The 72089-nt window shown below is 45.2% G+C and overlaps 1 protein-coding gene and 1 long non-coding RNA gene across 4 annotated transcripts; both read left to right on the plus strand.

Annotated features, from left to right (window-relative positions):
* The first annotated feature begins 23627 nt into the window (after window positions 1-23627).
* SOX9 (SRY-box transcription factor 9) lies at window positions 23628-41304 on the plus strand. 3 transcript variants are annotated; one of them, XM_044982833.1, is made up of 4 exons: window positions 23628-23747; window positions 36289-36706; window positions 37918-38171; window positions 38886-41304. In XM_044982833.1, the coding sequence occupies exons 2-4, from the start codon at window positions 36297-36299 to the stop codon at window positions 39674-39676; spliced, it is 1455 nt and encodes a 484-aa protein (XP_044838768.1). In that variant the 5' UTR covers window positions 23628-23747; window positions 36289-36296; the 3' UTR covers window positions 39677-41304. The 3 variants fall into 3 exon arrangements, with proteins under 3 accessions (XP_044838768.1, XP_044838767.1, XP_044838766.1); XM_044982832.1 differs by lacking the exon at window positions 23628-23747 and adding an exon at window positions 31968-33973; XM_044982831.1 differs by lacking the exon at window positions 23628-23747 and having other exon boundaries at window positions 33988-36706.
* Window positions 41305-43028: 1724 nt separating this feature from the next.
* On the plus strand, window positions 43029-45908 carry LOC123345785. The gene is made up of 3 exons (XR_006572863.1): window positions 43029-43229; window positions 44294-44409; window positions 45828-45908. It is a non-coding gene; the product is annotated as an uncharacterized LOC123345785 (long non-coding RNA).
* The last annotated feature ends 26181 nt before the right edge of the window (window positions 45909-72089 follow it).

A 72089-nucleotide genomic window follows, 5' to 3' on the forward strand; every position in this document is an offset into this window, starting at 1 on the left:
GTTGTCTTGTGCAATTTCTACTGTTATCTGCTTCTGGTAGACCCAGAAATGGCACAAGAACAACATTTCTTTTGTTATTTGGCATTTCCAGTCCCTCCCAGGGGAAAAAAATGAAAAATAATATAAAATAAATTACCAAAAAAATTCTAAAAAGTCAACAAGGTTTGGTTAACAGAAAAAGTTGGCCTGATTCCTTACAATGGTTTTCTGTAATTCCATTGATTTTAGTGGAGCTATTCCTGATTGATATTATATTGGTATAAGTGACAGGAGAATTAGTCCCATTGCTAGGAGGAATGGGGGTGTTTTAAGATCAAAACAGGTTTGGATAAATGAGTTTGTTATTTTGTAGAAGACCTTTGCACACTAAGAAACTGGAATATGGAAAAAAAAATTCAAGCAAGCGGTGGCATGAAACATACTATTAAACCAGTGTAGCCTTCCAAAGGTGTGAGAGTTGTGATAAGTCCTGTTTAAACTTTACCCAGAGCTAAATACCAAATGTCAACAGGAGCTCATGCCCAAACTCTCTGATCAGGCCAGACAAACATCCAATCAGAAGCATCAATCAAAGCTGAGACATAGTGGAAGGGAGGTGGGAATGTTTAACTCTCCAATTCCCAGCTGAGCTAGCCCTCCCCAGCAGGTTATCCTCAGCCAGTTCTTTCCCCTTCATCTATTTATACAAGACACCCTGCCACATGCATCTTTTTTTTCCCCCTTCAGGTAAACATGCACACTGAGCAATAACTTCTAAATGTACATTATGTACCAAATCCACACCAATTCAAAAGGGCATCTCCAGCATACTGCGGATGCAGCATGCTTGTTTGCCTTTCCTCCAGGTCCCATCTACCTAGCAAGCATCAGGCCAGGCTCCTGAACTGACTTCCGTCCTGCCACTTTCTTGAATACTAGAAGGAAAAACATCCCCTGCCTGAATCCTTCAGCTGGAAGAGGATAATGGCCCAGGAGGAGGCGGATTGTAATAAACAGCTGCTGCTGCCTTAGCTTGCCTTCAGTGCCTGCCTCTGTCTGTGCAGACACGGCTTATACGATTAAATGCGGTTGTTAAATGATCATATTGCCGAGGGTGACGTAGTGTGTTTTGTAACAATAGCAAATACATTTCAGATCTGTTCACAATGGCAAAAGTTCCACCTGTTTTATAACCTGTCTCCTCCTAGTTTGAAGCATCTAATCAGGTTAATACATATATTCATGAACATCTTATACTTTGATCCAATCCAAAGCCTTTTGAAGTCAATGGGAATCTTTCCATTGATTTCAATGAGCTTCGGATCAGGTCCTTAAGTCCTCGAGTGACTTAACTTATTGCAAAAAAACCAGGAGTACTTGTGGCACCTTAAAGACTAACAAATTTATTTTAGCATGAGCTTTCGTGAGCTGCAGCTCACTTCAGCTGCAGCTCACGAAAGCTCATGCTAAAATAAATTTGTTAGTCTTTAAGGTGCCACAAGTACTCCTGTTTTGTTTTTTGGGGGGGTTTTTTGCGGATACAGACTAACACGGCTGCTACTCTGAAACTTAACTTATTGCGGGTTTCAGAGTAGCAGCCGTGTTAGTCTGTATCCGCCAAAAGAACAGGAGTACTTGTGGCACCTTAGAGACTAACAAATTTATTTGAGCATAAGCTTTCGTGGGCTACAGCCCACTTCATCGGATGCATAGAATGGAACATATAGTGAGGAGATATATATACACATACAGAGAGCATGAAAACTTATTACGGTCGTGTGTCAATACAGCTAGGTTTTTTATTATTGGTCTAAAGAAAGGCTAGAAAACACCATCTGTCATGGTAATGCCTTTCTTTTTTATATTTCTTTTTTCCCTTCCTCATTAGAAGCAGCATGCTCATTCGAAGCAGGCAACATGTTTCATTAATTGATGGCAAATAATCCTAAGATAAAACGTGCAATCAACTTTTTAATGAAAACATATGGTGGGGGAAATTGAAAGGGCTGAGCCTTCGAAGTGCGAGCTTTCCTTGGGAGTACTGTTATAAAAGGAGATGGAAGGCTGCGTGTAGAGGGACCGGCATGCTCTAAGAGGAGGTGCAGGTGCAGACGGGCTTCATCTACTCTCAGGAGGTAGGGCTAGGTGGGTAGATGGACCCAAGCCACAGAATTCAGATATGGACCTGTAATCCACACACCCCAAAGCCTGGTATTTCAAAGCTTGTCTAATATGCAGTTATGATGGTTTAAACTGAAGCTGTTATTTTAATCTGAATTCGTTAAACCATTGCTAACAGCTTTGTGGACACTCTTATTCCAGTTTAAACCACTCTTAGCTTAAGTCAATTAGAAACGCACTTAATCTAACCTGACAAAAGCGGCGCTTAAAATGAAATAAGAGTGTCCGTGCAGAGCTCTGCAGCCTTTAACTGGCTTAATTGAACCAGTGCCAGTTTGTGTGTAGATATGGTCTTGGGGTCCAGCCTACAGTAAAGAGAAGTCTGATCTTGGCTATGAAGCTACGTCCCCATTAACTTCAGCAGAATTACACCAGGGCGAAATCTTAAACCGCCATATTGCCGCACTCTAGACATAGTGGGCGACATCCTGCCGCACTGAAGTCGGGTTTTGTTGAAAATGGCAGTGCAGTCAGATGAGAGGGAATCTGCACCTGGCTCTGCTATGACTCAGGCCATGTCCAGACTACAGGGACTACAGCAAGGGCACCGTAGCTATACCCGCATGACCCTGTAGTGCAGATGCAGCCTGCCAAGACAGAAAGAGTTTTTCCATCATTGTAGGAACTTCACCTCCCCAATGGTTGCTAGCTCGATAGAAGCATTTGTCTGTCAATCTGGCCACCTCTGCCCTGGTGGTTAGGTCAGCATATGCTCCGGGATGTAGACTGTTCACACACCCGAGTGCCACAGCTGTGTTGCCCTGGGTCCCCCAGGGAGGCCTGGTCTGCACTTAAAATGTAGGCCAAGTCATTTTATCCCCACTGCCTGCCTCACTTTCCCTGTTCGTAAAGCTGAGAGAACAGCAAGACTCCTATTAAAAGCCAGGCACTTCGGGCCAAATCCTGGAAAACGGAGCCAAGCGTGAGCCAAAAGGAAATGCCCCAAAGGACACAGGGAGCTTTTCTTCCCAAGACCAACCCATAGAGACCATTTAACAGTTAAGAGTGGGATTTTTACAGTCTACAAGGCCCAGAAACTCAATGGCATTTAGACGCCTCACTCCCTTTGGATCTGTGCCTAAGTGACTCGGGGCACAGGAGCAATTGATTTTCAGCAGGACTTGTGCTCCCTTAAGTGCTTCTGAATATCCCACCCGAATACACTACCCTAAATGATGATGCCCTGAAAGCCAAATGCACCCACTGCCTCAACCTACTATTCCCAGCTGTGCCCGAGAAACCAGAAAAGTCTTGCAGGGAATGGTGAAAATTGGTTGATGTGGCAAGCTGCTCCCCTCCACCAGCTTTTGGCCCTGGTGAACGGGTTCTTTGTGCATGAAACAAACTACTGTGCCAGCACAACACCCGTGTACCACTTGAGTCTTTCTTAAACCCTCAGAATAAGTGGGACTTGCACAGAGCATACTCCTGGTGCTGGCCCCTAACACATTTCAGTGCCGGCAATGCAGAGAGACCCACACCTCATGGGAGCAGTACAGAATCACAAATAACATCTGATTGCCTCCCCTGAGTCTCTGGATGCCACTTGCAGTATTGCCAAACCCAACCATTCAAAAATCATGAGTCAAGCCCCCAAAATCTTGTGATTAGCTTCAAAAATCAAGAGATTTAAAATCATAATAATAGATGTGTGGTCCTTCTAAGTTAAACTCAGGTCCCATTTTCAAGCTTTTCTCCACAACCACAAGGGCTACAAACTTTCCTTTTAAAAACAACAAAAGCTGACATTCACATGACTCCAGGAGCTGGGGCCTTAAAGAAAACATCAAAGAACATGAGATGTGTGATAAAAACACAGAAGTGGGCAACACTGCACTTTTTCTACCCAGTCATTGGTGGTTGGCCCTGATCCATCAGTCATAAGAGCCTGGTTGGGGATCAGAGGTGCCGGTTGGCCCTGGTAATCTATTAACCAGAGGCACATAGAGATATTGAAAACACTTGTGTTTAAAAAAAATATATAGCACAAGTTAGCTGCCTTACACTCAAAATTGCCTTCTTCTTCCAGGAACACTTCCTAGTGTCTTTAATTCCCTGAGGGTGGCACAGAAGGGAAATTCTGGTGTGGGGAGTGAAGACAGAGGCCAAGATTTTCATAGCCAGCCTGAGCCACTATAAAGGGAAAGGCGCCCGGTACTATCTGAGAATCAAGCCCCTTAAGCTGATTCAGGTTGGGCAACACAAAAATGGAGGCACCTGAATTCACTAGCTGCTTTTGCTGGCTTGTCCGGTCGTTCATTATTAGTAACGTTGTAATATTGGCACCAGGAAAAAGCTGAGTAAGACCCTCCATCTCAAGCCTTTCTTTCCCCGGCCTCGGGCAGAGTTACAGAAAGGCACTGACAGCGTCAGACAGAAGCACAAGGCCCCTCTTGCCAAGAGGCTGTAAACCTCCCGGCTCCCGGTCTCATTTATCACCTCAGCGAAGGTCCTGTGGAATTCCACTCATTCTTCACAAGGACTTTCACCGCTCAGATCAAACAAGGGAGTGACATTCCCGGGCCAGCATGTGTAGGCGGGGAGGTGGGGGGGAAGGCTTAATCAATCCAGCAGACTTTCCCACACTTTTTTATCAGGGTTTTGACACAATAGGTCAAGGACCTTCTAATGGTGTCAAAGGTGCTTTTCTGGCCTAATAGGCATTGGCATTGACAGTGGAGATTTTTAACCTCCCTACAGGTGGTCCCTCCACCACAGTGGTGATAGGGCCACTCTATTGTGTCCTCTCTATCCCCTGAGTAGCTAACAGACATGCCATGCGGGAATACCCAAGTATTATTTGAAAGGGCATAGTATGCCCATCTGTTGGACTTCAGCTCTTAGAGCAAGTAGAACCGACTTTTTATCTGACCAGCCACCATGAGACACACCAGGGCTCCTTCTGCATTCCACACACAGGCATTGCGAGACCCTGGAACATTCTAGTGAAGAGCCATGAGTTCATGTCGACAAAAGACACTTCCAGGAAGATGGGTGGTAATTAAAGAGGTCCAATTTCCCTGTGATTCACAGTCATTTTTATGTCCCTTGTAACACCATTAATGTAAATGATGTTCCTCCTGCTGTATGAACATGTACGTGAAAAATGGTCACATTTACATTTCCCAGTTATGTTCCAAAGCACCAGCTTAAGAATCACAGCACATTTATTTAACACAAACTATACCATGGTTTCAGAGACAGGCAGTGAGGTTTTGTTTTGCAACAACAAACAAGACATTTGAGAGTATAAGGCCTATATAAATTGCTATGGACCAGATACCATGGTGAGGGGTTGACAGATATAGACGATATAGATTGGAAAGGATGGATGCTCTTAGGTGCATAATATAATCTCACTATGACCCACCCCAAAATAACTGATGGGCAAACCTTGTAAGTTTCAGAGTTAGGTTCTGGATCAGATACATTTCTAAAAATTCAGAATCTCATCTAAACATAAGGAGTCTGCAAACTTCAGCTAGGAAACTCATTACAACCAGATTTCTCACCCACTTTCTTGGACTGGTCAGATTGGAGATACATGGGAAATAGCTCAACTTATGGGTACTTGGCACTTCATTTTATACTCCCAGCTGGAATAAGGAAGCTCAGAGGTTGAGAGGGAACATGAAAAATAACTCCTGGCAGGGGGAAGGTAATCCAAAGTTTTTATGAACTTCCCAAAAGTCTGGTTTGAGTTTTGAGGGCAGTTCCACTGTGTTTCTTATTTTACCCACCTCTACCTAAAACTAAATGCCTATCAGGGACACAATCCCTGAGTGGGAGTTCTATCTGCTATTGCACTACGAATAAATAATAATAATAATGGGTTCTGGAACCTAAAGGAGAAAGTTTGCTCCACCAGCTAATAAAAGGCTGTTTTGCAACAAAACCCAATTAGAAATCCTGTCTTTATTTCACAGCGCCGGGTCGTGCAGGGTGCTAAACCCCATCAGTTTCCATGTACTAAAAAAGGAGCTGAGGGTACCTAGCAGCTCTCTGAAGCATTCAGCTCCTCACAGGATTGGACCTTAGGATCTGAATGCATTCACTGGGGTAGAAACACTGTACAGAGTGTTCTGTATCTTTTGGCAGGTTTTCACTGTTTCTTTAGTTGGGGTTAAGGATACTTATCCTCCTCATTGGCTGGAATGTCAAAGAAAATTCATAAATCTTATGTAATTTTCAGGAAGTGTGTCTCTGCAAGGAGACTGGAAATGCAACTTGCAGGCACGTCATGTTTTGTTAACATCTCAGTCAGTAGCCTGTCTTAAAGTAGCTCTGTCAGGCCAAAAAAATTGACCCGATCTAACATAAAATTAATTTGGGCCTTTAGAACTTCAAGGAGAGTAGCAAATATGATTGATTTAATTTTTTTCAGGCCTACAATAACAACCCGCTTTCTCCTCGTGATCGCAAGCACAAGCCTGCATGAAGCACTTTGCCCATCTGCTCCCGCTGAGTGGATTCAGTAAAGGGCAGTGAAATATACAGGTCTATTGCTCCTTGAAGGAGACAGCAGGAGGGGCCTTGAAAATTTCATTTTGTGGCTTGCTTGCAAGAAAGCATCACATGCAGCAATGAGAACCAGTCCAGTTTCTAATGGTTAAAGGGGAGGATGGGGAGTCAGGACTCCTGGGTTCCTTTCCCAGCTTTGCCACCCAATCATTGCATGACCGTGGACAAGTTACTAAACTTCTCTGTACCATTGCTTCCACATCTGCAAAGGGGATAAAATACACCCCTCTGGCTGACACCCTGAGAGCTAGGGACTACAAGGGTCAAACTCATGCGCTGATGGTCGGGGCCCTGGGCGCATGGGACCCAGTAACGAGTGAGTGCTGAGAGAATGTGGAGTTGGTCAACGCTACACTCGGCTGAGGCGGCAACTCATGTTTTCGGATGCCATCAGCTAGTCGAGGGACATCTACATAGAACACATCACTGGACATCAGCAATATCAGGAGGAATGAGCTGGAGTGCCGATGAGAAGCACAGTCGGGAAAGTAACTCAAATACTTTCCAGATGGACTCTTGTTTCTAAATGGACAGCCCATCTGAAATTCTCAATTACTGAGGGACAATCTTCACTCGTTGATATATTTTGCTTTCCGTCACCATCTCTCTGTATAACTTTTTTCATGAGTAAAGGACCCAAATACTTGGAAGCTAAATATCTAAACTGTATTCTTAAATTCATTCACCTAAATGTGGGTTATTGCTGATTATGCACCGTGTGTATCTTATGACTTTAAAAACAAACCTTGTATTTGTGGATAATCTAAGCACTATCCCCAGATATATAAACACTCTTTTCTCTACTTGTATATTATATAATTTTAACATTTAGCTTTAATAAATGTTTTAAATCTGTATCTCAAAGGGAACTTGTGAGGATCAATTAGGGCAAGTGTGTCTCTTGCCCTACATGTGCCCACAAAGGGGGAGTAAGGTTATTATAACTATGGAGGTTGGACAGACTGGATTCCTTAGGACCACTGTACCATTGTCCCACACAGACACAGAGGTGAGCAGGGAAAGAGCAAGCAATGGCCAGAGCCTTGGTTAAATACTTCCTCCCCCAGTGCACAGGTTAGCACACCTCAGGCAGCACAGAGTATTGATCTGTCAATACCAAATTACCTTCCTCTGCAAGCAAAGAAGGAGCCAGGAACGGAGATGATTCTTATATATCCCTGGTCTGTTCCTGGGGTGATGAAGCCACATGCTGCTCCTTACTTTTGGCCATGAGCAAAGTCACAATTTTGCCCTTAATTAAATGTTTTCAAAGTGTACTGGAATGCTCAGATAAAAGATGCTACATACATTGTACGACTCTGTCTGAATCTTCTTTGTTTGTGTGTACAGACAGCCTGCAACCTAAGTAACAAGTCAAAATTGCAGTCCACCTTGACAAGTGTCCCCATAAAGCTGTTATTTCAGGCAGTGAATTTTCCAAGTGTGGCACGGTGCTGTTTTGGCCATTGCCTTTAATAGCACTTTTAAAAAAAAATGACTACTGTTTTTAGAACAATCACCCCAAACAGCACAGTCTTGCTATTGTAAGAGGGAGCGTTCCGTTCTGGTCTTATGTTTTCAGAACAAGGTTGCCCAGCCCTGGTAATTAGCTCAGTCTGTCTCCACTGGGTTTCTCCAACTTCTCATGGAAATACACGTAAGGTTTTGAATAGATTTTTTTTCCCATAGCACTTTTCAGACTTGATGTTTCCCAAAGTGACTTACGAAGCAATGGGCTTGGTCTGTGCACTGCAAGCTCAGAAATAGCTCACACATGTCCCTGGAAACACGAGACTGTTCTAGGGGGTCAAAGAATACTTGTCAAAACCATGGCATTCTCCCAAGGAATGGAAACCCAGTAGAACATCTCATTGGCAAGCTGGTGCCTCGACGACATCGTTCTTATCCTGCACTGTGATCACCGTAACAGGGCTTCAGCTACAGATGGGAGACGCTCATCAGGTACAGGGGCCTGTGCAGATAAGCACACGTCAGCTCAGAAGCTTATCAGAACCTCTTGAGACAGAGCTAATGCAAATCTCACGAGATCAGGTTTTTCCTCACAAGATTTGCAGTGGGCAAGTAAATGAAAAATAACAGAAACAATCTTTCCAAATGGAGGCTCTTCTCTCCTCTCCCAAGACACAAGCACGTTAGCCCAAATCCTCAAAGCAATTTCGGCACCTAGCAATCAGTGGGAGTTAGGTGCCTAAACACCCTTGAGTCTCCGGAGAGCTACTGACTAAAGCTCTGATTCAGCAAAGTACTTAAGCGTGTGATCAATTTTAAGCCTGTGAGTATTCCCGTTGAGGTCAGTGGGACCATTCATGTACTTGAAGTGAAGCACCCATTTAAGTGCCTAGCGAAATCAGAGTCTAAAACAAAGCACTGTCCACCCAAACCAGATATTCAATGATACAGCACACAGAGCACCATCAAAATGAACAGTCTGGCCTTGCACCTTGGTCTTAAATCTGCATTTAGGCCACAAAAGCTCTGGCGGCATGGAATACATACATTTCAAACTGGCTAACCGTATACCTGACTAAACTTACACAACAGAATGTAAAGGAATCTTTAGGGCAGGGCAACTCCTCTCTTCTTGTCTGAGGTACGATTATTTTGCTGTTCTCTTGTAATAATGTTAACAATTATAATAATTTATACAGCACCTTTCATCTTGGAGGATCCCCAAGCACTTTAACTAAGGCTACATTTCTCAAAAGTGGCTAGTGATTTGGGGTGCCCGATTTTTTGGGTGCCCAACTTGAGACACCTTAAAGGGACCTTATTTCAGCGCTCTCTGAAAAACCAGGCCATGTGTCTGAGGCTTCCTCAATTTGGGCATCCAAGTCATTTTTGAAAATCTTGGCCAGTTTACCTGCCCAGAAATCTCTCTATCCACATGGGAAATGCAGCCATCTCTGGACTGGAATACTGCGCCTGTAACAATGCACAGCAATGTGACGGACTGTTTAGGAGAGGACGTGGAAAAGAATACCATGTCCAACTGAAACTGCAGGGGGAACTCCAGCAGAAAGGATGCAATCACCAAAACTAAGATAAACAGGACACTGGGATTAAAACAAGCCCTGTTCTTTCAAAAAGTTCCATGGGCTCTTTAAAAGACAGGAAGGAGGGTCCAGTGGTTAGAGTTAGCTAGTTGCAAGCCTGGGAGTTGGGACATACAGGTTCAATTGTCTGTTCGTCACAGATTTACCACATAACCCTGAGCAAGGCAATTAGGCCCAGATCCTCAAAAGTATTTAGGCACCTAACTCCCACTGAAAGGCCTCAGTCTCCCTGTGGCTCAGTTCCCCACCTGTAAAATGGGATAACAGCACTGCCCTGCCTTACAGGAGTGTTATGCGGGTAATGAATGAATAATTGTGACTTGCTCAGATACCATGATAATGCGGGCCTTGTAATTCCCTAAGATAGATACCAATTAGGACATCGTTTTATTATTATTTATTGGTCACTGAAAGGTGACATCTGCAAAACGCCCGCTTCACATGTGGCAATGATTCAGTGCTGACTCAGAGATGGACGCCTACGGAGCCAGCCATACAATTCCCTCCAGTACCACAGGTTTTGCTTGCAGTTCTTCCTACTTTGTTGTTTTCAGCGATTCTGCCGCGGCTGTCAGAGCTCCCCAACTGAGACCAGGAACTAGAACCTGTTCCCACCCCCAAGAAGTATTAAAGGGACAGTAGGAGGTGAATTTTCAAAGCGTGCCATCACCATTGATTGAAATAGGGTTCCAGATATAAAACCAAGCATGAGGCTTTAGAAGGAGAAGTAAAAGGGCTGACAAACCCAACATTTGCAGGGAGCTCCATACTTTCCCCCATCGCCTTCTGCACATCTGTTGCAGGTTGGTCCCAGGGATCGGTATCACTATATATTCTGCAATACCCCCAAAGACTGGTCTTAACTGTGAATTCCCTAATACCGTAGTATTGTCCTGGTCTGACTGAGGTATTGCTACACTCCAGTCAGAAGTGGGATTGCAGCTTGGTTAGCTATGTTAGCTTTGATCTAATTAGTGCAGCTAAAATTAGCAGTGAAGTTGAGGCCGCGTGGACCTCAGCACAGGCTAGGAATGTGAGAACGTACCCAGGGTTCCAGGCAGGCTTGTACCGCCTGTGCTGAAGCTCAAGTCATTGTGTCTTCCTAACGCTAGTGCGGCTATGCCTACATAAACTGTAATCCCACCTGCCAATCGCAGTGTACACATACCCTGAGAATTCACTTTCATGCGCTTCCGTGACAGCAACATTCTATTGGAACCCACCAGGAAAGGATTATCCGTGCGGGAGACAGAATTTTCCCAGAAGCGGGATCTCTCAGCCACAAGAAATAAGAATGACAGAGAAAGTACCTTGAATATATGGGTCTGGCATTTAGTTATGAAGATGAAGCCTTCTAAAATCAGGTGTTCTGATTTCTCTGAGTACGGTTTTCCAACCAGAAAACTGTACTAAGCGAGTAGATAAACTAGTTCACAGTCAAGTGGGGGTCCTACAGGATCGGTCCTGGATCTGATTCTATTCAATATCTTCATAAATGATTTTGAATAATATCACAGAAAATACACTTATAAAGTTTGTGGACGACACCACGCTGGCAGGGGTTGCAAGCACTTTGAAGGACAGGATTAGAATTCAAAATGACCTTGACAAATTGGAGAAAATGGTTTGAAATAAATAGGGTGAAATTCAGGAAGGTCAAATGCAAAGTACTACACTGCAGAAGGAATAATCGGTTGCACAAATACAAAATGGGGAATGACTGCCTAGGAAGGAGTACTGCAGAACAGGATCTGAGGGTCACAGCAGACCATAAACTAAATATGAGTCAACAATGTAATACTGTTGCAAAAAAAACAAACATCATTCTAGGATGTATTTGCAGTAGTGTTGTAAATAAGACATGAGAAATAATTCTTCCACTCAGCACTGATAATGCCTCAGCTGAAGTATTATGTCCAATTCTGGACAAATTGGAAAAAATCCAGAGGAGAGCAACAAAAATGATTAAAGGTCTATGAGGAAAGATTGAAAACACTGGGTTTGTTTAGTCTGGAGAACAGAAGACAGAGGGGAGACATGATAATAGTCTTCAAGTGCATAAAATGTTGTTTTAAAGAGGAGGGTGATAAATTGTTCTCCTTAACCACTGAAGACAGGACAAGAAATAATGGGCTTAAATTGCATCAAGGGAGATTTAAGTTAGGAAGTTATTCCTAATGTCTAACTGTCAGGGTAGTTAAGCACTGGAACAAATTAGCTAGGGAGGTTTTGGTGTCTCTGTCATTGGAGGTTTTTAAGAACAAATTAGACAAACACTTGTCAGGGATGGTCTAGCTCAGGGGTAGGCAACCTATGGCACGTGTGCTGAAGGCGGCACACGAGCTGATTTTCAGTGGCACTCACACTGCCCGGGTCCTGGCCACCGGTCCGGGGGGCTCTGCATTTTAATTTAATTTTAAATGAAGCTTCTTAAACATTTTAAAAACCTTATTTACTTTACATACAACAATAGTTTAGTTATATATTATAGACTTATAGAAAGAGACCTTCTAAAAATGTTAACATGTATGACTGGCACGCAAAACCTTAAATTAGAGTGAATAAATGAAGACTCGGCACAGCACTTCTGAAAGGTTGCCGACCCCTGGTCTAGCTAATACTTAGCCCTGCCTCAATGCAGGGGACTGAACTAGATAACTGCTCGAGGTCCCTTCCAGTCCTACATTTCTACAATTCACATACAAACAGAGACACACATAAATACGCCCCTCAGTCACATATACGCCAGCAAAACCTCTAGAAACTACTTACCTAGGTCTCCTACACGCTGTGAAGACAGATCAATCGATAGATTATGGTGACCAGATGCCCCGATTTGGGGGTATTTTTCTTATATAGGTTCCTATTACCCTCCACCCCCGTCCCGATTTTTCACACTTGCTGTCTGGTCACCCTAAGATCGATAGAGAGCCTATTATACAGTCATAGCAATCATCACCAGGCAGCTAAGTTCCCTCTAAGCTGTGCAGCCCTGCAGCCATGCCGCAGGCTATCAAGCACTGCACGGGCAGGGAGAGGCACCTCTCTTCTGGCCCTGGCCCCAGAGCTGCCATGGCTGGCGAGATGTGTCTCTCCCCCGGCCCCGGGCTGCTGCTGCAAGAGAGGGCTGGGGGGAGTCCTTTCTCCTCACTGCAGCCCCAGGGCAGCCTACATCCCAAACCCCTCATCACCAGCCCCATCCCAGAGCCCTCACCCCCAGCTGGAGCCCTCGCCACCCCACCCCCCACTCCAACCCTCTGCTCCAGGCCTGAGCCCCCTCCCGCACCTTGAACCCCTCATCTCCAGCCCCACCCGAGAGCCCTCACCCCCAGCCGGAGCCCTCGCCGCTCCCCCCCACACACACACACGCCAACCCTCTGCCCCAGGCCTGAGCCCCCTCACACTCCAAACCCCTCGGCCCCACCCCCGCCACCCCTCACCTCACTCATATTGGTGCACATAAAATTCATTCCTCACATGGACAGAAAAAAATAGAGGGAACATTGCTACATATACACTTGCAAGTTGTTTCTTTTAGGGTATGTCTACACTGCCGCTAAGTGTGCGCTGCCCAGCACAATTAGACAGACAGGCGCTAGTTCTGCTCGAACCAATGCACAAAAAATTGCCGTGTAGCCGGAGTAGCACTGACAGCAACTCAGACTAGCTGCCTGTAGCCAGGGGTCCAGGTGGGTTTGTATTCAAGCAACTGCCCACTGTGCTACCCCTGACTATGCTACTATTTTTGCATGCTAGTTCAAGCAGGGAAGCACACTACCCTTAAGTGTGAGCAACTTTTGACTCTTAGGAAGACAAACTGTTATTGTTGTTCCTTTGGGGCCAGGCAAGGTTTTGTGTAGAGGCAACTTCAGAAGAGAGGGAGCGGCTGCATTGTTTGCTCTCTGATTGGAGTCAGTTCCTGAAGCGGTGTTTCTCCCAGGCAGTGGTTATGTGCAGAGATTCCCGGGAGATGGGATTGCCCTGCATGCTGTGTGACCACCTCTGTTCTAGGTCTGACGTATGCATGAAAATAAAACAAGTTGCACTTGCATATATACACTTTATATATACCCAGACTCTGAATCACTGATTTCTCCTCTAGTGGGATGCTGACTTGCAAAACCCCAGACATCTGCTACAGCTTGGTAGAGGAGCAACGGTGGTGTCAGAGCAGGGCCCCAGTGTCAGGAGAAGGGGCAGGAATATTATTTGAACATACATTTTAATGCTCTAATAGGTATGTCCAGGTATCATTGCAAGGAGAGGTTACACCCTGGTATGAAAACCTACAAGGTAAGTAATGATTTGACAATCAGTAGTTTCTCAGTTCAGTGGAGCTGAATCTTTATGAGTATCTGCTGAAGCAGGTTCTATATTTTCTCTATCAGACTCCTACAAAGTTATTAGGATCCTGAAATAAAAGGGTGAGGAGAAAAGCAAAGGAGGGAGGGCTAAGGAACCAGAACTGGGTCCTTTCCAACCTCAATAAATGAATCTTCTCCCTTGTGGAAAACTGCTCACAAACGAATCCCAGCAGACAAACTCAGCCCTACATTATTAGTAGTCATAACTTAGTCCCATTTAGCACATCAATGAGTGCTGCTCCACACACCCCACTCTCAACTAGGTCCAACATTGGCTGAAAGGAGGTGGGGGCGAAGGGGGTAGAATGAATTTCAGATTTTGGCACCCAGGCTCCAGCTGTTCTGGTTGAGCAGCTGGGAGTGGAATCTGACTCCGGAGGAAGGGATTTACGACATGGTTTAGCAGTTTACCTCCAACGTTTGTCCCGAATTTTTACGGAGAGGTTCGAAGTCGAGCTGAGAAGTTTCTCAAGCCCTTGTCCAAGCACAGAGGTCCGTCACACAAACGCCAACCCTGCTCTTTACCTCCCCTGAGATGCTAGGAACTTCACCAGACCAGGAGAGGAATTTTTCAGTTCCCCCCCACCACCACATTCCCTCCCTCATCCTTTTTTGGCCACTGCTGCATCATGCAGTTGGCTTGTCTTGGCAGCCAACTGACAAGGTATATATGTACATACTGACCAAAATGAATGGAGTTGCTGAACTAGGTGTCAGAGTGAGACCCCTTAAAATGATGAAATACGCTCACTGCAGAGCAGAATCCAAGTCTACACAAGCCCAGCCAGAACGTCCACAGTGGAGCTCTTTTCTTCTTAAACGTTTTTGCTGTGGAACCATCCTCCAAAAAGACTCTGCTGCTTTGAATTCAGGAAATCTCATACAACTTTCCCACTGCCTTGAATTTCATCTGCTCTCGCGAGTTTTCCACTATCTTTGGCCACATCTGTTCCGGATCCTTCCCAATTCTGGATCCAGCCTGGACCCAGAAGTGTAGCAGAAGGTTCTGGTCTAGGGACTAAAATATGAGACACACACACACACATTCGGGGTAGGCTCATAGCTGAAGCTGTAGTGGGTGAATGGATGAAAGAGGATTGTACAGTGGCAGGTCATCCTGAGACCGCTTCCATTTCCTGTTCTTTCTCGTAGGTTTCTAATCGCTCCGAATCAATAGGGCATAATGCACCGAGCATCAGTACTGGATGCAAGTATCTGCAATAATTTCCACATACAAGGCACTGCATTGTGGAATGGAGCTCAGCTTCCCAGGTGGGTTGGTACACGCGCAATGCGCGCGGCTTCTTCGCTACGCGGGGGCAACTGCACTGGTTTCAGTTGGATCAGAACTAGAGATCTCTTCCTATGAATTGCAACCATCCAGCAAAATCAATGCTTGGAAAATGCCTGTGGCAGATGTTATGTTTGGACACACAAAGGTCCTGATTCTCCTCACATCTATGTTGATTTTATACAGGTATCACTGGACTGACTTCAATGGAATTGCTTGTGTTGTGATGCACAACCAGGAAATCAAGGCCATAGATTCATGTATGCACCGAAAGTTTCAGTCACTCCAAGCAATGATGTTTGCAACTCCTTTTGCTTAGCGTAGCTTAATGAATGAAAGCAGCTTAATTCTCTGCAACTATGCTGGGACTGGGAGTGAAAAAACTCCTTTGGAGTAATAAATGGAGGGGATTTGATATGGAAGGTCATTAACAGAGTAAATACAAAACACAAGGATGTAATAGTCTCTCTCCTGACCACACCCACACCCTAAACATTAGTGTATGATGCATAGAGCCAGCTATCTCCTGCTGAAGCTGGTAACAAACTACCCTCTTCGTACAGGGAGAAGCAGACCAGGTAGATATGGGCAAGCCAGCAAGCTTGGAGACAAGAAGACTCGCTTGGCTTCGGGAGTCAAACCACAAGCTGAGCCGTCGACGCTGGCCCTCCGCATATGAAAAAGGAAACGTAAATAAAGATTGCTGTGGATGGCAGAAAACGATGTGAAGGGATCCCATTGGCTTGGTTTCCCTTTGGCGTGCCCTCAGCCCTGGAAGCAGAGCTAAGCTGAAGTCCAGTTCTCAGATGGAGCCAGCCTTCAGTCGCCTTGGCTTTGCCCACCTCTAGACTGCAGGCCCCCCGCACGCTGGAATAAGGCCGAGGCAGCACATGTGTAGCCTAAAAAAACAATTGTAACAAAAGTGACGATGGTTTTAAAAAAAGAGACGAACCCACCTCTGTTTCAAAGGCTTGCGTTGTTTAGGTCAGTCTGACAAACTGTGAGACTAGCCTTCTGTGGCAGAATCTTGTAGCGAGCCTGCGGGGTCAGTGGGCAGGGCACTGGACTGGACATGCAGGCTATATTCCCGGCTCTGTCACTGACTTGCTGTGCCACCGTGGGCAAGTCACTTAGCCTCTCTCTGCCTCTGTTTCCCCTCCCACCCTTTAAGGTGCATCTACATTTGGTGTAATTCCCAGCTCGCGGAGACATACCCCCGCTAGCTCTGCTCAACCTAGTGCCTAAAAATAGCATTGCGTCCACAGCACTATGGGCGACCACTTGGGTGAGCTGCCCCGAGTACAGTCCTGCCCGACCCCCGGCTTACATACACCTCTACCTCGATATAGCTGTCCTTGGGAGCCAAAAAATCTTACCGCGTTATAGGTGAAACCGTGTTATATTGAACTTGCTTTGATCCACTGGAGTGCGCAGCCAACCCCCAACCCCCCCCCCCGGAGCACTGCTTTACCGCGTTATATCCAAATTCGTGTTATATCGGGTGGCGTTATATCAAGGTAGCGGTGTACTTGCGTAGTGAGTGCGAGCTGCCATCCATGCAGTCATGCACAACCTACTATTTTCAGACACTAACTCAAGCAGAGATAGCACAGGTACATCTATAGGAGCTGGGAATCCCACCTTCCAACTGAAATGTGGACATACCCTTAGTTTGTCTTCTTCATTTGGACTGTCAGCTCTTCAGTGCAGCGACTAGATAGCTGTACAACACCCACAGCCATGAGTCCCTGATCTCAGCGGAGGCCTCGAGGTGTTACCATAGTACAAGCAACAACTTTGAGGAGAAGCAAACAGGTCAAGAAGAGAAGAGGTCTTTCCAGTTGAAGAACCCAGCAAATAGCCCAGTAAATCTACTGAATTTCTAATGTTCCTCTTGCATTTGCTGAGTCCTAAATGGCAATGAGAGAAGTTAACAAGTTGTGCTGATCACAGGTTTGAAAGATACTAAAATGCACTTTGATTCTTTCATTTCTATTCATGGAGGAAACAGGGCCCCTGGTCGCACCTCCTTTAAAAGAAACTATTACATTTGAGAAGGCCTGAATGTTTTATTTTGTACCACTGAGATTTTGAAATCTTCTTTCAGACAAACCAAGATTCTCTGGAAACTCTGGTGCCAATGGGCCAGATCGTCAACTGCCCAGCACTCCCAACCAGGGACAGTTTCAACAGAACATAGCATCCAAGATCTCTCCAACATACTGAGTTCTTTTGAAAACCTGGCCTGGATTCTGGGTAATGAGCCCTTGTAAATATTCTGTCCATAAATCTCTTCCCTTTTATTTTTTGTAATTGTTAATTACCTCATTTCTTCAGCCTGAGGCAAAGTCTGTACTGGTGCCATTGCCAGAAGCCAAAGGGCATCGGACTTGCCTTCTGAAAATGTTCTTTGTATGGTAAACAGATATTTATAAAAGCTCAATGAGGTCCCATTAGGCCATTCAAATTAAACAATAAACTTCTGTGGCTTCTTCCACCTATACCATACACTCTCCACAGTGATTAATTCCTGACAATAACCTACCAGCAACTGTAACTCCCCATGCTGCAGAACCTACAAAAAACAGGCCAGAATCCTTAAAACAAAGAGCTTTTCTTAATGATTAAAGATTGGTCTGAAGACAGTCCCCAGTTCTGAACACTCTGGAGGATGGGGTTTGGGATCCAAACCCAGATCCAAATTTCACGACTGATCCCAAGCGCTATAAATATGGGCAAAACCAACCCCCCCCCCCCCCCAAATCCTGAAGTTTGAGCTCTGGATCTGGATCAAAACTTCGTGGTGTGGGCCTATCTCAAGTATAATTAATCAGTGTTGATTTTATTACTATTATTATTATTAGTGTTACTTTAGATAACGCCTCTGAGGTTCATGGGATGTACAGACAAGTAGCAAAACCAGGTGTTAAATTCACTGCTGGCATAGGCAGTTGTGACGCCATTGTCTTCAATGGATGGACTCAAATGACACTGATGAACGTGCCCAAGAGTTCCATGTACTCTAGGCAGGTGAAATTTACCCCTAGGCAGAGGGGGCAGTGTAGCATCTACGACACTAATTAAGCCTTTTGTTTGTTTCCTCCAGAACCTCAGGAGACATAAGTGGTATGTAGGCCTTCTGCTAGGGGATGAATTTCACCCAGTAACAGCAGGCAAGGGAGAAACACCAAATCAATTTGGTACAATAAGCATCAGCCTAAACGCTCATCGAGAACCTTGTCAGGGTTGGAATAAAATAACTGGCTAATTTTTTATCATCATTCTTAGTCTCTTTCTTGGGCCCCTCCATTTCTCAGCCTTGCCCAAAGGGAGAAGCATTGACATATCATAAGAACAGCTATTCCCACCCACACCAGAGGAAGCAAAGACTGGAAATCCCACGAGAGCCTGTTCAGGTGACACTTCCGGCCTGATTTCTAACGAAAGTCTTGCTGATCTTCCAAACTTTTAGTTGTTTATCCAAACCAAGCCTACAAACCTTTGAGATTCGCCATCACTACACAAAGAGGCAGATCCTCAGCAGATGCAAGACTTCAGTGGAGCCGCACCGATTTACAACAGCGAAGGCTCTGCCCCAGACGCTTTAGTGAACTATTTTCCTTTTCACACACTCCTTTCCTTCCATTGGAGGAGGAAAACCAACTCACTATCTCATACCACCTAGTGTTCCTTATACACAGATCCGAGTTTTCGGATTGGTCACCCGCAGGCTAAACCTACTGGAAGAGCCGATCGGGTTCCTCAATCATATTTGCAAATGAGCTCTCATTTCCTGCTTACCAGGCTACCGCAAGCATATTTTGTCTCTTTAAATCATTGTCTTCAGCTGGTGATGCGAAACAGTGAGCAGCCCTTGCTGTGGATGCTCAATGTCATCAAATTCAAGGAGCGGATAATTAATATTGAAAGGTGTGATTGCAGCCAAGCAGGCCAGCTAATCAGCTACTGATTTCTCTATAATGTCCTAGATCGTTTGGAAATCTAATCTGGAGGGGAGGGGGAAGGGGAGACTGCCGGGAATTAGAGTGGAAATGCAGTATCCCTTTTCAAATATAAACACTGCAAAATTATGCCAGCAAGTCGGTCCCTCCTTATTCATTGGGCTATTCTCAAGCTATGGAAGTTAGACAGGCATTTCCTCCAGAGCCGCCTTCTATTGAGTCAAATGAGACCTTCCAAGAGGTCTACATTAGCCATTGGATCTGAAGAAGTCTTCTTATGTCATATTCACATCTGCTTTGACAACACTGTGACCGGCTGGGCATTCGTTATAAGTAATAAATAGCGGCACTTATGCCTCCATCGCCATAAAAAATGGGACCATGTACAAGTACATCCATGTACCCACCACAGAGCTATCCGATGGCTGTAACTTTAAGTATAGACTATGCCAAATTAAGGTACTCTATTGATTTATAGTGCTTGGGGATTCCGCTACATTCAATGGAATATATTGTCTGATATGTGAACATTGCAAAAACGTTATGGTAATTTACTTGGGTGATTACCTTATGCTCATGTGTCCCACAGTAAAACTGATACTTTAAAACGCTAAATACATTCAAGCCTACTTGCCCTGGTGACTCAAAGATATTTCCCACTTCAGCTGTAGGACAATTCCCAACGATGTTATAAAAGGACTAGAATGATGCAGCTGTACTGGTGCTTTTCAGGTTTCCTGTTAATCTTTCATTACCTCTAAGAACATGCATATTTCCTAGCTTTAGTTTTCTTCTGTGGCTAACTATAGAACTTCATAGGGATGAAACCAACAGAAATGTAGCAGGATTCTGTAGAACTTGCTCTACAAAAGCAAGTGATTTAAATGGAAGTGAAGGACATAGACCTTTTTGAAGATACAAGTAGGCACGCCTATCTACATCTTTCAGCACCTAAATTCCTTTAAAAATTTGTCCAGTCCAATGTCTTACCCACAAGTCCATGCACTTGTCTAGATGAATAGTCAGTGCAGAGCAAGCAGGGGTGTAAGTCTCCAGTGCACTACCCTGGCCTGTACCTAGGGTTGCCAATCCTCCAGGATTGGCCTGGAGTCTCTAGGAATTAAAGATTAATCTTTAATTAAAGATTATGTCATGTGATGAAATCTCCAGGAATACCTCCAACCAAAACTGGCAATCTTACCTGCACCACCGGTCCATGAGGACCCTGTTACCGTACACTGAAAGTTCCCTAATGTGTATTGATTTACTCTTGTTTCAAAGCAGAGAAAATCAAAGCACACTAGGAACTGGAGTATTGTGTCCAGTCCTGGGCACCATATTTCAGGAAAGATGTGGACAAATTGGAGAAAGTCCAGAGAAGAGCAACAAAAATGATTAAAGGTCTAGAAAACATGAGAGAAGACTGAAAAAGTTGGGTTTGTATAGACTGAAGAGAAGGACATAACAGTTGTTACAAGGAGGAGAGAGGTACACTCTTCTTCTTAACCTCTGAGGCTAGGACCAGAAGAAATGGGCTTAAATTGCAGCAAGGGCGGTTTAGGTTTGGACATTAGGAAAAACTTCCTAACTGCCAGAATAAATTGCCTAGGGAGGTTGTGGAATCTCCATCATTAGAGATTTTAAGAGCAGGTTGGACAAACACCTGTCAGAGATGGTCTAATACTTAGTCCTGCCATGAGTGCAGGCTCCTCTGGTCCCGCGGCTTCGGTGGAGCATCCGCAGACACGCCTGCGGGAGGTCCACTGGAGCCGCGGGACCGGCGACCGGCAGAGCGCCCCCTGTGGCATGCCACCGTGCTTGGGGCGGCGAAATGTCTAGAGCCACCCCTGCCTGGGAATCTCTCTCCTTTCTGTAGGCCTGTCTCCCTGCCTCTCACCTAGCCTTTGTTGGGAAAGCCAACATTCCTCTAGTCCCACAGGGGCTGGGTGTTGTCCCACATTGCGCAAAGAAGCATTAAAATCTAGGATCTTATACTCAAAACAATGGTGCTTTATTTGTCTTGGACCTCAGCAGGATTATTGCGTTTTCCTTTTAATTAACGAAAACAATTCCTCTGCAATAGTATTTTGATTTTCCAGCCTGTGCTGTTCTCTCCTCCCCCACCCCATCTGCTTTCCTCAGACAGCGCTCGAGATGGATAACTTCATTTCTCCTCGGGATGCAAGTGTGCTTGAGAAATCGCATCATATCCTCCTGCTCCTTCTTGCATGTGGGAATCGTCTTCTGGGAAGTTGCATCGCTCGCCGCGTCTGTTTGTTTTGGATGCAAAACCTGGCGCGTTGGGTTAGATGTTAGTCAAACTGACCTTTCCTGTTTTCTGAGTCAATGATCTAAGATCACTAAGTCAAGCACAAGATGTTGAAAATTCATCAGCATGTGGGGTTGACAGTGAACTGTGTGGTTGGGGGATGAGAGGGGGACCAGACCGACCAGCGTGGTCCTGTGCTTTTAAAACCTGCCCTCAGGAATCCCACCTGATATGGCACCCTGAGGCAGTGTCAGAATCGATGAGCCGCCTCTACCCCCGAGTGGAATCCAGGGGAACTGAAGGCGCTCCCCACAGTGTATGACCTGGCCCCAAACGCTGATTGCCTCACTCACATGGATAACCCATTTGATTTAAAAGATTTGGCCTTAAATGGGAATGAATAACTTACTCCCTGGAAGGAATCAAGCTGAGGGTGAAGATTTGCACTGTATTTCAGACACCAATTTGGATGTCTCTTTAGCTCTCCTGAAATGTTTAAGGAGTGGCACCAAGCTCCGACACATGATTTAAGGATGTTTTCCAGTAGGAGAGGCTCTTTTCTAGCACATACATGTATGTTTCATACACATCTAGCTACACACCCCAGCTTTTGCTCTTGCAGTGCCACAAAGCCCATGGTCTTTTTCTATCCTGGTATACGCCCTTCAACATCCACACTGCAAATAAGAACCTGGGTCTACATTTTCAAAAGTGACAGATGATTTTTGGAGTGGAGACTGGGAGTGGTTGGGTCATTACAAAACCTAAACTTAATTTCCCCAATACTAATTTCTCCCTACTGTTACTCACACCTTCTTGTCAACTGTCTGTAATGGGCCACTTCAAAAGTTATTTTTCCTCCCCTTGGTATCCTGATGTTAATTGATTTAGCTCGTTAGACTGCCCTCACACTTGGTAAAGCAACCCCCCTCCTTTCATGTATTTATACCTGCTCCTGTATTTTTCACTCCATGCAGCTGATGAAGTGGGTTCTAGCCCATGAAAGCTTATGCCCAAATAAATTTGTTAGTCTCTAAAGTGCCACAAGGACTCCTTGTTGTCTTTTCTGGATGATTTTTGGATGCTCAAACAGACTCTTTTGAAAGGGGCCTGGCTTTCAGAAAGCGCGGATCACCCGTCCGCTGGAAATGGGGGCTCTTTGGATCTGTCGCCACGGGAGTGAGTCTTTCCACCTGACTCATGCTCGCCCCACTCAAGCTACCATGGAAGAAATAGCAGTGGGGACACCGCCGCTCAAGAGACTGCTCAAGGGCCCAAGCCCTACCAGCCCCCTGAGTCTGAGCGTGGCTGACAAGGCAAAGTGCCCACCAGCTCCACAACATCCACCTTGCTGGCTTTAGCCCAATAGCTTGGGTGAAGCTAGGCCGAGTCTGTCTATCCGGTCTGGGAGACGCATTCCCAGCTGCAGTGGAGACGTATCCTTTGTGGTGACTCAAGTCAGGCACCCAAAAAATGGAAATACCTCATCTCCCTTGTAGGCCCCGCTGGATGAGTGGAATCCCAAGTCCTTCAGCCTCTTAAGGCTAAGTGCTAAGCTTGTGTAAGTGTCAATAAATAACAAATCAATAAATATGAATAAATTACTATATTATAAAGAGCACATGCTAGCCAACGTCAGTCATGTCACCCAAGGACCCTGCTATCAGGGTCAAGTTTAGCCAGATAAAATGTCTATATTGCCAAGCAATTGTTAGCAGTAAAGGGAAGTCATTCTTAAGTAATATCAGTACATTACTGTCTCAGATAGAAAAGATCCAAATTCCTCCTTTGTTTCTAAACTCTGCTGTTTTATTTTAAAAAAATAGTAACAATACCTCCTTTCAGGCACTGCCAAGTTCCGGCTCAAGCCCCCTCAGATAAGAGCTGGCAGGAAAAGTGACTGCCATCAATATTTTGGTGAATGTAACTACACCTGAGAATGGGCTGTGTATGTGATAATCGCAGACACTTGGGTGTACTGGGGCTATGTTTAAAAGACATCTCTCATTCGATCCCCCTGAATTCCGAGCAAACCTCTGCCAACACCAGGGTTTGTAAAAGAGAGTTTAGCAATAAGAAACTAAATCAACTGTCCTCCATATGAAGGTACGTTTTCATCTCTTGCTGCTTCTTATTGTCAATATTTCATTTACTCCATTCAAATATTATTCATCTGGAGTTTATTTTGGATGGGTGGGGAAAGTAGATTTTTTTTCTTCCTATATTGCAAGTTTCAAATCTGCAATGCAAAGAAGTCTAAGGCAGCCTTATTCCTTCAGCTCTGTAAGATAGCTACACAGTATCTGACTTGCTCTGTGAAAGTTATAGTTTCTTATTATTGTTTGTATTAAGGTAGCATTTGTTTTCATCTTTTTTCTACAAAGTCACTTGCATGCTACAAAGAGAGACCTGGGATTGATTGTTATGAAGGATGAGTTTAGACTGAGAGTGAATGAAGCTGTGAGCAAAGGTATATATACTGTTCTGAGACAGATTTGCAATAGATTACGCCTTAAACCAAAAAATGCAATGATATTCCTTGGGCATCCTGGCTTTTTTATATTAAATATATTGTTAATTATTAATTAGCTGTTATTATTATTAAATAATTGGGACATGTGCTATTCTCAGAGTGATCTCTCCCCACTTAGCAGAATGGTGAATTTTTTTTAAACTTCTATCGAAAATGTGGGACTTTTGCCAAGCTAAATGGTCAACACATGTTTAAAATCTATCAAGGAGAGAGAGAAAAGACCCTGAATGTTTTTGACCATATACATTCTGTGCTGCATTACTGTATTCACTTTCATTTGGAGTTTTTAATGTGATCTTTTTCTCTTTAAAATACAGTGTTGTTATCTGTAATATAGCCGATTTAATATTTGGAAAAGAAACATAGCAAATACAAAATAGATCCATTTCTGATATAGAACAAATATTATCCCTAGCAAGATTTCATTATTTAATTGTTAAAATAGGAATTTATGTTATGAATCCTATTGTATCACATTGAGTAGGTACAAGTTGCTTTGAACTGAAAGCCATTATATTTTTCAGGTGCAGGTTTTAGTTTCTGTAGTGTCCTTTCCAAAGCTTTTACACTCAGTCGATCAAGCAATTGACAAGCAGAAATGTAGGAATGCAGATAAAGGGCTTAATCTGAAACAAAGGATGATCTTGTGGTTAAGACACCGGGCTGGGCCTCAGGAGATAGGAGTACTGTTCCTGGCTCTGCCACAGACTTCCTGTGTGACCTGGAAAAGTCACTTAATCTCTCTGAACCTCAGGTCCCCATCTATAGAGCAGGGATAATATTTCCTTTCACCCACTCTTCATCTGTCTTGTCTATTTAGATTGCAAACTCTGCAGGGTGGAGGCATTCTCTTGCTATACGTGTGCACAGTGCCTGGCACAATGAGGCTCCTGAAGGCCCCGGGTGCTACCAAAATGCAAATAATAATGATGGTCTAAAACCCACTAACGTCAATAGATAGATGCAGTGAGGCTTGGATTAGGCCCAAAATGCTCTGAGAGAAAGAAAGAGATTTTCAAAGGCACTCAGGCCGCTTAAGGCATCTAACTCTCATTGAAAGTCAATGGGAGTTAGGTGCCGAAGTGCTTGATCATCGACGTGCTGCTCAAAAGAGCACCAATTAAACCTGTGCAAGGTGATCAGGCTATGCAGAGAGAGCTGCCAACAAATGCTGCAGGTAAACCTACCAGTAGGCTGGGCAGAAGTCAATATTTTTTTCATAATTTTGACAGATAAGATTAATGTTTATTTTAAAGCATTTTTAACTGATTTACATTTTCACAATTACATGAAATTATTGGGGGCTGGACAATAATTATTTAATGGATGTTGAGAGTTAAAAGCTTTAAAACCAAGAAACACAAACTGTCAACATGACATGCCAAAATATACACAGTAACTATCCTTAAAGCAAACTCTAGTAAGTTCTCAAGCAGCACTTTTCTTACTTTGCCTGTCCATAAATATCAATCATCATCCATGGAAATATTTGTCATCAGTTTGTGTGTGGACAGTGAAATCCAGGCCTATGTAAGCTCGAAAGCTTGTCTCACTCACCAACAGAAGTTGGTCCAGTACCTCCCCCACCTTGTTGCTCTACGGTGAAATGACGTTTGCCAACATTTACCAATACAGTAACCATTTAAACCTTCGAATCTTACTTACTGGGAAGTCCAGCCAGCTCCACAAGTCCCAAAGGTAGGCAGCTTCCTTCCCATCGCCACGTTTAAGATGAGTGAGGGGGCTAGTTAAAAATCTTCTTCCACTGGAAATGAGGGGAGAGACCAGTATCTCATTAACCCCCTGCTTCAAATGACAAAGCAAGATGCCATTCACCTTTTCTCCTCCACAAAGGTGAGAGCAGAGGCCAAAAACTAGGGTCCCAATTCAACAAGGTACATAAGCACATTCCTAACTTCAAGCAGTTACCTGCTTTTACTGAATAGAGATGGGATTACTCTACTGCTTCAAGTTAGACAACTCCTTATGTGTTTTGCTTACTCGGGGTCTGGATCAGCAAAGGCAGATGTGAGAGAGGAATCATTCATCAACATGTCAAGCTTTACCAGCAATCATATTTAAGGATCCACCATTTCTTTCATTAAAAAGAGAAATAAAGAGAGAAAACGGGTTAGTTCTGCATGTGCTGATCCTTCTGCAAAAGCTTCATTAGGTCCTTTTAAGTAATATAGTGCCAGCTGAATAGGAAACATCTGATCTGTCTTCTAATAATGTTTAGCAAACTTGTGTGAATATATATGGATAATGCACACATGCACATATACATAAATATACATTCAGAGACAGAGAGAAACACACACACACACACACACATCTATATACACGCAAATATACACACAGACACATATAGACTTGGCAGAATTCCATTTTTATTTTTTATAATTTCAGTGGATAATATTGACATTTATTTTTATCAATTGACATTTTTACGGTTGCACAAAATTATGTTTTAAGCCTTTTTCCTATTTTTATTTATCTAAATTTTCACAGTTGTGGGAAATTAGGGATGCGGGGGGGGTTAGTCAATAATCATTTTAATGACCAATGTTGAGAAGCAAAAAGTTCAAGCTTTATAACTGTTAAAACATGCACAAATTGTCAACATCTCTTGCCAAAATGTGCAAAGTAAATATCCTTAAATCAAACTCTAATAACTTCTCAGACAGGATTTTTCTTATTTTGCCTAGCTGTAAATTTTAAGTATCATTGATGGAAATACTTATCGTCAGCTTGTGTGTATGGTGAAATCAACATTTACCAACAAAAACCTAATCCTTCCAAGCCTATATATATACACACACACACATATATTATATGCACCCATAAATACACACACATATATATATATGAATACCTGTTTATTATGCAGTAGAGAAAATTGAAGTTTTTAAATAAATAATTCCAATGTAAATAAGCTTCCCACCCTGAGCAAACAAAAACGGATCCCATAGCAGATTTCTCTATTTTTCAAATAAATCATAGTTCCAAATGAACATGGGCTGGGCAGTTAGAATTTCCAAATGATTCCTTATTGGGGGGGTGGGGGGGCGGCAAAGGGGCTGGAAAAAAACCAAACAAACAATTTTACAAGTTCCAGAAGTGAAATCCCCCCCCCTTTTTTTTTTTAATTTGAAGAACTGGGAGGGGTGGCGGCTGCGTTCTTTGGCCCATAGGAAATCAGTGACCTGAGGACATCTGCAAGCTATTAGGACACAGACTTCAGGTAGCTCCCAGAAACACATGCTGTCCACATTACACCCTCCAAGTATATTTCCACAACTTTAGCTCTCCAAATAAACAGTCGAGCTCTCCCTGCATTAGGAAGGAGCTGCACAAACAGGTAGAGAGAATGGTAGTTTTATTCCCCCTTCCAATTCTCATGAATTTCTTGTAAGCCATTGCTGGACTGCGTAATATGAACTATTCCTTGGAAAATATAATAGGGCTAGTTTTAACCCCCATGCATTTATCTGTAGGTGACTATGAAATATCAGGTACAATTTCTACAGCATGTTAGCTTCAATACACGTACCATACCTGCAACACAACGAACTGCAGTTTAAAACACTGCATCCTTCGGAATATATACAATTCTGATGGAGTTTGGAAGCAGATAAACAGATGATCTGAATGCAGAGAACTTGTTAAATTTGAATGAAAAATCTTTCAGTCAAACAGCAGATGCGGGGAAAATTGGGAAGCTGTTTTTTACTATCATTTTCTTGCTGTATAGGGCAGATTTTAAGAAAAAAAAATACTGGTTGTTCAATAAACATCTATTCCTTGTCCAGCCATCTCTGTGCTGTTATGAATTTGAAGCCGGGTCTTTGGCCCCCGTTAGCAGAGTTTGACCTTTTTCCTATGATTGGTTTAAAATAAAATTATTCAAAACAGATTGAGCATCTGATTCAGATCCATATCCAGGCAATGTTCACTCCAAAGTGGGACTCAAAGTGAGATGAACTTGAGTTAGAAAAGTAGCTCCTGGATACCTCTTCAGAGCTCGTAGTTCTGACCTAGCAGAAAGCAAGAGAAGGCGATTTTTGGCTTGGTTCTTGTGCCTGGTAGCATACTTGGATCACATCTCAAGACCTTTGTCAGAACAAAGTATCTATGTTCATATCAGGAGGTGAAAATTAGGGTATGTGACCAGACCACCAAAAATAAGATGCACCCTAACTTGTTTGAAAGTATCTTGCAAAATATTCCTCTTCCACTAGCATGGGAAAAAATTCTGTACTGTTGCAAGGGTATTCCCCTTCACTTTCAACTGTCAGATACATCTGAGACCTACAAAGTTTGCAGAGCTTGAAGCCAATGTTATTTTTTAAAATAATAATCTTTAGAAGAGAACACTGGTAAATTACAAGTTTGTGTGCAGTGGTTTCAAAGTGTGGAGGAAGGGGGAGAAAACAAAAATTGTGTTTGCATACACATGCACACTGGTGAAGTCTGCCCTGGAGTCAAGACATGTTAAAAATCCTATAGAACTAGTCAGGTGCTCTCAGCTCAGAGATCTGGATTCAAACATGCAAAATAGAATCAACCAGTCTCTGGAGTTTCTGCTCTGCTGTTACCGTTCATAACCAGAGGATGGGTTAAAACTCCCTGTCTATTTTTCCCTGTACCAATTCTTGGTCTCTACACATTTTGGGTGCTTCTAACATTTTTTTCACCCAATGATCAGGAGCAAAAGAGATTTTACAAAATCAGAGGCAATGACTGTACTTGCTGCTGTCTGGGAGATTCAAGTGCAATGTCTGATTCTACTTGCTGCAAAAACAGGATCTGGCCCATAGTGTATTCATACTCCTGGAATTATTTTGTTCAGCAGCAAATCTCAATACTATTTAGAAAGGTGTTATTTCATAAGCAGGGATCAGCCCACAGTTATTCTGTAGACAAATAAAGAAGCATAGCCAGTCTGACCCTGCCACCCAAAAGTAGTCAGCCCTTAAAAGTAGTTACAGTATTTTTATTGCAGCACTGTCCGCCTGTGCTTTATACTTTCATTATGGAAACTTTTCATTATATTCTGTATGGCAAGCATGAAGAGGTAGTCATTTTCAGTGATTAATTAAAACATTAAAACAGCAATGTCCTTCAGGAAATCACACTGTAATCTGTAGTCTCCCCTTCACTTTACAATCCAAAGAAAGAGAAAAATGCCACTGGTCCAGCTTTCACTCCCATTGCTTTACATTTCATTAGTTCCAAAGCTTAAATCAACCGACATTTTGCCCAGCTCAGCAGCAGCATAGGGTTGTAAATTATTCTGGCAAACTGGTGATTAGATAGATAGATAGATAGATAGATAGATAGATAGATAGATAGATAGATAGATAGATTTTTAAAGAGCTTTGTTAATGAACAGTTAAGGTTAATATAATAATTCAGCACAAATACCAAAGAATTCTTAGTTCAGGCTGCAAAATAAGCCATAATTCTTCCCCAAAGCCATCACCTACCAGCCACCACTCTCACTATTAAAACAGGACAGAGACCCGTGTTCCTCCTGACAAAGACTAATCAGAAAGTGGTCTAAGAAATTATTTTGCAAATGCCTGCTAAATAGCTACAGTACACAAGGAAACATCCCAGTGGTTACTGGATTCTCAGTGAGGCAGACTGCTAACCCAAACAGAGGAGGATGTGATGGGCCACTCCTACACAAGATCATTCCTGCAGCCACCAACCACTTTCAGCCACAATTTAAAGCACCCACTGTTCTCCTGGCATCTCTGTAAGTGCCACAAGGGCCTCAGACAACTCTGGCGGCCTGGCAACAGCTGTTTCTAATGTTAACCCTGACGTGCATCCACATGGGTTGCCTTTCACAATGCTTGTAAGAATCCTGGAAGGATTTAATTCTCCCCTCTGTCATTCTCTAAGCTAAAGTGATATTTATTCTTTTGTGTCAATAAAAAATATCGTGAACAATTATTTATTGTTTGTTAAGTGACAACAACGTGTTTGGAAAGGTACAAGGTTCCTGCCCCAGTGACCTAAGTACAAACAATCTGAATGAGATAAATTAGCTAAAATGCTAACATCTTGCACCAACAGATGAAAACATTCTGCACTGACCAAAGGTAACACTGACCTTCCAGATTTACATCTGTTCAGAGCATGTTTCCGGGCTCTCACTCCTTTTAGTTTAGTAAGTGGCAATAAAAATGTGTCAATGTTTTGACGTTGATGAAATTGTCTTACGCACATGAGCACGAACAGTGCACTCTTATTTAAGAAATCATTCTACGGCTTATGAGTGGGCAAAATGATTACATAGTTTTAAAAAATTCATTACACCCCCAGATTTTCCAGTTGAAAGTTGCCTTCCAAATGGAAGTCGCACTGAGGAATCTAGGAAGTACAGACTTGTCTGGCATCTGCTTTTGTGCCATGGAATAGTTATGAAAAGTTTTGCATACAGCAAAATTCAGAGGGATTTTTGCATTAGCTTCCTGGTGTATATTTGTAAAGGGTTACAGTGCATCCCCTCTCCTCTCTATTTTGCCCCACCACACACACACACACTCCAAATGGCTGAGCATAAGCAGTCACAGAAAGGGCTTTCGCTCTGCAGCACATCATTAGAAAAGGCGAACATTTCTCCCAGCAGAAATGCAGTGAGCCAGCATTTCCCTGGGTTTCTTATCCTACCAAGGAAGAACTTTTTGTTCGAACGAAGAGTCCGTTCTGACCCAGCAGAGAGGTCCCAGGGCTGTGTTGGTGACATCACAGCCGGCAACTATGCAAATAAGTGGCTGTCAGCAATTTCAGCATGACGACTTCATGGGGTGGGGGGGTGTAATCAGAGTCTGGGGTAGAGAGGAGAGACACAATGGACTTTAGAAATTACTGAACTTCATAAGGAAAACATGAAGGTGAATTTGCCATCCTCCTTTCTCCCTCTCCTGCTCCCTGCTCATTTCAGGGTCCTACAACTGACTTACATGTAAATGCAGAAGCCGGCTCTCAGCAAACACATCTGATTCATGTCAATATAGCTCTGGTAAACATATGTAGGGATGGAGAGAAAAATCTTTATTTAGTGTCTTGTGTGGATATTAGTCCCCTTGCTATTAAACTGATTGTCTCTTTCCCTCTCTGCTAAAGTAGCTTAGAAGGAGGGTTTCCTGAAATAACTAAATAACCTGAATCAGACCAAGAGGAGAACAAAATCGGATGAGGATTGTAATTCACATTCTTATTTGTCAAAAATCTTTCCTGAAGCCTCGGCTTGAATACTCCCTGTAAAATAAGATTAAAATCTAAAACACACTAACCTGTTGTATAAAACAGGAGTTCAATAAAAACCATTCTACTTATTAGACATATGGACAATCCGATCAATCAGATTCACTTTTTAACTATTCTGTAGAACAGAGCTTTTTTTAATAAAAAAAATATGCAAACTATGAAACGGCACGATATCTGTTTTACATTTTTCTTTTGTTTATTGTTCAAACTTGTTAAACCACTTTCTTTTGTTAAAATAGATTCTCTTGTCATGAAAAGGCAGAATTCTTTCAACAAATGGACTTTCAGAATGAAAAATGTTCTATCACATTTTTCATTAAGTCAATTATCCTCCAAAATCATGGATTTTTTTTTCTTTGCCCATCAATCAGCAGTAACAGCATGGAACAATCTGTTGTCACTTTCCCCCACCCCCCTTTTCCTCCAGGTACATTTGTTCAGATTTTTCTGCTTTGCGGGTTCCAGCTCAGAGAAGAACAATGTATTGGTTGAGCTTTCTTTGATATGTCTATACCAAATATTTAAAAATAGATGTACTGTGCTAAATTTGCCTCCTGAAATAGCTAATCTGAGTCTTAAATTGGTAAGAGAATTTTTTTCCAAAATTGTCCATCTAAATATTAAGAATAGATTAACTATGTTCATCCCAAATGTTGATGCAAATCTCAGTATATCTTCCTATTTGGTCTCTGCTACATATTTAGTCCAGTCATATCTGTAACACTGTGAAATGTTTTTAAGTGTTGCAGACAATCATAAGAAAAAACAAATCCTCTTCTCACCTCCCCTATTATTTCATACAAAGGCTCTATAAATAAGACATACACTTACCTTTCAGCTCACCCAAAGATAGCTGTTTGCCAGAGGTTTCCAAGCAAAAACTCCCAGAGAAAGATAGCAAATACAGAAAGGGTCTAACAGGGAGTTTTTATTCAAATTGATTTCTTCAGAGCTCCTTCCCCCTGTGCCTTTTTTTTATTTTTTCACACACAATTTCCAATTCCATTTAAAAAATAATTGCACTTTTAAAAAAATGCCCCCTCCCAAATGTACTATCACCCAGCATGACAATGCTATCTATAGGAATTGTTTAACAGAACAAAGGCTATGAACTGAAGCAGTTTCAATAAAGCACTTAGGGGAAAACCCGACATCGGGGCTTGAATTGAATTCAGAATTAGGCACTGTATATTTTATAAGGAAAACTACAGCAAAAAAAATGTGTCTCCCTACTTTGGCCCGAGAGGATTTGATCATTTAGTTTACAGGGAAGCATGGGGGGAAGACCCTTAGGTTCAATTCGGAATCGCAGTCTTTAAAAAGCATCTGCTCTGAAATTCAGTTCTCAGCTTAGTCTTTTTTTTCTTCCTTTGAAGTATTAGCACAACTTGTATCTTATTCCCAACCTAGATAATAACCGTGTTATCATCTCTGACAATTCGTTTGCTGTATTGAAAAAGGCTGCATTTAACAATGTAGGTGCTAAACATTTCACTACAAAGGAAGGGGGAATGTTTGGGGTTTGTTTGTTTTTAAGCACATCTCAAAAGACACGTTAAAAATCGCAGCCATTTATAAAGAAATATAAATGGCTGCGATTTTTAACGTGTGGGTTGAGATGTGTTTGTTTATTTTTTGCTGATCGCGTTTGGCCCGTTTGGCAACTCTTTAAAAATCGTGTGTTGCTGCCCAGATTGAAAGTGTGCAAGGACAGAGACAAGTCTTTGTGAAAGAGTGTCCCCAGTCAGGCTGGAAAGCAACCTAACCCTTCCTAAGCAATGCATAGGCTCTGCCCGGGAGAGACTTCAACACGCCGCGAAACTGACATTGGCAGGGCATTGGGAAATATAGACGGATTCGATTATAAATATGAATTATACCAGTTTAGAAAACGCGTGTGAGGAACTGTATGGTGTGACCAACACGCTGTATTCTTGGAATAAATGTTTTTTTTAATTATTTAGTTATGTCTCATTTTACTCCTTAATTTTCCCAAATCAACCTTAGAAAAATATTAAGCGCTCTTTTATAGCAGCATCAAAAGTAAATTAGGGATTGATGACACTTGAAACAAAAAATGGACTGGGAGGGGGCAGGAAAAAATGCACCAGAATAACTTTCATTAGAATATGTAGATTTCCCGCAAAAGTTAAAAAAATCCTTTCCCCCCGCCTCGCCATACGGTATTTTATAACTATTTGGTATCTTGTCCGTTTCATTGATCACTGGCTGAAAACACTTTGATCAGTTTCTCCTCGCGGTTTGCTACGTAACGTTTGCTGTTGAATCTTGTGAAAGGAAAAATGACTCGAGCTGATAAATCTGATTGTCAAAGCGGACTCCAGATGCAGCAAGAAGCCTGCTCTAAAAAAGGTCTCCTGAAGCGAAAAGTTTGAGGTTAGTTTCTGGGCTTTTGGCGCCCCCTCTGGATGAAGAAAAGAATTACATGTCACCAGCGGAAAGGTGATTGTTGACAACTGTAAAAGTTCCAAAAAAAGAAACGGGAGTATGAAATGTGAGTATCAAACGCACAGAAAGCAAAGCAAACCCACTTAATGGTGCCTGACGGTGATCAAACAACATGACAACAATGAGGGTGCTTCTCCTATTTTAAATGATTTCTATCAACAGTTAAGTTTTATTTGCAGTAGCTCTGGCAAATATCTAATGATCTGTGACTGCGAGATAACATAGGCATGTGTATGATATGATTGTGCATCTACATATGTTGAGACATTAACGTGTTTATTATGAGAAGAAATAATCACATAGGTATGTTTAAAACTATTTTCATCTCTATCTTTATAACACAGTAAACTTGTTTAATTATCACTTGTGGGTGTGCTATGACTATCTTAAAATCAGGAATAAAATTCTCAATTTTTCCCCTTCCAGTTTGTTTCAGAATTATACCAGCTTTGCAAAACAAATATATCTTGGATGTTCTACACCAGTTATCGGCCCCTAAAGAACAGTAGATAAAGAGCAAACTGAAAATGAGTTAAACTTTTACTAGCGAGAACCAATAAGATATTCAAAACGTGTAATGAAAACGTAAACATTTGCAGCAGGAAAAATAGTCTTTCTGCAAATATAGAGGCAAAGATTTGCATTCTATATCATGCAAGTAAATCTACTGGAAGAGAGAATCTCTGGGTTTAAATGCTGGGGAAAATGCTATGTATTAGTAAACGTGATGTTTTATTATTCTTTTGCATCTATTTTAGATATGGTCTTTGCATATGTTGAGACTGTTCTCGCTTAGCAGTTAACAAACTTGAGCATGTGTATCCCTAATGTCTTCTTTATTTCATCCTGCAAACAAATCTGTTGTAAATAACTATCACTCTTTCTAGTACATCTTAACTTTATGAAGCTCAGATATGCGAATATACCGTTTATATTGTAAGACTGGAGAAACGTCAGTGCAATCGGTTAGCTCTATAAATGCAAGTTACAGCGATGGACGAGAGCAGTATATAAAGTTAATTAGTGTATTCAAATGCAGAAAGTAGCCAAACTTTTACTTAGCATGTTTCATACCACTGAATAATTAAGGTTTAATTTTAAGACTGCTAGCCCAATTGCACCATACTGACACCGTATAAATTACTAGTGTCTTCAAACTACAGTCACAAACCAGAAGACCAGCCTGTGAACAAGGCAGCCCAGCAATAAATTGTCACACAACTTTGCAGAGTTAAGCTAGCTCTACATCTGTGTGTACGGAACGTAAAGCACCGAATTCTCAAAGAAGCCTGCGCGTGGCTTTAAACCAGGCTGGTTTTAATTCAAGAATAGCAGCAGAGCAGTGAGCACCACATCCTCCTTGATGACAAGTGTATTTTTAAAAACAAGCTATAGGTATTATTATAATGAAAAACAAAGAGAGGCGAATCACACAATCATTTACTTCACAGAAAGTTCTTTTCCACGCCAAAGTAAGTGCAAATTAGGAGCACACAACCTGTGTGATGCAATTTGACCCCTGGAGTATCTTTTATAGACCAGCAGACTGTCCATAGTCCCGCTGAAAACAATAAACATTTGCCTAGACAAATATAAAATAAAGAAGAGTTTACTTTTAAGGCATCACAAAAGTTCTGAAGTACAAAGAGTAAACTCAGACACTTCTACTTTTCTGTATTTTTTTCTTCCCCTTCTCTGAGAGCTGCGCTCATTTCTCCCCTCCCTAAAAAAAAAAACTTGTAGCCAATCATCTGTGTGCCAGCCCCCCAGGGGCAGGGCTGTCATTGGCTGAAAGTTTCTAAGGTGAAATAGAAGAGGAGAGTATTTATTACAGAGACACGGAGAGAGAGTTGGAGAGCTGAGCTTGAAATTGCCTAGGTGAAATTGGGAGCCTTAAACTTTCCAAAACCAAGGAACTTTTTTTTTCTTCTGAGAGGCAGAGAGAAAGAGGGGACAGAGAGGGGGCTAATAAGACTAACTCCAAACTTTCCCGCCCCCTTTTGACTATCCTCAGAGCTGGGTCCATGCACGTCTCTGAGAGCAGATCGCTGCAGCAGCAACTTTGCAGTGGGCTGTGAACAAACTTTTTTTTTTCCTCCTGCAAGCTGCTGTTCACCACGCAAAACTTTCTTGTTTCTTTTGCAAAGTTTTTGCTGCCTTCCTTCTCTCCCCCACCCCCAACTCCCTCCTCCATCTCTTCCTTGCTTCCTCCACCACAAACGCAGCTGGTTTTAAAGCGGCTTTGCCACTTTCTTGTTATTTTTTTAATCCCTCCCTCCCCCCCCCCCTCCTTGCCCCCCACCCCTTGATTTTCATCCCACTGTTTTTCCCCTCTGCCGCTTTCTCGCATGAATCTCCTAGACCCCTTCATGAAAATGACAGACGAGCAGGACAAATGCATCTCTGGCGCCCCTAGCCCCACCATGTCGGACGACTCCGCGGGGTCCCCCTGCCCTTCGGGTTCCGGATCGGACACTGAGAACACCAGACCCCAAGAAAACACGTTCCCCAAGGGCGATCCGGATCTGAAGAAGGAGAGCGACGAGGACAAATTCCCGGTGTGCATCCGAGAGGCGGTCAGCCAAGTCCTGAAGGGTTACGACTGGACCCTGGTCCCCATGCCGGTCCGTGTGAACGGATCCAGCAAAAACAAGCCCCACGTGAAGAGACCCATGAACGCCTTCATGGTGTGGGCGCAGGCGGCCCGGAGGAAGCTGGCGGACCAGTACCCGCATCTGCACAACGCGGAGCTCAGCAAAACGCTGGGCAAACTCTGGAGGTGAGTGACCGGGGGGGGGGGGGGGGGGAGTGGTTCGGCCCGGGCAGGAGAGCGCCTGGTTTCGGGGCTGGCAGCAGGGTGTGTGCGGCTGGCGAACTCGTGTGCATGGGGAAATGCAGCTCAGCTGGCGCTGGGGCCAAAACTGGGGCAGGCGGTTCCTTGGGCCTGGCCTCCTCCACTTTCAAGTGGCTTTTCTGCCCTGCATGGCTAAGGAGGGGGGCTCCGGTGCGGGAGGGGGGTGTGGGAAGCTGAGAAGAGCCCTTTGATCCCCTGGCAGGGGTTGGGAAGGGACTGGTGCTCACGAGGAGGGCGGTTTGGAACATGTGTGTGCGTGTGTGTGTGTAGAAAACTGGGCTTCATTTACATGGCATCAGATGTGCACAAACGAATAAATGGTCATGGCGGGGCGGAGGGAGACAGAAAGTTGGGGAAATCGTGCCAAGCTAGCGGTGGGTGGTTCTGGAGAATGGTGCATGGCCTGATTTCTTCAGCATCGACAGGGAAGGGAGGAAGGGGAAGGAGAAAGAAAGTGAGTCACCTGGCCCGGGCTTAGTCTGGGACTGCAGGAGACAACAAAACAAAACAAAACAAAAAAAGTTAAATTTGCAGCAGAAGGGGAAAGTTCTGAGTGAAGCTGGACCTCCAGAGGCGGTGCCCGGAGCCATCCAGGGTGTTAGTCATCTACCCTTTTTATTGAATCAGTGTGTGCGCACACGCCTCTTCCAGGGGGAAAGGCTCCAACCAGCCCCAGAGGGGGAGAAGAAAGTCACTGCCCTAGTTTTGTTGTGTCTTGTTTGGCCACCAAAACAATCTGCCAGTTTCATGGGGGATGGGGCCGGGGAGAGGGCAGCACCGGGCAGCAAGAGAGGGTGAAGCAATGGCAAGAGGCAGGCCGCACAGGAAGGGGAACTGCAATGCAGAGAGATGCCAAGCTGGAGCAGGGGAGCTGTGCTAGTCATGCAGGATGGAGGGTGCAGAAGGAAGGCTGGGGGAGGGGGTAGATTATTGGGGGTGGGGTGCAGCACTCTGCACCGCACCTGGCCGTAGTAGCGTGAGCTGACATTTGCAGCCCCCTAGGTGTGCATGGCTCTTTATGGCAGGTCGAGGCAGGGGGCCCCTTGGGGCCGGCCCTCTAGGCAGTGCCCCATGCTATAAGCTGCCCTTGCTCTTGGAGAGGCAACTAACCCCCCGTTCCCCTGTGTCTTGCCCAGGTTGCTGAATGAGAGCGAGAAGCGCCCTTTCGTGGAGGAGGCCGAGAGGCTGCGGGTGCAGCACAAGAAGGACCATCCCGACTACAAGTACCAGCCCCGGAGGAGAAAGTCAGTGAAGAACGGGCAGTCGGAGCAGGAGGAGGGCTCCGAGCAAACACACATCTCCCCCAATGCCATTTTCAAGGCCCTGCAGGCGGATTCTCCTCAGTCTTCCTCCAGCATGAGCGAGGTTCACTCTCCCGGGGAGCACTCTGGTAAATATGCAACCGTACACAGTGAGACAGACACACAGGCACACACTCCTGGGCCCAACACGCTGGACTAGGCAGCCAGGGAGACACACAGCGGCCTGTATGTTACGGAGATGCTGGCTGTGATTCCACAGCTCAGGCTGTGTTCTGAACCAGGCTCCAAACGCAATCTGCATAGAGACAGAGTGACAGACAAACAGTAGATACGGCTTGCGAGAGCTGGATCCAGCGTCAGATCCACTCACACAAACACGCTTACTAGGCTTCAGACTTTTTCACCAACTTTTCTCGTTGCAACAAAGTTTCAATTGACGGTTTCCCGTTTTTGGCTTTTTAATTCAGAAATTAAATTAAAAATCACTTTGAGCCGCAGGCCATCTCAAAAGCCCCATCTTTTATCTGGTGCTACATATTTACACAGATACATATCACATTCTTGTTACAAACCTGGAAACGTGTGTGTTACCCTTCGCAACTGACTTCAGGGGCAAAGCAGTGATACCTGCCAGGGCCTCAAAGATCTTGAGTTAACCATTAACTGAGTTATCACCATTATACAACGCCTCCTGCTTATAAAAAACAGCTCGCTTTAGATTTCAGGGCCTTATTGCGCTCGCTGTGTGCCATATCAACCAAAGAGACAGAGCGCTCACTTAATTTAACTGCAAGGGAAGCAGCAAACTCATGACTGCATGTGCTATTTCTTTTCCTCTCCAGGGCAGTCCCAGGGGCCCCCGACCCCTCCTACTACACCCAAAACAGATGTCCAGCCTGGGAAGCAAGACCTGAAGCGAGAAGGGCGCCCTTTGCAGGAAGGAGGAAGGCAGCCGCCCCACATTGACTTCCGGGATGTGGACATTGGGGAACTCAGCAGCGACGTCATCTCCAACATAGAGACCTTTGATGTCAATGAGTTCGACCAGTACCTCCCACCCAACGGGCACCCTGGAGTCCCAGCCACTCACGGGCAACCCGGCCAAGTCACCTACAGCGGCAGCTATGGAATCAGTAGCACGTCAGCCACTCAAGCTGGAGCCGGGCATGTTTGGATGGCCAAGCCACAGCCGCAGCCACAGCAGCCGCCCCCGCCCCAGGCCCAGCCCCAGCCGCAGCACACGATGACCACCCTGAGCGGCGAACAGGGCCAGTCCCAGCAGAGGACACACATCAAGACGGAGCAGCTCAGCCCGAGCCATTACAGCGAGCAGCAGCAGCACTCCCCTCAGCAGCTCAATTACAGCTCCTTCAACCTCCAGCACTACAGTTCCTCCTACCCGACCATCACCCGCTCGCAGTACGACTACACAGACCACCAGAGTTCCAACTCCTACTACAGCCATGCGGCCAGCCAGAGCACCAGCCTCTATTCCACCTTCACGTACATGAACCCCACCCAAAGGCCCATGTACACGCCCATTGCAGACACTACCGGAGTCCCTTCCATTCCCCAGACCCACAGCCCACAGCACTGGGAACAGCCTGTCTACACACAGCTTACCAGGCCATAAGGGTGACAGCAACAACAAAAACAAGAGAGAAAAAAGAACTGTCTCCAACTTTTTTTTAAGACACTAACGCTAAAGATGATGAAAAAAGAGAACACATCGGGCCTTCTGCACTACAGCACCCTTCAGGAAGTGGCCAGACCACTCTGCTGAGAACCAGCAAAACTCGCTACAGACATTCCAAGGACTGGACTTTAACCTTGAGTCAGGGGCGAGAGATGAGCTTTCTCACCGGCCAACTCATCTGCCTGTGTTTGGACTTTCGTAATTATTTTTAGCAGTAATTAAAAGAAGAAGAAAAAAAGGAAAAAAAAATACCCAGAGTCCTCTGTGAGGAATATTCTCTATTTTAAATATTTTTAGTATGTACTGTGTATGATTCGTTACCAATTTGAGGGGATTTATATATATTTTTAGAGATTTTTTTTTAAATGCTCTTATTTTTCCAACAGCTAAAACAACACTTAGTGGAGCAGTCCTAGCTTTTCTTGCAGTCAGAGGTATTTTTGTATAGATAAAAGTAATTTCTTTAAAGAAAAATAAAATAAAACGGTGTGCATTAATTAGGAAGAAAAACTGTTAAACAGTGATTGGCATCAGGCTAAGCTTTGGTCAGCTGTGCAACCTAGGAGACGCAAGGGGTTAAAAACAAAATAGGCTTTATTTTTCTAACTTGGAAGTAGAGAGAGAGCCAGGAGGAGAATGTGTTAGTTTTATTTTTTTAAAGACCTTGAGCCTTAAAGCAGCGCTGTTGAAAAGCCTTAAAAGCAACCCTGTAATATTTTTTTTTCCTCGAGATTCTTATACGACTGCCTTCCAGTGCAAGGAGAAAGACAGAGCCCAGAAGGGAGGCAGATCTGATTTCTGGGAAAACCTATGTCTGATTCTTTTACCAACAATCAGCAGCAGATTATGATGCCACAACCAGCATCACCCTCCTCAGCTTCCTGCTTTGGACACCATGTGCAGGACAGATGCTGGAAGCCTCCCATCACCTCCCCAGCCCTTTAAAGAGCCTTGAGTGCAAACATTTAGGGCCTGATCCCAAGACCATTAAAGACCCCTATTGGCTTCAGTGGGCTTTGGCTGAAACCCGTAGGGCACATTGGAAACATCAGACACATTTTAAATTATTTATTTTGTGAGAAAAGCCAATTTAATCAAGATTTTCTTTTTAAAATCTCCCTTCCAATTTTTTAACTCCTTTAAAAGCGATTAGATTTGTTGGAGTCTTATTTGGAGGGTACGATGCCTGTTAAATTATGATCTAAACTGTAACCAGTTCGTTATTTATCTCTAATTCCTTTTTATTATTATTATTGTTGTTGTTATTCTTTGGAATCTGTGTCCTAGGTTTGTACAAACACGGCCTCTTCCTTTTTTTCTTTTGTTTGAAGGATAAACTGGAATTTTGTTTTGTACAAACTAGAGATTGCAAATGTAGTGTATCACTGAATCATTTGCCTTGTTTTCTGCCTCAGCTCTTTTGGACACACGAACGTGTGTGTATGTGAGACACAAGACACTATTGACAAAAGCATGTGTGTCCTCCTGCTAACCTTCCACCCCTTGATATTGTTTTGAGGTGGGGACTTTGGTGAAGCTGTGGCTGAACAGTTAAGAATTGCTTTTTAAAAAAGACAGCAAACTTTTTTTTATTTAAAAAAAATGATATATTTGTTAACAGTTGTGGGAGGTTTTTTTTGTTTTGGGGGTATTTTTTTTTTAGGGATTCAGTAGAAAAAAAAATCTTAAAGCACTCATAATATGGCCTCTTTCTATTTCTGTATAAAAGCAGATCTTTTTAAAGTATTTCTGTAACTTAAAAGACCTGTCATTTAAATCATATTGTGTCTTTAGGTAAGTTTGTTTTATTTTGTTTTGTTTGCAAGACCATTTGTTCTCTTTGTGAAACTTACCTTTTTTGTATATTATTGTTTGCAATAAATATACATTGTATTAAAAATTTAAAAAAGTAACTGTGCATATTTTATTAAGTGCATCCACTAAAGAACAGTAGGACGTTAAAGCTACAGTGGGTTTTTTAAATAGTGACTTGTATACTTTTGTCTCGTGTCTTGATTAACTTTTATCACTATCTGGTCTTGGGACCTGAGCCTGCTTAACTGGGCCCAATCCTGAAATGGTTCTTTATACAAAACTCCCATTGAAGTCAAGCAACTGTGTCAATTTCCTCCTGCTACCGTGATAGCCCCATACGGTCAGCGTTAATCCCATGGCAGGATAGGTAATTCAAATAGAAGGCTACCGGGTTCCTACTACCTCTCAGGAAAGCCAGTGTGAAAAACCTTCAAAAGCTGCGTTCATATTAATGTGTTACAGTAACACATTACAGTTGGTAAGATACACTTGTGTCCTGTACACATAGACTCATACACAAGTTTGGGGTCTCAGCCCAATTCCTGGTGGCCAAGTGTCTATCTCACAAACATCACAGTCAGATCTCAGGCTAATTGTTGCCAGAGTAGATGAAGAGGACCATAGTGGGAAATGGAGCTAGAATTCCCTTCTTACTCTCTAGGAGGCAACCTTCTCAGCTCGAGAGGAGGCATACTTTAATCAATCATGAGTGGGCCTGACAGGAGAGTGGGATTTGCATTGCTGCTGCTCATTTCTCTGCCTGTTAGGTAGATGAATGGAGGACTTGCCGCAGAGTTGCCAGATGGTCTAAATGCACAAACCAAAGGCTGAACTTGGTTTTATTTATTTTTTACTTTTTGTGGGGGAGGTGGGGGGAAGAGGGCAACAGTGGAAAAACAACAAGAATGAAAAAAGAAGCAACTGTCAAAGAAAACCAAAGACCAATTAATCCCTGGCGTAACTCCAGGGCAGTGAAAGTGATTGAAAGAACCCACCTGACTTGTCCCATCTGAAAATTAAGCATATTAACCTGAAAGGTGACAATGCACGTCACATCTCTACCCCCAGGATGGAGCTGAGCTTGATTTGATGTGCACCAGCCATGCCTGCTGTTCAGTTTTTAACCAATTCATATCACAGCGGGAGCGTGGGGGAGGAAAGGAGATCGGACTCTGTTCGGTTTGGCATGAATCATTCAGGGAGTTTCCAAGCTCATATGGACTTTCAGGTCATTTTCACTAAACAGATGATATCATCCCCTTCCCTGTGCAGCAGAACAGAACAGGTATCAGCCTCTGTACAGTGATGTCACTTTTCCTCCAAGTCAGGGGGAATGCTGGGAGTTTTAAAGGACACGTAGTCACAGTTGTTTATTATATTTACTCTGAGACTTCAGGCTTCCTGCCGAACTGCTAGGAAGAATTTTACCCCCTCCCCCCGCCCTCCCAGGAGCTGCACTTCCATCGGGTTCATTTACTGCCTCCCGGGCAGCTCACATGCCAATGGAAGGAAGTTAAGAGAAGGGGACAGAGGCTCTCAAGATAATACCAAGCAAGGGATCCGCTTGGTTTTTCCATTCCCTCTGGCACCAGCAAGGGTTGGTTTCCTTCCATTCCTGATCCTGCAAATACTCTCACACATGAGTATTTTCACTGTTATCAGTGAGGCTACTTGGGTGAGTAAGAGCTACTTGCACGAGTAAGAATTTTGCAGGAGCAGGGCCCTAGTCTTTCAGGGTTGTATAACCCCAAATTAGGGCCCTGGGAGTTTTCCTATTGACTTCAATGGGAGTAGGAGTAAGCCCATAAACCTTATTTCTGAGCTGGAACTTGGCACGGGTCTCACCCCTTTCGCATGGGTGATGTCCATCAGCAGGACTGTGCCTTCACGTCCGTGTCCGTGTATCTATATTGCTATGTCAGTACCTAAGTGCTCTTATTCAGCACTCTGTAATTAAAAAATACCTTTGCTGCCCATCAGAGTGAGATGCTGACATCGCCAAGTGCAGCCAAGCTAACAGTGGGCTAAGCTGCATAAACCCCCGTGAGCAATGCCAGCAGGCACCACCGTCCAGGTCTGAAACACCTTCCTGGCCACCCTATGCTGTTAGTGCATCTCTCAGCGCCTCCTGCTAGCCCAGAGCCATATAGTCACTGAGATCCACCAATGCACCTTCACCCTGATTGCAGCTACTTCTGCTATTCCAGTGGTGGGAACCCTACACAGCACTCAGGCCTGATCTACAGCCCCCACTGTTATTCCAGGGCTGCTTTCGCCACACACTGCTATGCAAATGCACCTTAAACCTGACCCACCGCTATTCCAGGTGTAGGCGCTCTGCCAATGCACATCTAACCTGCAGCACCTGGTGCTGTTCCCTGCTGCTGCTGAGCCAACCCTCTCCGAGTTTCTGTCTGCTGGTTCTGAGACGCTGAGACGTGTACTCATGGCTAGAGCTTCGTTTCATTACAGAGGTTAAAGGTTATTGCATGAACTCATTGTGTTACTTCACTCTTTTTGAAACGGCCCAGTCATTCACCTAAGAACACCGGGGCTAGTTCCTATGGATGTGCAGCAGCCAGAGTCTGGTTGGAAGGCGCAGCATGATCACCGAGACAGCCTCATGCTGGCAATGGACACACATTCCACTACTCCTTAAGGGATCCTCGGGCGCTGCCATCACTTACTGACCACAACACCTGTTCTGCAGTGTCCTTTAACTACATATTTGCCTGACAGGCTGCAACGGCCTCCATACCTCCCTGCTGGCTGCTGTGCAGGAGGCAATCGCTCCTAGACTTTCGGCACAACGTGGGGCGTTAAAGTGAGCTGCTCGGCCTTGGCATTTCCAAGCGGTTGGTGCCCATTAACAATCACATTTCTGCCTGACCATTTCTTAGGTACTAAATGGCTGGTCTTGAAGGCACTAGACTGGGAGCCATGAGATCTGGATTCAACTCCCCGCTCTGCCACAGACTCACTATGTGACCTTGGGCAAGTCATTTATTCTCTCTGCACCGCAGTCCCCCATCTGTAAAGTAGGGATAATAATAATAATGCTTCCTTTTCCCCCCGATCCACTGACAGTTCTACTTAGATTGTAAGCTCTTTGGGGAAGGGGCTGTCTCTTAAAGGTGTCTATGCAACCCCAGTACAATGGGACCCTGATCTCACTTGGGGTCTCTAGCCACCAGTGTAATCTAAAGAATCAGTATTATCATATACTGCTTATTTGTGTTACAAGTATCGCTTACAAGGACTATAACTGAAAGGGATTTGTTTACTCCGTGCATTGAATAGTACTTGGGGAGAGTCAGCTTCAGAGAGGCAGTGTTTCCTAGTGGCTAGAGCGCACTGGTCTTGGCCTCAGAAAACCTGGTTCTATTCTTCGCCTGACCACAGACCTGCTGGGTGACACTTCACCTCTCTGTGCATCTGTTAACTCCTCCACAAAACAGGGATAACGAAACCAACCTCCTTTGTGAAGGACTTTTAAATCCGCTGATGTAAAGTGCTATACAAGGACTGGGTATTATTATTATTTGTTCACCTGGATGAGCAGAGTATGTGGAAACGTTTCCACCAAAAAACGTTTGTCAGGCAACTCCATTTTTTTCAAACTGGAATTTTTTTCCCCACAGGATGTTTTGGTTTTTTTTCCCCAAAGTGTTTTTCCCATGAAAAAAAACACACAGCCTTTGTCAACCAGCTAGGTCACTTAGTTATTAATATTTATTTTATTTGTATGGCAGTAGCGCCAGCACCCTATTGTGCCAGGAGCTGTACACACACAGAACTAAAAGACTGCTCCTGGTCCAGGCAGCCAACAATCTAAGTAAACTACTTAGTCAGTTTCCTTCTACTACTTGTGTGTGTTTTGCCCAGTAATGAAAGAGGGAAAACATTTCAAAACCAGGAAAATGTTCTAGGGGGTTGTTTATTTCATTTCCCGATCTAATTTGCCTCATTCCAGGAACATATTTATAAACAGTCAGATCTATGGGGATCGCATATCAGTTCTACAGCCTATATGCTCAGGTCTAGATCTTCAAAGGCATTCAGGCTCCTAACTTCCTTTGAGATCAGTGCTTTCCTGGCACCACGTATGATTAGGGCTAACCATAAGAGCTGTAATGAATCACCAATAAGGAATGCCACTGTGCAGCTTTGCATCCAAAAAGGGTGGGAGGGGGGAGTCTGGTCCCGAGGAAGATGTTTGTCTTTGCTGCTGCTGTTCTATTTTTTCAGTTATGTTTTTCTTCCATTTCCTTAGCGGGAAGAAAAGATTCCTTCCAAAGTGGCGACATGCGGGAAGAGAACAGAGATGGCTACCTAGCCCATGCTTGGTGTCCCCAGGAATGACTGTCTAGAAAAGTCAAGTCATATTCCACAGCTGGCATTTGAGGAGATTGTAACACTTATGTCCTCCCAGGGCAGCAGCACTTGGCTTTTTTCACTTTAGAGAGAAAGCCCAGTCCAAGCACAGAGACATCGTATGTAGAACTGTGTGACTGAGGGATTCTTTGATTCACTGGCAAGTCTGAAAACAATAAAATATCGATTTTGGGCAGAACCACGACATGTAATTTTTCAAAATTTTTGGTGAGACGACGAGTTAAAAAACAAAACAAAAAAACAACCAGACATACTCTGCTGGGGTTGAGCTCGATGTTTCATTAGATATCAACCTGGAAAATGTAAATCAAGAGTCATTTCAACTCTTAACAAAATGTTTAAAAATCAAAACATTTAGATTTTTTTTCCCATTTTTTTTTTTAACTGAAACAATTGGGTGAAACTGCCATGAAGTCGCAGAACATTTTGTCGGCTTTTGTTGCCAGAAAGAAAGTTCTGGCCCAGTTCTAGCCATGCTTCACCCTGGGTAAGAGGTGCTGTGGGTTCTAGGGCATTTGTTTCCACCTCTGGAGACCTGGGGTGGACTTGGGTCACAAATGAAAAATGGCTCCAGCAGTATCTCTCCAGTGCCGCTGTTTGTTGTACAACGAGCAGCCTCTGCTCCATAGCGCTACAGGGTAAGTGGGTGCTGAGTGGGTGGGGTGGGGGGAAGAGAAGGGGAGACGTGGGAGCTGGGAAAGCAGGGGAACATCTGTAATGCCACAGGGCAGGTCCAAGTTAGAAAGCAGAGCCTAGGAGAGGGTGAGACTCTCACAGCCTGGAGTTTAGGGGAACTGCTGTAATGCTGCAGGGCAAGTTTGAGCCAAAGAGCAGATAACAGAGCAGAGTGCAGGGACAGCTGGGACAACGGGGAATGCCCGCAATGCTGTAGGGCAGGTTTGAGAACAGGCAGAGTGTGGTGGGGACCGCAAGGGAGGGAACTACCAGTAAAGCTACAAGGCAGGGCTGAGCTGGGGGGATGAAGCAGGGAGAACAGTCCGATCAGCCCCAGCTGCTTTGCTGTCACCTTCTCTCTTCACTGGACCCCACTACCTTATCCTTAGCCCGAGTGCTGGTTTCTCCCTGATTCCAGAAAAACAATAAGAAACTTCTGTCTAAAACCAGCCAGATAGCTACACGCCGCCTAGCCACCTCACCTGCCTGCCGCTGTCCAGCCTGACTTTTGTCACATATCTCCCCCGTCACACACACACCCCGTGAGGGGACATGGGCCAAGAAACAATGCTGTCAGCTATTAGTACAGGCAGCTTGCGTTAGCATCGCCTGTGACAACTGTTCACATCCAAGGGCTTTTTCTAACAGAGACAGCTAGGCCGCCGCCAGCTGTTTGCTGGGATCCTGCGAAGTGCTGTGCTTTCTGCCAGGCCTAACATTTCTAAATGCAGCTCTCAGGATTTTATCACCAGGATTTTTATTCTTCAAGCCCCAGCTCCTGGAGTCAGGAGAATATCTCAGCCTCCGTTTTAAAAAACAAAGTTTGTAACGATTGTGGTCGCAGTAAAAAAGCTTGAAACCAATGAGCCTGTAAAGCATAAAGGCCCAAGAAATCAGAAGGCAAATAAAAAAGAACCCAAGGTGTATTATTTTCAAAAGCTGATGATTTTGAGGGGCGCAGGCTGGGGAGCCCAGGACTGCGACAGCAGTTGCCGCAGGTAAGGATTGTATCTGCTGAGCTGTTTAAAGGCCCAGCACAAATTGGGGCTGTTGCAGATCAGACATGACAAATCTGTGTATATCCAAACCTTGCAGAAGACTGCGCCTTGGGCTGCCCCCTGACCCCGCCATCTCCACTGGTCTCTAGCCAGCAATATTCAGCCACCAAATCCACACACAAAGCAGCCTTGCATGGGAACCTGTCGGATACACATTCTTATTAACATCTAATACACGCTGATGGATCAGGAGTGAGGAGCAGAAGGGAGAGAAAATGCACATCCTGCCTTTGCAAGGGGGGGGGGATCTTTGGGACAGGACTGTCCCTTACGATGTGTACGTACAGCACCTTCCACAATGGGGCCCCCCATCTCAGTAGCCACCTCGTGGCCACAGGTGTCATACAAATAATTGATCATAAGGCGCATAGGGAGATGTATTTACTTGGATCAGTGGTTCTCAACCTGTTTACCATTGTGGGCCATATATGCAGCTCTCTATGTGTTATATGGGCCGCATCTGCACAATACATATACTACTTGCCCGGCGCTGAGGACGTCACATGGGCCACAGCTGTGTGCTGATTGGGCCTCAGTTTGAGAGCCACTGACTTAAAGAGCCAGCTCTTTGGGGCAGGCACCATCTCTTTATTATGTGTTTGTCCAAGGACCAGCATAATGGGCCCTGATCCCTGACTGGGGCTGGGAAAGCAGGGAAACATCTGTAATGCCGCAGGGCTGCCATAATACAAATTATTAATATGTAATAATAAAATAATAATAATAATAATAATGCCCTGGGCATTACACACGTGAAACCTGTTTAGGGTTATACCTTGCAGGCAAAACTCTACTGACGTCAATAGGGGATGGGCCTTCATGAGCAATGTTGGGTCAGAGCCATTTAGCAAACTCAGTTATGGTGAAACTCCATTTTTTGTGCAGAAGAATGAAAGCTTGGCACAGTTTTAATGCGCTGAACTAGGCAGCTTCTGATTATAGCAAAAAGCCGGGGTTATAGCGAAGCCGTGTGAAAAAAACCTCCACTTCCCCGTAAAAAGGGTTTGTGTTTATTAAAGTTTCAATAAAAACCTTTTGAACTACGAAATAACAATCAGCTTTGCAGCTCAACGAAGGGCCGGGAAACAAGTTTCCAAAGGCACATTTTTAATTAATGACCTGCCTCGGAGCTGCTCTCAATTTTCAGTGACTAAAAAGCCATCCGGGATTTTTTCCCCTCCCTAAATCTGATTATTTGTAGAGAGTATTTATGGAGAGCCTTTGTGGATTTTTATCTCCATCACATGCATTTTCCATTTTAAAAAGAAAGAAAAAAGAGAGCGAGAGGAGAAAAAAAAGAACTATAACTGTAGCATTTACTTTTAACCCTTTGCAGGGTAGAGTGATCATTTGTTTACCGTTTTTCCATGTCTCATATTGGCAATACAGGGCCTGATCTTTCAGGGAGTCTTTCGCATGATGGGGTCCATCTGTGTGGATCTGTCTGCAAGATCTGGCTGGTCTGGAAATATTACAAGAGCCTCATTTTGGTATTTCAATAGGTGTTCCACCGCTGGGTCCAATGGGAATGGGAGGTGCAGAACAGATTAACATAGGAGAGGATGAGAGGTCTTGTAACTAAGGGCACATTTACATTGCAATGTTGATATTCAGGCTCAGACTCGGGGACTCAGTGCCCAGGCTCCAGGTTGAGCCCAAATGTGTACACTGCTATTTTTAGCTCTGCAGTCCAAGCCCCACAAGACTGAGACAATTGACCCGAGGTCAGAGCCGCCACCAAGGGTTTTTCTTTGCAGTGTAGACATACCCACAGGCCCTGGTTCTGCCAAGGAGACTCTGCAGGGCCTGGGCAAAGACATCTCTGTGCCTCAGTTCCCCACCTTTAAGATGAGGATACTAATCTTTTGCCCGTCTTGTCTGTTTAGATTGTAAGCTCTTCAGGGCAGGGAATGTCTCTCACTATGAATTTGTACAGCTCCTAACACAATGGAGCCCCAACCTCTGTTGGGGCTGCCATTATACCGTTACCCTAACTTCTGACACCAGAGTCCCGTCCTGAAACCAGCATCACTCCTCTGCAGAGCAGCAGCAGATGTCCAGGGCTTTGCAAATTGCCTTCCTAGCGGAGGAGAAATCAGTCTTGGTGTATTCTAAGCATAACTTATTTTATTTACAGATATACACCAATCCTGGAACAGAGACGGTCAAAAACATCATGCAGAGAAATCCCTTCTTTCAGGAATCTCAGCCCAACAGCAACATCCTGTTTCCAAGGAGCAACACTGCATCAAAAATTTACTCCAATCAGAGACCAAAGCAAAGAGTAAGTTCTCCTGTTGCTTGAACAGCTCCCTGTGTCCAGAATATTGCATAACAAAACTACCACCACCACCACACAGCATGTCTTCCCAAAACTACATATAATGACACCATCTGGTGATGCCTCTATAAAAACACAAAATAAATAGCAACTATGGCACCAACTCCCAGTACAGAACTGATTTCTTGGTGTTCTGTTTAATCCCTTAGGCTCACAGACAGTAAGAGAGAATCACATACATTCAGGAGTTTCACTAGGTTTGCTTCACACATTTGTGTAATAGGCTATTAAGCCCAACATAAAGGGAATTCCTTAGGTTATCAAGGACAAAGTTTTGACTCAGGCACCCAGGACACAGACAGACTAAGCAACAAGTGGCCATTTTACATGGTCACACACAGAGAATATAGTTAAAGGGCTAAATCATAAATGTTAGGGCAAGAGAGGACCACAGTGCGCACCCTACTCTGACCTCCTGCATAACACAGGCCAGAGAATTTCACCTACTGATGCAGCAGAAGGAATTATTCTTCTCTGCTGTGTGGGTGAACGTTACTGAGCTCAAATACCTGCAGTTAATTATTGTCTCTCTTTCAGAAAGACATCCCATCTTGTTTTAAAGACTCCAAGTGACGAGGAATTTGCCACCTCCCTTGGTAACTTGGTCAACGACCCTCACGGTTTGCCTTTTTCATCTTATTTGAACTTCTCTTGCTTCAATTTATAGCCACTGGATCTGGTAATGCCTTCATCTTCTGGATTAGAGATCCCCCCTCTTCAAATCAGATACTTCAGCCTAAACACCTCCACCAGAAGAAGGTATCTCACTATAGAACATGAAAAGGAATTCATAGATAAGGTTGAGACGCTCCAATCAAATTCACTCCAATGTGGTCTGATATTTCAGCCCACGTGGTTACATATCATACCTGGATCTCAGATCCCCTCTACAACCTGGGCACAGCAGGATGAATTAGAGGGTGAAAGGGAAAGTCTTCAATTGGGCTTTCTTCCCCCCGTGTGGGGATTAATTACACAGAGCTGTCTGGGCACAAACCAACGATCACCAAGGAACGTCTCACTCCATAAATTTTAAGCTACTAATAATAAGACTGGACAGCAGTTTTTAGGCTTCAGTAGATAGTTTACAATTAACCTACTCCTGTCAGCTGGAAAATCAACTTACATGTGATTCCAGTTCACATCTGAATCACTTTGTGTTAGAGATTCCCTTTGAAACCAAGTAGACTCACGTTAGGTTTCTATATAGAGATGGGCCCAAGATGCAAAGCTCAGAACCATATCCTGCTCTGAACTTCCCGGACATTCGAGGTGTTTGCAGACAGGGGGTTGGTGTGGCTCATTATAGGAATAAAGGCCCCCTGGGGAATTTGGATATAAACTTCCTCAAAGGTCAGGGCTGTTTTGCCCAAAGGTTTGATTCCGCCCCCATCTCGAGTGAGTTTATCATCTGCTCCTAGGCTTCCTCTTTTGGAGTTAGCAGGGGCCTCGATCACAGCTAAGACAACAGGGGAGAACAGCTGCATCTGGAAGTTCTAAAGCCAAAAAGCATGAGCTGCTCACAAGCCTCACTCAGTGAAACTAACCTCCATGCAGCTTATAGACGTGCAGTGTAAGGGGCAACTGGTCATCAAGTCATAAGACTTTTTTTTTTTAACATACCTTTCTTGGATTGCTTTTTAGAAGGGAGAAGGACCTGCCTCCTGATGAGTGTCTCCAGCCATCCAACAGCCAGCTGGATGCCCTCGGTAGTCTTTCAGACAGCTCCCCTACGTACAAAAACAAAACAATCAAACCTCAGCAGTTGTCACTAGCATCCAACAATGCTCTGAAGACAAATGTGCAGCCATATTTATCTACCTCTCAAAACCACCACAGCAGAAATGTTGGTCACTGCTCAACATTGGGTGTGGGAGGGGGATTGCGCATATCAGAACCAAGGTGCAGCAGCTGAACTAGGAGAGAAGCCAAGGAGGGGACTAGCCGGGAGGGGCTGCAGTCATCGGCCATAGCTGCGTAAGTGGTGAGCTGGGTCCAGACTGGGGCGCATTGGAAGAGCTGTCTGGGAGGGGGCTCTCTGAACTGGACTAGCAGGGAGCGCTGCAGGTTCGGACTGAGGCACATTAAAAGCAGCAAGCAGGTGGCACAGGAGTAGACTAGCGGAGCAGGCTGAGGAACAGAGCTGTGCAATGGAACTTATGCCTGGCACAGCACTCTGAGCTCCTCCCTTTCTCTCCAGCACCAAATTCACTCCCAATTTTTTAGATGCAAAATGCAAGCAAGCAAAATGGGCATTTATGGAAGTTTTTTCCCAACCTAAACCGCCCACTCAGAGCCTCGGGCATTGCTGACAACTGTGTCAAAGAGCAAGAAGATGGGCAATTCAGGTCCATCCATCTCACGAGAGCTCCAGAGGCTGGCACTTACAAGGGCCATAATGACAGAACTGGTAGGGAACTGGATTGGGCAGGGGAGGAGTAGAAGGAGGGATTGGGGGGGGGGAAATAGATGCCCAGTCACTTTCTGTGATTAGAAGGGAAATGTCATTCCTCTAGGAACTTGGAACCAAATGTGGCGTTGCCATGGTTTCACACCCACTGGCTGGAAATGACAATATTAGCAGGGTGACCTGGTAATTAGAAGCTGTGCCCCCAGATCAGCCTGCGGAGAAAATAAAGAGAGATTATCGAGCCCTAAAGACACAGCATAATGCTGCAGGCTCCTGGGTTCCACACCTTTTATAACCGGCCCATTTAAATGCAGATTATGACTTTCCACCTGGGGCTGCTAATCTGTCTCACAGCCAAATCAGACAATAAAGCATCTCTCGGCACAATGGGGCCAGGGTGCTTTCGGATTTGGTCTGTCATCGGGGTCGGGTTTTCCCCCTTTTCTCAGGAGTTGTCCCATTCAAAGATGATTATTTCTCCTATTCCAACCCCCTTCCCCCCCACCCCGTTTCAGAGTGGCAGGGTCACATCGCAACATTTGTTCCCCAAGATTCTGAGGGCTATTAAGCGGCAGGCTGGGCCCAAAGTTTGGTCTGAGTTACACAGGGGGGAATGAGTTCCAGATGCTCAGCGAGGAAGGCAGTGAGGATGAAGATCAAGGAGTTATGCACATGTGCAACGAAGATCAGAATCTGGGACATGCCTCGATTCCATCGAACTACCCAATCCGGCTGCAGATCTACCTCCCGACCAATCCAGGTGTTCTTCACCCATTTACCTACACTGCCTCTAGTGATGTGACAGGACTGATGTCAAGGTAGGACTTGAGAGGAAGAAGGGTACAGTGGCTACAGAGCTGGCCTCCAGCTAGACCAGGGGTGGCAAACTTTTTGGACCGAGGGCCACATGGGGGTTGTGCAACTGTATGGAGGGCTGGGTAGGGAAGGCTGAGCCCCCCCAAACAGCCTGTCCCCTGCTCCCTGACTGCCCCCCTCAGAATCCCCAACCCCTAGCCACAGCCCCGTGCCCTGATAGCCCCCCTGAGACTCTCACCCCCGTCCAACTGCCCTCTGCTCCTCGTCCCCTGACCACCCCCTCCCGGGACCCCCCACCCCTAACTGCCCTCTGGGATCCCACCCTCTTATCCAACCCCCCCTGCTCCCTGTCCCCTGACTGTCCTCTCGACCCCTATCCACAACCCAGAGCTTGGCCCGTGCAGCAGCATGGCTGTGGGGGAGGAGGGACAGCGGGGGAGGAGCCGGGGACTAGGCTCCCCGGCCGGGAGCTCATGGGCCGGGCAGGATGGTGTCGCGGGCCAGATGTGGCCCACGTGCTGTAGTTTGCCCTTGTCTGAGCTAGACTCTGGTTCAATTCCCGCTGTGTGACCTTGGGCAAGTCATTGTCTCTTTCTGTGCCTCAGTTTCCCCATTTGTGTAAAGAGGAGAACAGTACTTCCCTACCACACAAGAAGGGTGAGGATGAATACCCTAGAGGTTGTGAGGCACTCAGGTACTGTGGTGAAGATGTCCACGTGAGTACCTTAGGCAGGTTTGGTTTTATTGTCGGTGAAGCCCACTCAGAGATAATTAAGAGTCTGCCCCTATTTTGTCTGAACCAGTTAGCCCATCATTAGTGAAGTAGCAGGAATTTCCATAGAGCCTGGTCTACACTTAGAAGTTTTACCGGTAACTATTGCAGTTAGGGTGTGATTATCATCACTATTTTTAACCAAAATAGTTATGCCAGTAAAAACCCAGTGTAGACATAGTTAGGCTGGTCTAAAAGTGCTTATCCCAGTATAGCTTATTACCTTTCCCATCCAGGAGAAAGCCATACTGATACAAGCAAGCAATTTGATACCAATATAACTGCATCTACACAAGGACTTTATACTGCTTTAACTATACCGGTCTAGTTAAAGTGGGACCACGTGGGGGTGTCAATAAGTCTTTAGGGTTTGACCCGGTGAGGCTTTGATAATAAGACCTGTCTAGTACTTTTCATCAATAGTTCTCAAAGCACTTTGCACAGCAGGCCAGGATCATTAGTCCCATTTTCCCAGTAGGGACATGACTTGCCCAGGGTCACCCAGCAGGCCGGTGGCAGAGCTCTGAATTGGACACAGGTCTCCTGAGTCCAGTTCAGCATCCTATCCCCATGGTCCCATAGCCTCCCAACTACATGGCAGATGGGAAAAGAGATACTGCAAGTGTTAGTTGGGGCTGGTCCTGCTTTGAGCAGGGGATTGGACTAGAGGACCTTCTGAGGTCTCTTCCAACCCTCATCTTCTATGCTTCTCCATTCCTGCTGCAGCCAACGGATTGCTCAGTATCTGGCCTGATCAGGAAAACAACAACCAATCTCTTTTTAGCTGCGCTTTCTGTGGCCATGGCTGCCTGCGCTGGCTGTGGGGCGAGGATCCATGCCAGAGATATTTGCAGCGTTTTCAGATTTAAACAAAAAAAAAATTAAAATAATCCATTTTAACTGGACATTTTAAAAAAAACCTTCATTTTAAACACTGACAAAGCTGGTAAATGTGAGTATTGTGGAAGCTGGACAACTATATCAACACAGTCAGAGACTGGAAGGTTTAAGCTCCTTACTCCATGAATACGCTTTGAATACGCTGGTTTTTATAAAGTAGGTGAGTATTTTAATGAATTGCAACCATAACAAAAAGCAATCACTCTATCTGACCTCTCAGTCCTCCCCTTCAAAGGAAACCTGCACCACACCTTCAAAAGATGAGCCTGGGTGCTTAAATTCATAACTTTCCTAGAGACTAAAATTCATGGCCTTAATAAAGACTCTGCTGTAATTGCCATAAATCCAATCTATAACCCCTGATCCCCTCCTATTTTGTCCTATCACTGCAGCTATGTTAGCGGGGCCACTTCACCTTGCTGGTCCCTTGAAATATGTTAACGATTTATGCTACACAATCTGTTCCACCGTGTATTTAGCTTTGACACTCTCCGTACTTTTCCCAGCCCTGAAGAAGAGCTCTGTGTAAAGCTCAAAAGTTTGCCTCTCTCTTTCATTGAACTTGGTCCAATAAAAGATATTACCTCCCCCACCTTGTCTCTGTAATCATAACACCATGTCTCCACTAGAGAGCTTACCATGGTGCAGCAGTACCGATGTACGATCGCTCGTGTAGCCGCTCTAGGCCAATGGGAGAAGCTCTCCTGTTAACGTAATGAATCCACCCGCAACGAGCGGCAGTAGCTATGTCAGCGGGAGAAGCCATCCTGCTGACATAGCATTGTGCACACTAGCGCTTCTGTCAGTGTAACTTCTGACACTCAGAGGGGCGGAATGTTCACACCCCGAGCGACATAAGTTTTGCCGACATAAATCGTAGTGTAGACACAGCCCAAGTTAATATCCAAGTGTTTGATCTGTTTTCTAATAACCCTACGATAGGGTGACCAGATATCCCGATTTTATAGGGATAGTCCTGATTTTTGGGTCTTTTTCTTATATAAGCTCCTATTACCCCTGACCCCCTGCCCCGATTTTTCACATTTGCTGTCAGGTCACCCTACCTTGCGATAAGATGGATGCCACCACAATAGGCCATTGTATATAATTTTAGCTAGAGAGCCTGGATTATCATCCACCTTTTACAGATGGGGAAACTGAGGCATGGAGGTATGCCCCACTCCAGAGGCACCCGAGTCTCCAGGTTGGGAGAAAGGAAAAGTGAAGCTCATGCCTGGGGAGGCTGAGGAATCATGCTGGACTATCCCAGAACACAGAAGGGAAAACATCACAGTGATGGCTAAGGCAGGAAGGATGCATAAATGTACAGTGCGGGCTCCTGGAATGATCTAAAGGCGTGGAGTTGCAGCTGCTACCACCTCCCCCCAAACACACACTAATGCAAATCAAAGTAGAACGTTAAGCAGAGAGGAAGGATGGCCTAGTGGTTAGAGTGCTAGCCTGGGACTTGGGAGACCCAGGTTCAAATTACTGTTCCATCACCGATTCCCTGGGAGATGTTGGGCAAGAAACTCAGGTCCAGATTCTCCAAGGAATTAGGCATCCAAATACCTTTGAGAATCTGGGCCTTAATCTCTGGGTCCATCATTGCGATTGCAGCCTTCATTAAAGGCTGGGAGTCCCCCGCGAGCCCTACAGTAACAGAAGGAAGGTGGTTTAGAAGCTGGAGCTTGCACTCCTGTGTTCTAACCCCACCTCTGACACTGATTCTCTCTGAGACCTCAGGCAAATCAGTTCACATCTGTGCCTCAGTTTCCCCACCTGCAAAATAGGCACTTGTTCCCCAGGGTACAGTGAGGATTATCCATGTAATGTTTGGAAAGTGCTTTGAGGCTGAAGATTTACAATTTCACCATCCTAATATCTTATCAACAAGGCACAGATGGTTTCACTTGCCATAAAACTTTAAGCAGCAGGTAACATTTACTGAGCCAATAGGAAGTTACTCTTCTGCCCATGGAGAAAAGGCCCAGATACAAAAGCTGAGGCTGGGTTTTATTACATTCATAACACGCCCTCCTCTATCCCCCAGCTCCTTCTCTCTTTCCAAAGCTGCCATGGTTTATTTTGTTTGGGTGGATTTTTTTTTTCTTCCCCAAAGAGATAGTTTTCCCATGGAGATGCAATGTGCCCTGTGCCTATTAGCATCCTTGTGCATAATTAGAGCCAAATGCATTGTCATGCAAAACAGCCTCGGATGACAACACTGAGTCCTGGAAGACACAAATACCGCAAGGAAGTTTCTCACACTGTTTTAGCCAATGCAAACGGGAGTTTACAAGCTTTTAAAATTAATTAATTTCAGGTTGTTGGGGTTTCCACCCCACCCACCAAGTTTGGTCTGAGCAAGTTGCATTTATGATCCCAGCTGTTCCCCTTCCATAGCCCAAAGCTGATCTCTACATTTTGTAATAGTTTCAGCTCGTTAAAAAACAAACAAACAAAAAAAACCCCAGCAAAATAATTTCCTACCACCCACAAAACAAGGCGGGGTCAGCTCGACATTTCTATCACAGCACCGAGTCCCTGCTAAGGACCTGGCTATACTGCGCAGCTTCTAGCACACAAGGCAGAAGAGTCTCTCGCAGACTTTCTGCTCACATGCAGCCTCATCCAACTCCTGTGGAAGTCACTCAGTGTTTTTCCATTTGCTGCAAGAGACAATCGGGCTTATGATTCTGCTTTCCCTTGTTCTAGTTGGACAGTCACTCCTGAGAGTTATATCTGGGCAGAATCAGGCCCCGGGGTGATGTTCTCCCCATCATTTAAAAATGACATTTCTTTCCAAAGAGATGGCTGGCCAGATGGGGGGCAGGGGTGTTATAATCACAGATGCCTGCCATCCATGGAAGGAAGAGTTGGGGGCCACAGACAGGGTGCTAAACCAATTGGCAGTGGGAACTACAGGTGAGGGAGACAAAAGAGTCTAGTGGATAGTGCACTGGACTAGAACATAGGACACCTGGGTTCTGTTCCTGAATCTGCCACTGACCTCCTGGGTAAACCTGGGCAAATCACTTCCGTTCTCTGTGTATCTGCTTCCCCTTCCAGCTTGTCTCAGTTTTGTCTGTTTCAGACTCCATCTCCCTCTCCTGCCACTACAAGAGTCTGATCTTGGCAGGAGGAGAATGCAGGTATCCTGACACCAGTAATCCTGCTCTACCCACTATACCAGCACTCTCCTGAGGAATTCCTTCTCTCTCCCATTCCCTCTTCCTTCTAAAACAACCCTTTTCTATTAGCAACCTACCCCAGCCTCCTGGGGGTGCGTGCATGGGAACTAGTGAAAAACCAAATGACGCCCCGCGAACACCTTTGCCATCACAACCTCTGAAATCGGCACCAGGGTGGTGCCACCTCATTCGCGTAGACCTCGGCCTTTGCAGACCAGGAGCGAGGTCTCTTCTTACAACACCCCAGAGTCGGGCCTTGCATGCAAACATAGGAGCCCCCACTAAAAATGAAGCGGGAGCGGGGGAGGGTAATGCTCCATTTACTCCAGTTTGAAGAAGTACTGCTGATCTCGGAGGAGGTCACGCTGAAGCTGGCACTGAGGTCTCAGCTGAACGGGTCAGCCCGCCACCACTTCACTTCTCTGGAGTGGTTCCCAGCTGCTGCAGCGAGCGGGGAAGAGATCCTTCTTCCACTCTCCCAACTGTTCCCTTCCCACAGCTCTGGGGCGACTTGACAAGGCAAGAGTTTATGGCTTTCTGTGGGAGGCAGACGGCACCTGTGTAAATCATGGGACAGGTTTCAGGGGCAGGAGGGGGGGATTCCCCAGTCAGCTGAGAAAGTGACTCTCACAGGCGTGGTCAGTGAGCTTGGTGGGAGAGGGGTGAGATGCCAGAGAGGAAGAAATTAAACTGTGTGAACTGCGGAGGAAGAGGGCTGAGTGTCAGGCTGTTGGTTTGCCCATTGGAATTTTGTACGGACCACAAACCCGGTGTTGTAGTCCCAGCCTGGCACGCTGCAGCTTTGGCTCTTTCTTCCTGACCAGAACGTGCAATCTTTAAACGAGAGAGAGGTGCAGATCCAAACACTACTCCATCTGTTCTGCCATCGAGTGGCACTGCTCTCAAGTCACCAGTCGGACTTACTAGATACACACTAAAGAAACTACACCTCTTGGGGGGGTCTGTTCCCAGCCCTGCCACTGACTTACTGCATAATCTTGGGCGAGTCACGTCACTTCTCCATACTTCCATTTCCCTTCCAACCCTTTGCTTGTTTAAACTGGAAGCTCTTGAGGGCAGGGATTGGCTCTTAATATGTGTTTATTCAGCAACCAGCACAGTGAGACCCTGCTCAGTTGGGGCCCTTTGTTCACTACTGTAAAACAGATGATAGTAGTAACAATATCAACTTAACATGAATAAAGGGGGCAACATTTGGCTCAAAATGTAGGGAAGGTCAGAGCCAGGAACAAACTTGGGTGGCTGGGCCTTACATCTACAAATCCCCAGGCCCTACCCCCTTCCCCCAAATTCTGTATTAAGATCCAGTTTTCATAGCTAGCCCCCTTAAAATGAGCCTAAACAAATATACAACCGATCTAAGCCTAAAACCTCAATTCAATACCACTGAACTTTAGGGTAGTTTGGATCCAGGCCGATCTCCAGTTGGAAATGCCTGCAAGAGAGAAACCATGTAGTGAAAGAGATTTGCATCAAAACATACGAGGTTTTGGGGTTTTTTTTTAATGGTGGGTCAATTTAAAGAAAATCAGCTGTTGTGCGGACCATAGGCTTTACCCCTCAGGTCCAGCGCAAGGCAAAGGGTCCTCATTCTGACACTGAGCTGAGCTGAACGATATCTGGCTAAAGAGGCCATTTACTGACCTTAGCTCTAGAAAAAGCGGGCTGGCACGAACCGAGGCCTTAATCTCAAATTTCAGTTGTGTGCTCAGAGGAAGACAAATACGAGGGCACATTCACAGAAGGCGGTGGCAGCAGCAGCCGCTTGTGTGCTCAGATAATGCATTTACATTCCCAAGCACTTAAAGCATGATCAAATATACGGTGGCACTTTGGAAGCCTTGATTTTCAGTGAGGAACAAGGGAACCAGATCCTCTGGCTACAGAGAGGAATAGTACCAGCTTCAGGATGGAATGATTTCTGGCTGCTCATTTCCTGAACGGACACTGTCACCCCTCCTGGCTGGAGACTGGAATCCCAATCAGGTTACTGGGTGGCTAAGAGAGTCATTGCAATCCAGTAGTTGTTTGGAGGCCCACGACTTCCAAAATTGCTCAGCACCCGCAACTAGGGCCGGATTTTCAGATCCCATAAAATGGACTGAACAGATTTTCAAAGATGCTCAATACTCAACAAAATAAGGAAGAATCCCATTCCTGGTCCCCCAGCCCCAGCCCATTGAGAACAACAGGAGGTGCTTTTGAAAATCTGGTTCTAAACAACTGCAGACTAGGGCTAACATTTTCAAAGGTGCCTAAATGTCTTAGGTTCCTAAATCCCATTTTCAGTGATTTAGGATCCTACATGCCTGATTCTCATTGAATTTCAATGAGATTTAGGCTCCAAAGTGCCTCAGCCTCTCCTGAAAATGGGACTTTAGGCACTTTTGAAAATTTTACCCCAACGCTGTTTGAAAAACTTTCCATCAAAACTTTTTTTTTCCAGCAGAAAATTGGGCTTGAAGCACAACAAATGTTTCCATGGAAACTGCTCACTTTTCTCCCGATGCTTTCAATATTTCACTGGAAAACCCCAAACCAAAAATGTTTGAGTTTCCAGTTAACAACTGTTGGTTTTCCATTGCCGTCGGGTTTTCAGTTTCTCGGTGAAAAGGTCTACATTTTCAGCAGAATAAAGTCCCATTCCCCGCCCCCCGCCCCCACCAGCTCTCCGATAGCCCAGTGGTCGCAGAACCTGGCAGAGGAAGGAAGGGGAACTTTGCCATCTTGGACAGTGATACTTGTGAATAATTTCACCTTTGATCCTCAGAGGTGTTTAGGGAGCGTGTTTAAGGACCAGACCCTCAGCAGCCTTCATGGAACTTCAGATGAGGCTCCGCCCACTGACAGGCAGCGATCCTGGGAAGAATAAGCAACCAGCGTCCCACCCACCAACTAGGGGACATTTTAGGGTTGACAACCCTCCAGGGTTGGCCTGAAGTCTCCCGGAATCGGCATCAATCTCCCAGTGACTAATGAAAGCAACCCGGGAGATTTGAATAGGCTATTTTAAGAAAATGACATTATGTCATGTTGGGACAAATATCTCCTGGAATAGCTTCAGTCAGAGTTGGCGACCCTAGGACATTTAGACGACTCCATGAACAGATGCAGCCTTAGGATCTAGCCACATGATGCTCCCCTCAATCAGAACAGAGGGAGGAGACCAGTGGTCAATACAGCTCTGAGCAAAAAGGCTTTGATGGTGACCCCGTAAGCACTTCCGCCTTTGAGTCTTCCCAAAGCACATTATATCCTGCAACACTTGCCAATCACCCCAGCATGAGGCAACACATGATTCCAGCCAGTAGTCACCGGTATGTCTTTCCTAGCCTGCCTGAGATTGCATGGTGAGATTCTGAGCTCGGTTCTAATCATCCACCCCGCTGTATGTCACTGTGTTAAGTGAAGGAACAGGCAACCGTAATCCTCCTGTGTCACGTAACATATGTATCATTCCCCTCTCCCCCTCTATAGGTTTGGCAGGTAGCTTGCAAACATCTGTTGCCTGAGGGCAGGCTGCAAACCTTAGATGCCCCTCATCAAATAACAGCACCGGTAGGCAGCATCTCCCTCTCTTTCTGCGAGCTCTCAGCCCGGGGTCCGCAGCCACAAGCCCCAGAAGAGGCAAAGGGCAGCGGCGTTCTGGGAGGCCTGTCAAAAAAGGGGGAAGTGACTCTTAAATCATGCCAATGAGAGATCTCCCCGAAACAGCAGTAATTTGTCCTGGAGGGTTGCCATACCTACAGCGAACACTGCCAGCACACAGCATATGAGTCACTTCGGAGCCCTGCACGCTGAAAAAAAAGTCAGTATTTTTTGCAATTTATTTTCCCCAACCATTTTCGTTCTGCCCCAGGGTAGGATTGTTCTCTAACATACATCGCCCCGTGGTAAACTTTGCGATTCATAATAAACAGGGTTTCTATCTGAGTTCACCACATAAGCAAGTTCCCCTGCATTTCCTCAAGGTGCCAGAGCCTCTTTTAAGGCCCAAACCACCCAGGGCTATGGCAGATTCACTGTCACCAGCAATTTGAGATCAAGATTTCTTTTGTTTGCTTTTTTAAAAATATGCTCTAGTTCAAAAAGGAATTTATTTCGTGGGGGGAGCTCAGTGGCTTCAGTTATGCAGGAAGTCAGACTCGGTGATCACTAACTGCGCCTTGGAATCTCTCTCTAAAACCCTTTCATAGGGCTCTGGGTCACGGTTGCTGTAAGGTGGGGTAAGCTGTTCTGCTGAACATGCCATTGCTAGCAAGGAAGCTTTGCAAGGTGCACTGGCTTAATCATTAATCGCCGAGCTCCACTCTTCAGTTTCACTCAGTGAATTCCCCCCTTCCCCACCCCGTACTCCCTACGGATCTTGAAGCAGCAGCATTTAAAGTGAGAGCTCCAAAAGTAGCTGCAGAGCAGCATGCATCAGCCAGAAGGCATGGGGGGTGGGGGGAGAGCAGGGGGCTGCTAAGGAAAAAAGAGTCAGTCCCTGAGCATGCTCTCCTCTCAGCACTCCCAGCTAGCCCAGGCAGTAAACAACCTGAACAGGCATCTCTGGTACAACAGTGCATTGGACCAGCCCTGGATCTCCAAAGCCTTCAGAAATGAAGAGTGCCATGACGTGCTTAATCCATAATACCCACACCTTGCATCAGAGGCTCATTATGAACTTTGCACCCATTCATTTATTCCCTGTGAAGCTGGTATTTCTTACATCCATTTTGCAGATAGGTATGAAGAGGCACAGAGGGCCAAGGTGACTTGCCCCAGCTGCTGAGTCAGTAGCAGAGCTGGGTTTCAAACCCAAGTCCATGCCTCCAGGGGCGGCTCTAGACATTTTGCCGCCCCAAGCATGGAGAGTCCGCTGGTCCCGCGGCTTCGGCGGACCTCCCACAGGCATGCCTGCGGGAGGTCCACAGAAGCTGCGGGACCAGTGGACCCTCCACAGGCATGCCGCCGAAGGCACCCTGCCTGCCGCCCTCGCAGCGACCGGCAGAGCGCCCCCCGCGGCTTGCCGCCCCAGCCACCCGCTTGGAGCACTGGTGCCTGGAGCCGCCCCTGCATGCCTCTACGTTCTCTCCCACTCCTATATCTAACTGCCCCAGACAACACACTGCCTACATTTCATGGAGCCACCACGGCAGGGTAGAGGGGATATTTCAAACAACCTCTAACTGTTTAATACAGACTGATTGGTTAACTGATTGGTTGACAGAGGGAACAGGCCAACTGGCCTGTGTGTTAGACATGGATGACACACAGCTGATTAGCAACAACATCACACAAAAAGGAGATGGGCCCCTTTGAACTCCGCAGCATTCCATTCCGCCATCTTCAGAGGCTTTCTCCTCAGCGCAGAAAGCTGGAACATCCCCCCTCCCCTTACACACACACACACACACACACACACACTTTTCTCTCTGCACCACCCTGGGCGAAACACAGGAAGTTTCGATCACCATGGACACTTGGGGCCAGAGGAGGTCACAAACTGCTTCTGATTGGAGTTTTCCATCATGTTTGCTTTGCATGCCCCATGGACCCTCTGACAGAAAGAGAGGACACAATGAGAAGTCAGGGGCTGACCCTTCCGGTGACCCGTAACTGGGTCATCCGAGCTCCTGATTGCAACCTTCTGTATGGGGTAACGGCTTTTAATACAATCCACCTGGATGTCGTGCCCTCCAGAATGAGCTGCCAGCCAATGCCTCTGCTCCCACTTTGCATGCTTCAAGTGTGGAAGAGCCGCCACCTACGCCTGGCTGAAGAGTGATGGGGTAGGAGCTGTCACAGCGCCACGCACCCAGGTGTCCTGGCAATTAGCCCAAAGCACTGTACAAACATTAATGCATTAAACCTCACAATCCCCCAGCCCCTCCTGTACTGAGGAAGGTGGGTATTGTTCTCCTCTCCTGACAGATGGGGAAACAGAGGCACACAAGCGTTAAGTGACTTGCAGAAGGTCACATGGTAGGCCTGACTCTAACTGCATGTAGGGGACGCATGCCAGCAGCAGAGCCATATATAGAAACCAGGTGTCCTGTCCACACTTCCTCCCAAAGCCTTTCATCAGATCCAGGTTTTCTGCCACCCCAAGTGGCGAAAAATAAAATAAATAAAAGCTGACTGGCAGTACTTCGGGGGCAGCTCAAAGAGGAAGAGAGGGACTGAAGGACCCGCCGAGGACCCGGACAGGCCGCCCCAATAGCAGACGGATTGGCCGCCCCAAGCACCTGCTTCCTTAGCTGGTGCCTGGAGCCGGCCCTGATCAGATCAATCGACTTTGCAGGTATCCTATGTAGCTACGTTGATTTGGTACCTGGAAACTGTCTTACAAATCTGTTCTTTCTATCAGGTCGGTTTTCCATTCTCCTTTTTGGTGAGCAAAGAGCTCATTCCTTTAACAGGCTTATTCCTTTTTCAGCTCTTTTCATATGAGGGCTCTGCTGTATTTCTGTAGGGTTTCCTGCACGGGGAAGGTATTCTTGGCACAAGTATATTCCTTTAACAGGAACTCACTTTAATAGGTCTCACGGTGTTCAACATTCAAGAAGAAAGCACCTCCTACATAGGTAGAGAAAAAAAGGTTTGACAAGAGCAATATAAGTTCCTCATACCCATCTGCTTAGCCACCGTGCTCTCGTTTACTCTGGTAAGACTAGATATATAAGATGGCATAAGGCCTTTCATAAAGCTACAACAAAGAGAAACCTTCCAACACACTAATATTTAGCAGGTTATAAAATGACAGCACTTTAATCATCTTTATCCTAATCCAAAACTTTTTATAGGCCTCCGACAATCTAAATTCAATACATCCTAGTCAGTGCTCCCTCTCTCCCTCCCTCTCTCCTTCGCTTTTTTCTTTTGGTACCTGTTTAATCCTTTTAAGTTCAAGGATTTGCAAAGCAAATATTATAAAAGATGAAAGGTGGGACTGAGGAAATCAGCTTTGATAAGAAGCTTTTATGGCTTGTAAACTCTATTCCGGCCCTTTTGGCTTGAAAGGCAATGCTGATTTTAAAAGCGTTGTGCAAGCGTCATGTTGAACTAAAACGGATCCCTGACTGTAAATGATGCTAAGTGGCCTCTCATTGTTGCACACGTAAAGGGCACTGATAAGGTCAGACAATTCACCACTGGACACACTCTGGCCTTTTCTTTTTCATATCTTCGTTTGCACACGTTTTACTTTCAAAACAAACTCTGAAAAGCTCCTTTCCCCTGTTTAAAAACTAGCACAAAACACCAGCAGCGCAACCCTACAATAACAAACCGCCACGTATGGCACTATCCTTGTCGGCAAACCTACAGCAACAAACCAGTGTGTTTAACACAACCCTAGGGCACAACACTGCAACCAACAACAGCTCCTGGAGCTAACAAAACCAGCGGGTGCAGCACAACCCTCTGGTGCAACCCTACAATAGCAAAAGTTTGTCTAGGATAAAGAAAACAAAATGTCAGTAAAACTGATTCAGTGTCCAGCTTCCAAGGGGTTTATAACTATGGCAGACAAAAAAAAAAAAAGAGGTGAAAATCCCATCGGTGCCCTTTCCCCTCTGATGGGCTGTGTGCACATCCGTAGCAGTTTTCAACATAACATCAGTTTAAAGGGCATGTTGATATCCCAGGCATGTCAGGTTGCAATGCAGAAGCCTTTGAGTTAACCCCACCTACTTTTCCCTTCCCTGTTTACACAGCCTTTGCGTTCCCCTGCACTTTATTTAATTTATACTACAGCTTTAACATGACAAGCCTCTTTTCGTCTGCTGCAGTGTGGCCTTGCGTGCCTGAATGCACACAAGACATTGCTGAAGTGTTAGGGTTTGTTACCGCTCAGAAAACAGTGCTGGTCAACACCAAGCATTCAAAAACCGTGAATCAGGCCTTCCCAGAACTCTTGAAATTGGCTTAGATTGTTTAAAATCATACATTTGAGGGCTCATTTTATTTGCCCTCTGGGTTTTGAGCCTTTAGGAGTCATGTCTTCAAGCTTTTTTCTGCAACCACGAGGGCTCATGAGGGCTAGGAAAAGCACACACTCATATGTAACAGAGTGAGAGGGAGGATGGGCTAATGATTAGGTCCTCATCCTAGAACTTGCTCCAGCACAGACTGCCTGTGACACCTTGGCCAAGTCCCTTAACCTTTCAATGTCTTTGTTCCCCATCTGTCCACTGCTCCGTCTCACAGGGGTGTCGGGAGGGTACGTAACATTACAGATTGCGAAGCGCTGAGATACTAGGGTTGTGGGGTCCAGCTATGTGCTTATATAGCTAATGAAAAATGAGACTCTCACCTCACCTCATGACTGAGCTTTAAGAAAACACCCAGTATTGCGGGACTTGGCAATAAAACTGTGAGAGTTGACAACACTGGAGAAGTATGATGAGATACCGACGGCCTCATGCATGGGGAGTCTGGACCCTCTCTTTTTCCAGGAGGTTTTGCAGGAGCTTTCAGGGGCAGGAAGGAAGTGGCCAGGGTGTTCTTATGCCCTGGCAATTCCGCACTGCTGCCATGTGCTTTTGGGGCCATTGTAGTGGGAGTCACAACTCAAGACTGGAAGCTTTAATCTGTGTCACAGGCCAAACCAGTCTTAGGGAACCCTGGTATTCGGATGCCGCAGCAGCTGGTACAGGGATGAAACAAGGGAGGTGGAGGCAGCGACAGACACTATAACACAACAGTTCCAGCAGTGAAGAGGTTAAGAGGCCAGTTGATTAATTCAGTTCAGCATCAGGCTCTGAGCTGCACTACACGATTCTGTTTTCACCCAAAGCTGAGGGCTAGATGTGATTAGATCACTGGCACAACCATTCCCATACTAACTGGAAACGTGCAGTATGCGGATTGCATAAGAAACGTGTTTAGAAAAGGAGATGTCTCGTTTGACAACGTAAATATGAGGAAGCATCACAGTTGTTTGAACAGAGGCCGGGTGACTTAAAGGTAAGTGGCTTAGCAGAATATATCCGGCAAAGTTTTTTTAAAAAAATAAAGGTCTTGTAAGATCAGAAGTTCCAATTCTGGGTACCCATCAGACCTCAAAGCACTATACAAAAGAGGTCAGTATCTCTATTGTCATTTTAAAGATGCAGAAACTAAGCCGCAGAGAGATGAAGTGACTTGCTCGAGGTCACAACAGGCAATAGAACTCAAGAGTCCCCATCCAGTGATCTCTCTCCACTAGGCCCCACTGCCTCTCCATGATGTTTCACGCCAGGCATTCAGAAATGGAGGCACCCAAAATTAGAATGTGCTTGTAAAAATATGGCCCAATATTCCTTTAAAAAAAAAACAAAAAAACAGAGAGAGGCTACAACAGCTGGCCTCTGAGTGAATGACAATCAAGCAACAATCCACATCAAGGCAATTTGTTAAGGTGTAATGATTACACAAGAAGCGGGAATGGCCACAAATGTCATTAGCTGCAAATTACGTGTGAATAAATATGCAATTAGAGTGGTGGCATTAATTAGTATTGTGTGGCATGTTTGTGGAAGACACTATTATTAGAGACTGGGGTGCTGGTTCACGGGAAATTAGCACGGATCCCAGGGAACCCTGAAGGAGGAGCAGTGACCAGGGAACGAGGGATGGGGTCCAGAATGGGGTCCTGGCGGATGGAGATGAGGGCATTGCATGCATGTTGTGATGCCTGAATACCAATGAAAAAAGAACAGGAGTACTTGTGGTACCTTAGAGACTAACAAATTTATTTCAGCATGAGCTTTCGTGGGCTCCAGCTCACTTCTTTGGATGCATAGAGTGGAACACACAGACATGGGTCATCTCGATTATCACTTCAAAGGTTTTTTTTCTCCTGCTGATGATAGCTCATCTCAACTGATCGGACTCTTCCAGTTGGTATGCGTACATCCACCTTTTCATGTTCTCTGTATGTATAAATATCTCCTGTCTTTGTGTTCCATTCTATGCATCCGAAGAAGTGAGCTGTAGCCCATGAAAGCTTATGCTGAAATAAATTTGTTAGTCTCTAAGGTGCCACAAGGACTCCTGTTCTTTTTGCGGATACAGACTAACACGGCTGCTACTCTGAAACCTGAATACCAATGGGTATTCAAGCAGGTGCAAGAGAAACAGAGACAATCAGACTGAGACAGAGATGAGGGGAGACAGAGGTTAGGGCCGCTGTTCAGGTAAATAGAGGAAAAATCCAAGTCTTTATTTAATGGCACAAAGAGGTTTAATAATCTTTAATCACACACACAAGACCTGCTCCAAAGCCCATTGAAAACAAGGGCTTGACTCCCATGGATTGTAGCAGGTTTGGGATAAGCCCCGTCATGAATTTTGATTGCTGTCACAAGTGGCCCCACCTTCTTGGGTAAAAGGTGCTCTCTGGAATCGCATGGTGCTATCCCTACCCTCCTGTTACCTTGGCTCCTTTCCAGATCGTAAACATTCTTTTAAAACAAAGAGCAAGTTTTGTGAGTCTGCGTCCTGCACTGACCTGGGTACACAGATGTGGCAGCATCTTAGCATCTGGTAGGGGTCACCTGTGTCGTGAGGAGGAAGAAAAGCCCAACAGCTAGAGCACTGGGCTGGGACACAGGAGACTTGGCTCTGCCACTGACTTGATCTGTGTCCTTGGGTAGGTCACCTCACCTCCCTCAATATCGTTTTCCCCTCCCACATCTTGTCTATTTTGATTGTAAACTCTACAGAGCGGAGGCAGTCTCTGACTGTGCATTTGTATGACACCTAGCACAACAGGGGGCAGTTGGGACCTCTAGGTGCTATTGTGATACAAATAAACAAAACTAGCAAAAATCCTTCCTCATGCACATGTTCTGCCTCCTCCTTCTCCCCAGAGCAAGAGAAGAATTTGTTGATCAGCTCCTCTCAGCCCCAGCTCGTATTTCCATGTCGGAGGTTTTAGCTTCTTTGCCAAGAACTTGCGCTAGGCACTACCACAGAAGCAAAAATACATTTATAAAGTGCACTATGGGCCTGATCCAAAGCCCACTGAAGTCAATAGGATTCTTCAAAAAGGCTTTGGATCAGGTCCCACATGTGGCTTTGCACTCCAGGGACCCCTGCTAGGGAAGAAAGGAAGAGAGAACAAATAAAGATTTCAATTCACTCTTGCAGATATACATAAACATATTCACCGGCTCTTTCATTTGGGACTAAGAAAATAGGATGGTGGATCCCTCCCACCACATATTAACAAAAGAACCAAGGAACCTTAGTGGCTTCCGCGATTGCTGGTGGCACCAAGAACTTGCCCTTGGAGACTAATGAGGGTTTTTTTCTTTTCTTTCTGCCCCACAAAGTTGTTTGTTTTGTTAAAAAGGAAGATCGTTATGTGTCTGAGCCAAGCAGAGAAGAAACCATGTTTGTTTTTCAGCCAAGCCCCTTGCATAAGTAGGATCTGAGGTCATGCAGATGGAGAGGAGGGGGGGTTGGGGGCTGGCCGGTGTTAATGGATGGCCAGGTAATGAACTCTAGAACTGACTCAGTAATAAAACTGACTAGCCCCACCCTACGTCTCAACGGGTTCTTTTTGCATTTAGGGTCTGATCCTGCAAGATGCCGATTCTTATTAGTGTTTGTAGTATGGTAACAGCCATAGGCTGCCCCTGAGATCTGGTCCCCACTGGGCGAGACACTGTACAGATGTTAAGGGACAGTCCCTACCCTCAAAAGCAGCTTACAATCTAAATGAATAAATGGGGGAAATAATTCCCCAGGTCATCCAGGAAATCTATGGCACAGCCAGGAATTGCAGCTTGAGTTCCCGATCCCAAATGCAGTGTCTTAACCACAAGACCATCCTCACTCCATGTTTCCTGTGTCATCGATAGGTGTGTCTAGACTAAAGATTTAATCCTGCTTTATTTTAACTGACTCCCAATTAACTCGAGTTAACAAAGCCTTTGCAAATACCAGTCTAGACACTCCACAAATCTTTGTTGAAGGACCCAAACATTTGTGGTTTACACCCTAGGGTTGAGCATGAATAACAATGGACAAGACACCGCCAGAGTCAACCACAAATGCTTTTCGGTGGGCAGATTAGCATTTGCAAAGGCATTAGTTAATTTGAGTTAATTGGCAAGCAATTAACTCAGATTAAAACCAGGACAAAACCTGTAGTCTGGACATATCCGATTGCAGCTGAGGGAGCTCAGCACTGCTCAGGTGTTGTGGCGGAGGTGGTGAGTCTTGTGCTACAATTTATTAGACGGTCTATCCCCACCCGTTGGGAGTGCGAAACCCACAATACAGATTAATTCCAGCCTAGGCTGGCACATCCCACCTCTGGGAATCTATCTTCCTACCTGTTTCTTTGCAGCCTTCCCTCCCTTCTATGCCATTCCTCCTCCTCATCCCCTGCTGTTCCCCCCCCCCCCGGCCAGTTCCCCAGCTTCACCCCATTTCTAACCCTGCACATTGTGATTTAATTCTCTTCCCTTGCTCCTCTTCCCTATTCTCCCCTTTGCTCCTGTTTCCACTGCTTCTCCTCTGGCTGTAGCAGAGCCAAAGGTGTGAAAAATGCCCGATCAGAGAGACTGACCCAGTCTGAGCATCACATGGCTCCATGCTTTGTGCTGAGACCCAATGAAGGGGAACACAGGAAATGGAAGGCTCCGGGCAAGTTTTCCAGCAGAAACAGGCTGCAATTAGGTAACAATCTGAATGCAAAATATAAACAAAACACAACTGCACTCCAGCCATGTCACCCAACCCCTGGTGTCTTTGAAACCTCCCACTGGCATCCTGGTCTTTTACAGCACCAGATCCAGCACCTGGTTCTCACCTAGGAGACCCAACGTAACCGTTCTTCGACTCACCTCTCTGCTCGCACTCCCCTGCTCCACTTGCTCCTTCCAATTCTTTCCTCTGGTCTCTGCCTCCTTTCCCTGACATTGACTTCACACCCTTCATCATGCCCCCTAGACCTGAAGAAGTCCCCCTGTTCTCACGCAGGGAAGCATCCATCCCTACCCCCCACCCCCACCCCCACCCCCACCCCACTTCAAACTCACTTCTTACAGGAATCCATCTGAACTTTTTCTCATTAGTCACCCCCACACCCACCCTTACCCAAAGAACTAGCTTGTGTCTTCCTGGTGGCTGATCTGTAGAGGACAGTTGCCTGCTACTGCTCCCAAACTTGGTTTGTTAGCTCAAGCCACAGTAGTCTGTGCTTCATCAAAGAAAGTCCTGGGTTCAAACCCTGCAGTCAGCCCAGGGTGGGGGTTGCTGTCTTGTGCTGGTTTGCTTTGCCCATAAATCATTGGTTCTGCTGAGCAAGGAACTTCGCTTGGTGCCAGTATGGCAGGTATCCCAAATCCCTCTAGATTTCTTAGCTATCTTCAGGCTAAAGGACTAAATTACAAATTAAAACCAGTGACCTTCACAATTGGGCAGGAAATAGAATTAAATGATGTACTTTTTGTGGCTCTGTTTCTGAAGTCAGCTTTGAATTAGGATGCCCCCGAACTAGCTATTTAATCTTTGTTTGCGTTGTAAACCTGCCCCTCAGTCCGCGCAGAAAGGAGTAGCTGGAAGGGAAACTTATAAGATCTGAAATACCTAGATCCCTAGAAACAAAAGGCGGCATCACATCCCAGCTGTGACACAGGCAAACCCTTTCTGAAGAACTACAATGAAGTCCTTGCTGGTCACCCTTTGTCAGTCTTCCAGAAGAGACATTAGAAAGTAAGGTCCTGACAGCTGTGTAGGGAGACTGGAGAGCCAATGCCACTTTTTGAACGAGGAAGACTGCCCCGGCATCTTTAGCCAAAATTTCATTCTGACCCCTTCCATTGCAAGCAATGCTCACCTCCATCCCACAGTTAGTGGCACTGCAGTAGCCTTGAGTGCGTATTTATATACTTGCCTTCAGTGGAGTTCCACCCGTGTAAAGCCAGAATCTGGCACAGAGGGACTCTGGCGACAGAGAGAGGAAGGGGGCAC

This window comes from Mauremys mutica, chromosome 12 (assembly GCF_020497125.1).
Source record: "Mauremys mutica isolate MM-2020 ecotype Southern chromosome 12, ASM2049712v1, whole genome shotgun sequence".
Lineage (NCBI taxonomy): Eukaryota > Metazoa > Chordata > Testudines > Geoemydidae > Mauremys > Mauremys mutica.

Excerpts from the sequence above, each read along its gene's own strand:
- SOX9 (XM_044982831.1), top strand. The coding sequence starts at position 36,276 with ATGAATCTCCTAGACCCCTTCATGAAAATGACAGACGAGCAGGACAAA. Across the intron at positions 36,707-37,917 it reads ACGCTGGGCAAACTCTGGAG|GTTGCTGAATGAGAGCGAGA; the intron begins GTGAGTGACCGG and ends TGTCTTGCCCAG. Across the intron at positions 38,172-38,885 it reads CTCTCCCGGGGAGCACTCTG|GGCAGTCCCAGGGGCCCCCG; the intron begins GTAAATATGCAA and ends TTTCCTCTCCAG.